A 72,089-nucleotide genomic window follows, 5' to 3' on the forward strand; every position below is an offset into this window, starting at 1 on the left:
TCAATCTTAACTTCTTCAATATTTTTTGAACCGATCCGTAATAAAATTCTATCGAGCTTGGATATTTTTATAAGGCGTACCCTGACAATCTTTTTAGGATTCCCTTATATTATCACCGTGTCCGTTTGTATCTTGTTCTGTATTTGTTTGTCACCCGCGGCTTTTAGCTCAGTGACAATTAATGCTAAAAAGCTGTTGGTAATTTGATATGGATATAATTATAAATTCATACAAATCAACACAGTGGTAAATAATAATCTTTAAAAAAAACTAACAGATACCTAAGCAGACTTCATTCGTTTCCGAGTTACAAGCGATTAACTGGCTGAAATGATATATGAGGATCACGCTGTCCACTTGTCCAAGTATATAGGTCACATGGTTTTAGGAGTTTAATTAGTTTGAAAATGTATGTATATTTTTATGTAAGCTCTTCACAACCGATATTTCGAGTAATAATTGCATTTTTATTTGTATAAATTCAATACCATTCATTGACTCGGTAGCGACCCCCCTAAAATGTACATATTTATTTAAAAACTATAAAAAATTACATTGGTTTTTACTGTTTTTAGTGGTAGATTAATCGGGTGCCCCGTAGAAAAATATAACTTAGACAAAATAAGGACCACCCTAATGTTCAGTTGTTGCCTTACCTAGTTAGTAGGATTTTAACCACAAATAGGATTTTAACCACAAAGGTTTAAGGTAGATACCACCTTTCGGATTCAAACTACACCGGCGTGACATTGCTGTCGACTACATTGCTGCAACGGCAACATCGACTTTGACATTTACGGAACCAATGCAGTCGGCAGCTATGTCGCGCCGCAATACTGCAGCAGTAATGCTGGTGTAATAGTCTGCATCCGAACGGTACCTTTATATTAGCCGAACTTTTTACGTACGTAACTAAACAAAGATCGTAGGTAAGTAAATGTATACCAAGGCGTTATAAAGGAGGGATGCCAGTTAAGTAATTGTAGTAATTAGGTACTTGGCCGTAAAGACTGTGAGTAAACAGCGGTGACGGCATCGACCGGCGACAGACGCTGCCTGTTTCTGTTTGCACGGCGGTGAAAATTGTTTGTTGACTTAATAACCGTTTATATTTTTAACAGTGAAACTTTTATTCTATCGCCCCAAATTTTTTGGGCTATCTTTAGCATGTCGCGTGATGCATTACAGGATTAATAAAATTCTACTTTATTCCTAGTAGTAGAGTTCATAGTCTTTAAAATAAGCATACGACTATTTGTTTTTGAACATCACGGATACTTAATTCATTATGGCTGATATTTGCTTGCTTATAATTTCATACAAAATTTTAAGGACAGTAGACCTTATTACCCTAAAATATGGTGGGCTTCTTCAAATATAATCAGTCATAAAATACATAAAGAATAATGGGTATGTACGTTAGTAAAATTCTACTTTAATCTTAGTAGTTAGAGTTCATAGTCTTTTGTCATTACTCTTTATGTTTATCTAGAATATTCGATATTCTAAATGTGAAAGAACATTCGCTACTTAGATTCTATTGTACTGTGAAAGGCAAATAGTCTGTAACTTAGCAACTGTTGTTTACTGTCAGACAATAGTTATTTGTGCAACAAGAGAGGAAAGTTGGTTTTTCTTGCGAGTGTTTATTTTGAGTCCCGAGAAAGCGAAAGATTCTAAGTTAGAATGTTGAGCGTAGCGAGGGACTCAAAAACACGAGATGTGAAATAACTGCTCTCGTGTTGCACACATAATTTTTCACCTCAGTAGTGAGAACATATTAAAGGTTAAAATGTATTTCGAATTACACAAGTATGAAGTGGCAGTTCATGGCCTTCACTAAATTATTTATTTATTTATCGTATGGAAATCAATACACACACTTCTTAAATTAAATTTAACATCAAAATTTACAATTCCGCAGATACAAACTCGCGCTTTCTGTCAGATTTTTAAAATCCTCAACTGGGCCATTATATCTGGTAACAGGGCACTGAACTACCATATGATGTATGGTCTGTTTCGGATCTCCACACTCGCACGCCGCCGACTCGTTCCACCCCCACTTGTGCCAGAGGTACGCACAGTTGCCGATACCAGCCCTTAGACGGTTTAATGCACACCATATTTGTCGGCTTTCGTTGAATCCTTTGGGCCGTTCCTGTGTGGTAAACTCAAAGATGGTATTGTCTACATGCTGCTGCTGAGATTCCCATTCTTTTTCCCACGCTTGTTTATCATTCCATGCCAGGTTATGTGTATGGAAGGCGTTGGCTGGTGGATTTCGCGACTTAAGTCGGCTATTTTTGAGGTTCCAGGTCTTGATGGATAGGCAGCAATAAGTTTTCAGACATTTCTGTGATCTCCCGTGATAGGCATTTTTGTCTGCGAATTCCTGGTGGCGTAATACTGCTTAGAGCTGGTAACCAGCAAGTAGGCGTAAGCATGATGCATCCCGAGATGATCCTCATCGTATGGTTGAACTCGACGTCAACTCTGGCCACATATGCACTGTTCATCCATACAGGTTACCCCATGACGTTCCTGTAAGCTTCTGGATGATGTTGTTCCTGATCTTTAGCTTTCCAGACAACTTTTCAATGTGGTGCTTATATATTAGGCTCCTATCAAGGGTTATGCCGAGGTATTTCGGGCAGAAGTTATGACGTAGGACTGTACCTCTGAACTTAACTTCCAGTTGCTTTTTCGCTATCCTATTTGACAGATGACTAAATTAAAAAGCTACTTTGTTTCACTCCCTGGAGTGAGGAAAGTCGCACTTTCTTCGTAAAAGTAGGTTTGTCCGAGCTGCTGAGGTGAAAAAGTAAATGTCGTAAACAGATATAATATATATAAGGTTTTTTTTTTTATTTTTTTTTAGTGTAATCGAATAAAAATGGAGCAAGCATTAAACACGAGAATGATTCAAATGGGGAAATTATACTCCCAATATTAAAACACCTGGAGGCTTGACATTCTGCAAAAAATAGTGCGATTTGATTCCGCTAAAGGCACGTGGGAGGAACTAGAGCGCATCTATGGAGGTACATCTTATACAAGAGATAAGAGCTATGCCTAAAAATTTTCATCTACAAAATGGACCCGAATCATGACATTATACTCACGTGTTTCACTCATTGAATTAAATTTCAGTTAAATGCCTACAATCCGAAAAAAGTTTCACTTGCATCGTGGTTTCCTAAAACCATATATTTTTTTTAAATTCATTTATTCATGTAAAACAATTACACAGTTACATGTACAATAAACGCGCCAAACTGGAAAGTGACCAGTTTGGTGGCGCGCCGCGCTCAATTTTTAATTAATTAATATTAAGGTAAATGTTTACATTTTTGACTTTATACATACATATATTCTACTGTAGTAGAAAAGAAAACAAGAAAGCATGCATTTATTTATGTTAGAATGATTTTATATTTTATGTAATGTATTATATAACTTATAATATATTTACTTAGATACTCATAACTACGGTGGAAAGTTACTCTATTCACGAAATCAACCCTCAGCTATCAGTTGATCTTTGCATTTGAAGCAAACACCTTGTCCGAATGTTCGTGTGGACTTAAAACTCATCATATCTAAGTTATCGAAAGGGATGAGTGGTCATTAATTAATTAAGGCCCTTCGCGACTTCTCCCCGGGGATCCATTACTTAATTAGCATTACTCATGCTGACCCACCGGAGCATGCCCTTGTGCTTTAATTATAAGACAACTGGCTCTAATCTCAATCCCGAAACCTTCTATTTTATTTTCTATTAAAAACTAAGAAAGAAAAAACATACAGTACCGGAGTGTTTTTGTATGAGCTTGTATAGAGTAAACAATATAGGTTAGTTTGTAGATTGCATATTTTACTAGTCATTTTATACAAATATATGATGAATATTGCAATGAAATACTGTGAATTACAATAGGATATTCAGCATATTACTAAAAAACCTCTAGTAAAAAAATTAAATTAACAATACATTTAAAAAAAACCATTACATGAGACCAATTTTTTTCATCGCCCGTACAAAGGAATACTACTAGACTACCTAAAGCAGTGGTGTGGAAGCCACTCACAAATATAAAAATAAAGTTATACCGTAAAAACATGGAGGTGATATATTATTGACCGGTACTGTACTACCGTACGAGTTACTAAGTATTTGTGCCCTATTCAATAATTAAGAAATAAAATAAAAATAGTTTATTTGCCAATATTTGCCAATTTGTATAACTATAATTATGTCCAAGATTGTTTTTTGCTATAAGCATTAACCACCACACTAACTAGGCTGGGGGGCCTGTCTCGTGGCGTAATTTTTTTATGATCTAAATATTTGTCATATGAATGACCTACCTAACATATTTTGGGTGGATGTGATTACATTATTCTAAAGTATAAATTGTCCCTAGTCTTATGTCGTAACCGCCTTAAGTGACTCAAATACTTACACAGTCAGAGAAAAGTACACGATCTCGGCATTATTCAAAACAGACTTTCTTTACTAATGCATTTTATGGTCGTGAGGAAAATTTACGAGGCCCAGGTGAACGCAAAAAAACGAAAAGGTAAGCACCTCATCGGGGCTGGTTTTAATATATAAGTTTTAGGAGCAACGATCAAATTTAGAGTCGAACCTATAGAAAGTTATTATCTAAGGAGCTTTGTTGAATTAAGAGAAAGCCACACAACGGCTATAAACATAATTTCACGCGTTCGCTAATGGGGACGCGACGAATTTTTCGGTTTGATGGTGTATTGTAATTGCTTGTTATCTTCTTGACACCCGAGATTTTTGTAAGCCAATGTTTAATCCCCGTATTAAGAGTTATGCGTGGCGCGGGATTTGAAACGTGTTTTCCCTTATTTTCCGAGGCCACGCCGTCGCGCCGGTATCCTGGGGGATCCCGTTCGGAAAAACCTCCATAAATATTTCTTACTTTGTTTGTATCTTCCGCGGAGTATCGTTAGCGCAATTCCCTTTTTCCTCGCGGGCTCAGGCATCTGCTCCCAGATACTACTCGTATAAGTAAATACTATAAGCCGATACGTAATCCTTGTTTTTATATCCCAGATACTAGATGACTGTTCGCTTCTCCAATTTGTCCGACAAATCTGTCATTTATCATTATTATTAAACGGTTTTATTTAGCTTGACCCCGTATAAGTATACCTTTGTATGTATATACCTATATATAGTTCTTCAAATCTTGCAATTGATTTTTCGACCACTTCTACTTAACCGATTTCAATGAAATTTGGTTCCCCGTGACAATGACTTTTCAAATCCTGATGCTGCAGAAACACTTCTTACCTTAACCGAGAGTCGTACAGGCCAGCTAATTTGACTATATTATTGTTGCTATGAAACATATCCTTAGTGACTTATTACTGACCTCCAACTCTTCAGTTCTGATGCTGCACGGTTACTGCCTGTCTTAAATGGCAGGGTTGATAAAGTTCTGATTTCAAAGTAAGATTTTAAGCATTGGGCAGGGGCATTTGTATTTAATAATGCTGCCGTTAAATGGTAAAACGCTGCAACTCAAGTTACAGCGTTATAAGTAACCTTGTATCAAATGATTCCTTTCATGTTCTTCTACCGTCCCCTTTTTTCAGATTTATGATATCTCTTTTAAGTAAGTCTGTAAAAAACTGTCAAAACGCGGCAACTACAGTACTACTTACATACCAAAACATTGTAACAAGAGCTGACGCTTTTTTATTTCAAATCCATGTAATATTGACGACATTGGTTAAAGCAAAAATGCTGTAAGTGCTACTGGCAGCGTTCTGCCTGCATTATAATATTGTTACATTATAAGAGCATAGAATACGCAAAAACGCGGCAAGTGACTGAAAAAACGATGGTAACATTGTTTATTAAAATTTTAAAACTACAAAAAAAATATTTGAGATATAACGAGCCCTTTTTGATATGTAACACGATATAGTTTTAAAAACTTGATTTTTTAATTTTCTCATTTACCCCCCAAAAGTGGCCCCCATATTTAAAATTCATTTGTTTACGTTACATGTCCGTCTTTGGGTCACAAACTTACGTATGTGTACCAAATATCAACTTAATTGGTCCAGTAGTTTCAGAGAAAATAGGCTGTGACAGAAGGACAGACAGATAGACAGACGCACGAGTGATCCTATAAGGGTTCCGGTTTTTTAAGGTATGGAACCCTAAAAAGTTTTAAGTTAAACGGTTTTATTTTAATCAGAAAGTGGACCAAAAACTATGTTCCTTTCTGGACAGTAATCATGTAAGACGGGTAGCAATGTAGTATTTTCGAGTCGGATTCTAAACGCCACTTTTCGACACTGTCAGTGGATTAAGTATTAATCGGATTTTTTTCTCCGACTAAAAAAATCTTTCTTTCCTGTGTTAGCTATGAATTAGAAATCTGAAAGTGTATGGGGTACCTTTATTGGGGAGATTAGTTGAAAAGTAAACAAGCGGGAATAACAGCCGCGGGCTCGATTAAGCGCGATCTGATTGTCTCGAGCCAAATCCATTTTAATCACTGTTTTGTGCGAGCCTTCTAGTAATTAATAATTAACCTTATCTCCAGCCAATACTCTGAAAATCTGTTCTGTTTTAATTATTACTTTACTTAATTAAGTTAGACTTAATACAAAGAGACTCAGAAAATCGTTCAAAAATAATCATTAATAAATGATAAAACTCGCGTTTCAAGGGTTCCGTACATCACACAATTTTTAACAATGTTTTTTTTTACTATAGAAACATGAGTGAAACTTTTTGAAACCCCCGAATGGGTCAGATCAAAAACCAGATGTAACGGGAAGTCTTATGGCGTGGTGCCTTATATTATTAGTACAAGTGTCCAAATGCGAAGACCGAAGGCCGAGCTCCGCGTAGGGCTGAAAGCTCGGAGCGTCCGACGGGTTCGCGCTTCCCACAACTTCCGCAAGTATTTTAATAGCGAAGGTCGAAGAGAGAGCTGCATGAATTTAGTGCTCAAACATGTAACAATAGTATCTACAAGTACCTAATCAATCAATAGTACCTACAAGTACCATTGCGGCTGTGTGCCAGATACAGCCTAGTCGCATTTTTTGTGTTTAGTCCGACTCACGCTTGAACTTAAAGGCACGCCTCTCTCGGATACTTCTGGCCTTCGGCCCCACGCGGTGCTTGGCCTTCGCATTTAAGAGACTTGCGGAATTCTCAGGAAGCATCCGGGTCATGGGCTCTACGCGGGGCTTGGCCTTCGGACATCGAATTCAAACACTTGTACTATTGTTTTTGTCTGAGCACTAACCTTCCGCAACTCGACCTTCGGCCGCGGCAATTTCTGATCTATTGTGATCGACACCATAGTCAAGCATTAGCTACAAGCTTTTTGAAGCTGCAGGATCATTTTGATATCGAGAAACTAACTACTCCGGGCGTAGTTAATCCCAGAGTCAGTCATTTGTTCAACCTGAAATGTCACGTTTGACAGCTGCCAGATCAAAATATTTATCAGTACGGTTTTTACTCACTATTATTTTTAGTCGCTTTTGGCGACATGTTTCGGATTCTTTGGGAATCCATCCTCAGGCACGAGTGTCCGCGGCGGTTGTACGTCGTGCACAAATATGTCTCACGATAGTTTAAGTGCGATTAGCTGACAGATCATATTTACCTATTACAAATTAATAAAACGTAATTACTATCTGAATAGACCTCAAGGTTAGCAAAAACATAAGGAGGCACCGCAAACAAAACAGGGCTTACGTTCGTTCTCAGTGTCATTACATTATATCGGAACTTTAGAAGGCCCGATATAAACAGCCGATATCACAAGGCTATTTACAGAAACTGTTCACAATCTCATAACACAAAAAAACATCTAGAAATATACAGTGTCAAAGGAAACAAACAAATAGGTAGGGAATCATTTTAAACGAGCCAATGAAATTTGGTTCCCATGAAAATAGCGCATGAAGCGGACGCGTTATATTCGTCGTAATGGATGTCGGGGCTATGGACCGTTCATCTTCATGAAGCCTAATGTAACGTGCGAGCGAGATGCCCTGCGAGTGATATCAAATCAATTTCAAATCGAGATTGATTTAATGTAAAGTCGAATAGGTACTGCTTCTAAAAGTTTAATCAAACTTCAAGAATAACTTGATTTGACATTACCAAAGAGCATATAATATTATAGAGCGGTACTGTCATAGTAAATTTTGTAACCACAGTAAATTCACTGCCATCTATCGACACACTTTAAAACTAAAAATGAAGATTTATAAAAATACAATAAAATGTATTTAAATATGGATAAATGATTTTTTTATTTGCATTAATTATTTTTATTATTTTGACCCATGTTCTTTCGCTGATATGCGTTAAAATTGTTAAATAACAAACGAAACCGTCAACGCCCTCTATACGAGAGTAGGCCAAAGGTAGTAGCGACATCTGATCGAGAATCAAATTGTCGTGACTTTCGAGGCACGTTTTTTCCTTAGACTGTATCCATCTATTACAGAGTTATATCTATCTTTGACATTGCTTACGTACAAGCACTGCGGGGACCAATATAAATGACAGACTGTCTTACAATTGTATTCTATGTACGTATGAAACGCCCCTTACAAAACGGTACCCTGAGTAGGTACAGCTACTAACATACACACGCATACACACAATACACAAGCATAGATAAGCATATAAGAATTAAGTAATTTCCCTTAAACGTCCGAAAATGTACAATCCACAACACGAGTCGCCTTAAGTTTGGAATTCTCGTCTACTCGTATGGTCAAACCTTTCAGTTGACCCTCAGGGTGCGGTTACACTAAATCCCTGAAGGATCACGCAACACGGTTTCGCTTTCACGAGTACATTATTAGAAAACTTCAGTTTGGGACTTAGCACGGTAAAGTTGTCTTACTAAACATGGCGAGAACCGAGAACGTATAGATCCTCAACTTTTAGAACAAGACATAAATTACCCCGAAAAACAATTTTCTTCTATACGAACAAGTCCATTTGCTTGAGAATTTACAAATTTTAATATTGAATTAGGGTCATTCTTCAGAATCGAATTATTCATATCATTCCCTTGGCGATATTAATTAGTACAAATGTTGACCAAGTTGTAATAAAATATGAAATTCAAATTTAATTATAAGCCCATCAATCGAATAGGCATCCTTTTTGAACCATTAATTACACAATTATAGCAATTTGAATTTAAACTCTCAGGGGAATGATAAAATCGACAAACGGCACGCAAATCGCGCACGAAGGGTTCCGTACCATCACGGAAAAAAACAGCAAAATAATCACGTTTGTTGTATGGGAGCCCCATTTAAATATTTATATTATTCTGTTTTTAGTATTTGTTGTTATAGCGGCAACATGAATACATCATCTGTGAAAATTTCAACTGTCTAGCTATCACGGTTCATGAGATACAGCCTGGTGACCGACGGACAGGCGGACAGCGGAGTCTTAGTAATAGGGTCCCGTTTTCACCCTTTGGGTACGGAACCCTAAAAACGACAACGGAATTAAATAAATGACAAGGAAAAAAAAAACACGGCAAGGGAATGAGAAAGCGGAGGAGGCATGAAAATACAATACAGTATTTGAGATCGATCATTTACTAAATAAATAAATAAAAACTGATTCCCTGCTTTCTTGGTATCTTTCATTGGTATTTTTTCTTAATAACTTAATAACTCCTTTTTCTACTCCAGCACTCTTATTTATAGATTAAATGACTGCCAGTGAGATCGAAAACAACTTCATAAGAAGCGCGACGCGGCGGACCCCGGAGCAGTGTTATAAGGATCCTGATAGCAGTGTTCTTAGGGATATTCATACAATATTATGCAACAGTTGTTTTTATTTTATTCTGAGTTCTAGGCAAAGATCTACAAACTAATATTTACTTTATGATTTTATTTCTAATTTTAGGTGTTTGCCGCCGTCTTAGAAAAAATATTGTGTGCAACGGTACATAATTAGGTCTAAAAATTCTCGGGCCAGTCTTTACAAAATTTAAGTTCGTTTTATTTGGTAACTTTGGCTCTTGAATTTTAAAAACCCTTACCTGTACCTGTTGCACAAAATACTATTTTTGCATCCCTCAAAAAGAATTAGAGATTATGTCTGTGTAAGTACTTTCTACTCGTATAATCGATCAGTCAGTGCATGTGTGGCGTATACGTACTTATCCCCAGCTGAGTGTACTTAGGTGTAGAAGGAAATTTAATCAGCTAATGGAGAGATGAGGTGCCGGCCGTCTATGGAGATCACAATCTGGCTGCACGCGAGCTAGATGTATGGCAGGTAAGTATATAATTATATTAATTATGGATATCCACCTGCCATGGATGGATGGATAGGTATATATGGCAGGTATGGTTGAATATATGGATGTTTTCTTACAATGACTAAAATACCTATATATTAACGCCTTAATTTGGAAAGTAACTTTAGCTTAGATTTTTACCCGTATAATTATGAAATTAATCATAACTTACTTAATAACGATTTAGTGGTAAATTCGCATTTTTACAGTTAAATGCGAATGTGGTGCTGGAGGAAAATGCTGGGGATAATATCCTGGACCGACTTCGAACTAATGTCTCCATCCTTAAAGAAGTCCGTATCAAGCAGCGCCTTTCGAATCTCGTAGACCCGCATGCTCAGTTTCTTCGGTCATGTCTCAAGGCGAAACAATGACTCCATAGAGCGTCTAGTGGTGCAGGATAGAGCAAACTGAACAAGACCGCGTAGAAGGCCACCTATGCGATGGACTGACCGAATCAAATCTGGCATGCCCTGCCGCTGCCGTGAACTCATTTGCCAGAATGACCTCCAACCGCGGAAAATGGCGAGTAATCGTACGTCAAGCAACATCTGTACATTCTGTACCTTATGTCAGCAGTTGACCACGACACTCTGCGAAGAGTACAACGACAAAGAAGAAGGTTAACAAATTGCTTCTTAATACTAAGTAAACCAAATGCATTATATTTTCCTTGCCGAATGTTAAACCAGTCGACACTAAGATACTTTTGAATAATGAATACTTAGAAATGGTAGATAAAGCACTGTTTCTTGGTTTAACATAGGACAAAAATCTACAATGGAGTCCTCATATAGGAACACCAACAAACAAATTAAGCTCGGCCGCTTACGCCGTCAGGAGAATTAGACAATTGACTAATGTTGAGACAGCTCGCCTTGTTTATTATAGTTATTTTCATAGTATAATGTCATATGGTATTCTGGTTTGGGGCAAAGCAGCTGACATACAAACATTTGTCTTACAAAAGAGAGCCATTCGCTTTATATATATGTATTACTCAAGAGCGCGTGAATCATTAAGAGAACTTTTCAAATAAATTATTATTTTAACTGTAGCTTCCCATTACATGTATGATATTATTATTTATGTTGTTAAGAATCTAGACTCCTTCACTAAAAATTCTGATGTCCATAACTATAGTTAGTGTTATAACACTAGAAATAAAAATAACCTTGCTATCAGAAAGTTTCGTGTCCGTAAAGTACAAAAGTCATTCGTTGGGCAATGCATTCATTTTTATAACAAGTAACAAAATACCTGTGTAAAGAGGCACCGCTCTTCCTTAAAATTGGTAATAAATGGTTTTAAAATTAAAATATAATACCTAAGTAAAGACACAGTTATACTACAGAATGAGATATGAATATCGTTATCTCATTCTAACAAATAGCTTTGTCCCTACCTACGTAAGTAAAACTTACAAGTGTATCTCAGGCCCAGGGTATGAAATTCAGCTTTCCGCAACTACAAGCAATGCAGTTCTACGGCGTAGCACTTGTAGCACAAAATACGTGCAGCTTAACGTAGCAAAAATGTATTATTTTCACATTGAATATGGGACTATGGGACCTTATTCAGAATTTAAATCGGCGTTGATATCTATAATGTTATGATATTTATGACTGATAGTCGCTTATTTATTTGCAACCGCGATGTAAGAAGTAATTTGAAACGATTATCATATTTTTAAATACATTATTTTAACTAATATTCAAAATTTCAAAATTATCTTTATCAGGACATGCTTATCTATTTGAATTTTTGAATTTTAGAATAATTTCAATTTTGTTTTATTATAAGTTAAGTGTTAATTTAATTTATTTGATTTTGTGTGTTTGTTGTTTTAATGAATTTGTGATTAATTATTACTCATTTATTTTTAATTATGTTTGTAATTTTGCAATGTATATAATATGGACTAATTATCTGAAATAAACGTTACATTACATTAATCAGAAATATGAATTAATAAAACGGACAAAGCAACTATGTTTAACGATGAAAGAAAAGTAATTACGTTATGCAAAAAAGATAATAATTACATTTATTATAAACGAATTGTGCTGTTTTCAAAAAAGCCCTCTTTTAAGTATGAAGACTATTAAGTATTAGAGTCTGTGCGGAAAGAGAAGAGTCGAGGAATGTATGGGGCCAACCCAATACATTCCACGACTCTTCTCTTTCCGAACAGACTATTAGTTTTGAAACCTACAGGCCAATTCGAACGTACGCTGACATCAGAATGATCGTGCGTCTCGCTCGCGCCAATACATGAACGGACAAGTACGAGCGAAATACCCAATAACTAAAAGACATCATTTAGATATCCTTCTGATATCAGTGTACGTTCCAATTGGCCTGCTAATCAGTACTCAATGTAACTTGTAAAATAAGTTTTTAACATTCGTGTTAGTCAAAGTGGTCAATCGTGTATATTTCAGTTTAGCATCGCCAGTGATGGAGCATTTGAATGGCCCTATGTTAGTTATTCAAAGCGTGACTCGGTGCGGCTGCGCCGGCCGCCCGTGCCTCGTAAATCAAACTCGCCGTTCGCTTATGCATTATACAATTTTATTTGTGCGAGTCCGCTGAATAGGTAATAAACTACGGCAGGTGAAATGTTTTGCGTCCAAACGAGCAGGGAATTTCGAACGAACGCAAATACCTAGTTGTTAGTACATGTTGTGATTGTAGTTGTTGATAGCGGACGTTCATCTGCATGTTGGGTAATTACATTTAAACAGTTCCTAAAATGTTAGATAATTGCTTTTTGATCAATCTACATAAATTAGGTACCTGTTTGTAGTTGTTGATAGCGGACGTTCATCTGCATGTTTAAGAATAACAATTAAACAGTTCGTAAAATGTTGGATAATTGCTTTTAGATCAATCTACATAAATTAGCTACCTGTTTGTAGTTGTTGATAGCGGACGTTCATCTGCATGTTTAAGAATTACAATTTAAACAGTTCCTAAAATGTTAGATAATTGCTTTTAGATCAATCTACATAAATTAGGTACCTGTTTGTAGTTGTTGATAGCGGACGTTCATCTGCATGTTTAAGAATAACAATTAAACAGTTCGTAAAATGTTGGATAATTGCTTTTAGATCAATCTACATAAATTAGCTACCTGTTTGTAGTTGTTGATAGCGGACGTTCATCTGCATGTTTAAGAATTACAATTTAAACAGTTCCTAAAATGTTAGATAATTGCTTTTAGATCAATCTACATAAATTAGGTACCTGTTTGTAGTTGTTGATAGCGGACGTTCATCTGCATGTTTAAGAATTACAATTAAACAGTTCCTAAAATGTTAGATAATTGATTTTAAATCAATCTACATAAATTAGGTACCTAGCCAATTAGTCCATAATTACAGTATTTCAACGCTATTTACTTGTATTATCCTTAATATACCGTCACCTCTAACTAGTAAAGAGTTGTATTCATCATTCACCTAAAACATAACACAGTATACAATGGTACATATAGCTAGCGGGCGGACGTGGGCGGTTCACCACATTACGAGAAATGCAAACCACAAACTAGTGTTAAATTGATCTCCGCGGTACATTCCAGTGAAATGTGGACATTATTTTATTCAGTGAACGCGTTAGTTTCCCGCAGGCCTCTTCATCTCGGAGCGCAACGGGGCAGAAAATTCACTCCTACCCTCGTTCCATACGTGGATGCGTGTCTACCTAACCACAAAAATGTGCTCGTTTCTGAGCATAACCTTAGCATACTTTGACCTCTAGATACGTAACAACTACGCATTAAAGGAGGCCAATTAAATAATTGCCTCCGTTGAAGTAGTCAGGTAAGCGACACGAACATCGACCCAGCACCCTCGACAGCCACCAGACTAACCCGTTTACTAATTTAGTTATTTACAACATAATTTACTTTTACTTGACCTGTTACATTTTTTTTTCAAAGCTAGATCCTGTATAAATATTATCCTCAAAGTTAAGCATTTTTTTAAATACCAAGCAAAGAAGCATTCGGCCCGCCTAATGATAAGCAATCTACGTAGCCTATGGATGCCTGCAACTCCGGGGTTTTACATGCGGTTGCCGATCCTTTAAAACCAAAAATAAAACATTAAAAGAATATACATCTTAATTAAAGTGATTTAGTTTCATAATCAATGGGTATAGACATGTACATGCTACCATTAAATATGTCCGTTTTTAGGGTTCCGTAGTCAACTAGAAAGCCTTATAGTTTCGCCATGTCCGTCAGTCCCACTTTACCTTCTTACCAGAGTCGGATAAGTCACGTGGTAAAAGTAGCAAATGCCACGGGCCCCGTGCGTTTGTGGGCCCCGCGCACCTGCGCATTGTGGCCGTAAAAAACCTAAGTTTCACTTCGTTAACTTCGTCCGAAAAAATTAAAACAATCCCGGGCTGGCTTAATCCGGCACTGCTTCTTAACGTATCAGAAAGCGATTCGTCCATTACAATAAAGATCGCTGATCTGCGTCCAATGTTAATGAAATGAGAAGTGAAATGATCGTAATTACGCCGGCCGTTTTTAGTGCATTGTTGGCAGCGGCAGCCCTCGTCGGCGAAATCACCTGACATTACCGTTGCGAAAATATTTCCAACAAATCACCCATTTGTACAATCTACGTACTTATTGTAATTACTCTTGTAATTACAATTGCCTACGAAATATACACGTAATATCACCGTTCAATTAATTATTGAGCCAACTGGAATTAAACATGGGACACTAATGTTAATGTCCCAGTACGACTCTGTCCCAATAGTTGACACCAGATGACAAACCCGTGTCATCTATCATTATCATGAAACAAACTACTTAAAATAGGCTATAGTTAGATACCTTACCTATAGGCACTATACGGCATGGTTTCACGACAATGTTTTACCTATTATTATTGCCGCGGATCCCTAAAACACGGTTTGGTAAATTTAAGAGGAGAAATAAAAATAAATTATAAAGGCGAGGACAAGTTGCGGTGCGGCTTAGCGAAGCCACACCATCCGTCTTTATTAGAGGGATCTTAGCCGTAGCACGCAACGGCCTGGCCCACTACTTTGTCTACTTAATGCCTACACTTTTACCTAATACTTTATTCATACAATTTGGTCCGAATAAGCGTAAACAAGTAAGTACAGATGTAGTGTATAATTATTTTCCATCGTATTTTCACGGAAACGTACGAACGTGTCTTGTTATTTCAGTTAGTCTCGAAACAAAAACTACAGAGGTTGACTGCAGTAGGTAGCATGACAAATATGAACGTGTCCAAGAAAATATACAGTGGAAAACAATGAAGTATGCAACATTTGTACCTGTTTCAAATATTTTGTCCCTAGGCATCTTAGAGCATTTAATTACCGGAGTCGCCTTTAAGAGCTTACTTATTTATTTATTTTATTTATTTAATCTTTATTGCACAAAAGAAAATACAATCGTACAAAAGGCGGACTTAATGCTATGAGGCATTCTCTACCAGTCAACCTTCGGGCAAAGCAGATAATTTGTAGGCGGTGCAACATAGTGATTACATATATACAAGTATAGTTAAATAATGGATAGGCATAGACATACATACATATATCTGTATATATAATATTCATATAAATACATACAATATACATACATACAAATACATAAGATATCAGATGAAACTATCAAAACAGAAACACTGAGAATTCATCGTTCTGCCAGCAAAGTACTCACGTAAGGATTTTTTTAATGCAAATCTATTCGGACACTGTCTAATTTTAACAGGGAGACTATTCCAAAGGCGAGCTGCCTGAATAGAGAAAGAATAGGACATGAAACCTGTTCGGTGACATGGTATGGACAAAGAACGGTTGCCAGTAGAGCGAAGTTGACGGACACGAGAAACACCATAGTAGTTGAAGAAAGATTTGAGATATTCGGGAGATTGGGGATCATTAATAACAGAAAAGAGGGTGCAAAGCATGCGAATATTTCGACGAACACGTATAGGAAACCAGCCGAGTTTAGAGCGGAAAGAGGAGACATGGTCGTATTTACGAAGACAGAAAATGAAACGAATGCAGTTATTTAGTAAACGATCTAACTTGTTCAAGAGCTCTTCATTTAAGTCTGGATAACACACATCACCGTAGTCAATTATGGGTAGGATTAATGTCTGTGCTAATAATATTTTTGTTTTAACGGGTAAAAAGTGTTTAAGTCTGTTAAGGGCATGTAGAGATCCAGTGACTTTTCGGCAAATTTCAGCTACCTGTATCTTCCAACTCAGGGTGCTGTCTAAATAGACGCCTAGGTCTTTTACACTCTGGCTGTAAGGAATCGGAGTGCCATTAAAATATACGGGGGGTGTAGAATCTATTTTCGCGAGCTGGCGTTCGCTACCTATGACAATGGCCTGACACTTAGACGGATTAACAAACAGACCGAACTTCTCAGACCATCGCTGGATATGTAAGAGGTCTAGATTTAATTTGTCAACAGTAGCAGCTAGGTCAGTAACGCTACAATGGTCATAGAGTTGCAGGTCGTCGGCGTAAAGATGGTACGAGCAGCGAAGGTCAGGAGTAATAAAATTAATAAATATGGAGAACAGTAGTGGTGAAAGGATACCTCCTTGAGGCACGCCAGTGGCTAGGTCACACCATTCCGACAAAGCGCGATCAACTCGTACCGCTTGCTGACGTCCGCAAAGATAAGCCGAGAACCAATTTCGCGCACCAGGCGACACATTGAGGTGCTCAAGAAGGGCAAGGAGAATCTGATGGTCAACAGTGTTGAATGCGTTTGAAAAATCTACAAGGATAAGTACAGTGACCATTTGATTCTCCATGCCACGTATGATGTCCTCAGTCACCTTAAGCAGCGCAGTACAGGTGCTATGTCCCGGCCGAAAACCTGACTGAAAGGGGCTCAGAAGTTTGTTTGAGAAAATAAACCTAGACAGCTGCTTGTGAGCCACCGCTTCAGCGATCTTCGACAGAAACGGGAGTATGGAAATGGGCCGGAAATGACTTACTAAAGAGGGGTTATCGATTTTTGGTAGAGGTATGACGAACGCCCTGCGCCAGAGAGATGGAAATTCGCCGTTAGAAAGCGAGAAGTTGATGATAACAGTCAGTATAGGAAGCACGCAGTCAAGGACAGATACTATCATATACCGACCGATATCATCACAACCAACTGCCTTGGATTGAATTGACTTAATGATAGCCTTAACCTCTGATTGGGTAGTGAGTGAGAAAGAGAAAGAGACCGCGCCAATCGAAGGTAGGGCCAAAACTTCAAAAAGGGTGTTAATTTTGACATTGTCATCAACGGAGAGGGCAGACGAGAAATGCTTGTTAAGGTCAGAAAGGGAGAAAGAGGTACTATCAAATTGACTTACAGGTTTGCCCAAACCTAGACACTTCAGAAACTTCCAAACATTAGCCATGGAAGATGAGGTTACATTTTGATGAATAAACCGCCGCTTCGCTGAACGCACCATCTCTGTCGAAAACCTCGCCCAATGGTCATACCACGGTCATACTCATTGTATGGAGTGACGTTAATCTGACATTGCTATTTGTACGTTCCGTACAAATAGGAATAGCCATACATTTGACGTGCCAAGGAAAGGAAGGTGCCCTCCCAAGCAAAAATCGGCAGACTGTTTTGTACAGAAAATAACGGACAAGGCGTCTCCCGTTACTAAATTCTCTAAGCTAGGCATAATAAAAAAATCGGGAGGCAACATCAACCCGCGCCATGTACCAACATAAATCTCTGACCTTTAAGTTGGAGACAACCAAAACATAAGAGAAGGTATGTTTCATATAAATCGGCCGCGTAGTCGAATATTGAGTGAACTTTTATATTGAAAGTTTCAGCGTCGCGAAGCCCTGAGGACACACGCTGTACTTTGTTCTTTGACAAAAGTTTAGAAGTTGGTTAACAGATGTTCTTCGTGACTTCTGCTAGTGAGTCATGTATTGTAATCTCCTGTATGGTTTTTTTTTGTTTGAAGAAAGAACGGGGTTAACAATTGGTACATAAGGACAGACGGACTGTAATCGCGGCTACAACATGTATGGTAATTCTACTCTGACTGCAGTTTTCATATATGTTATAGCAGGGATGCAGTCTGTCTGTTAGCGGTAACACGTAGGTACATTTAAAGTACATAGTAATTGTGTTGCAGGTTCAACGACTATCATATATTATGTACCTACCTAAAAAATTGAGATCCAGAATAAAAGATCAAGGCTCTATCCGAACACGCGCAATATAATACGCAATAAAAATAATTTAAAACAAGAAATGTCTAAAGACACTTACGTAAGTCATTTTCGGCTGTTGAAATGGTTAGGCGATCATAAATTTAATAAGTATGTATTCAAAATATTTTTCGTTAAAAATATGCATCAAGCGCAATATGTATAATTCGTTTATTTACGTTACATGTCCTTAGGGTCACAAACTTACATATGTGTACTAAATTTCAACTTAATTGGTCCAGTAGTTTCGGAAAAAATAGGCTGTAACAGACGGATAGACCGACAGACAGACGCACGAGTGATCCTATAAGGGTTCCGTTTTTTCCTTTTGAGGTACGGCACCCTAACAAACAAAAAACCCGACTATTTACCTACATATATTTTTGAAATGGTCCTTTCACTAGCTTTCATTTGGTACCCATATTGCTTTAGTAAGAAAAAAAAACAATCCCCGCTTTATTTTCATTTGCGGGCGCCATTTTCAAAATTTATATAGCCTTTGCCACTGCCACAATTCTGACGAATTCAACCACACCTCATATGTCAAAAACCGTCCAGCCGTTTGGGCTGTAGGGCGTGCTAAATAAATGGACATATATATATGTTACGGGTAGTGTAGGGTTCCGTAGTTGCCCTTCCGTCACAATAGGCTAAACTGGAGCTAGTAGTATAGAAGATTGTTAACAAAGGGATGAAATGATACTTGGTGCCTTTCACCCGAGTTATAAAATCTACTTTTCATATCGGATACGAGGAAACCAAAAAGTCAAGGCAAATCTGCATAATGAGTAATTACAATTAAAGTAATAGATGTATGGCCATGACTTTTTCCTTAGAACTTACTTTCAATCGGAGACTGCATGTCTGGTCACAATAATTCATAAGGAAAAACACTAAATTGCAATATTTATGAAAAAACACATAAGTATGTGTTAGCGTAAAATTATCATTGAATTTGGTGTAAAATTTTCAGACAACAGTATATTCGTAAAATTCTCCCGTGTAATGAAAATCGTACCCCACAGGCCCCAGGGCACCGCAGATTCTCCTTACAAAAGGTCCAACAAAAAGGTCCTGCCGTCACATGAACATTGTAAAACTCTCCCTAGTACTTACTATCCTCGTACCAAACAAATCCCAACTCTATCCTATCAACGTTAGTTGCATTTTCGCTATCGCGACATTAGTTTGTAACAGTTTTTTTTCCAATCCGATAATGCGACCTTAGCGTCGGGATCATGGTTTACTACAAATTGTATTAGAGTAGCAGATTTAACTATTTATACGGTCCCTCATTCCAACAACTTGTAATCTTACCTTTCAGTGCTCGGTCCTTTGTCATAAATAATGTACTTTTGACAATCGAACCTTTCTTTATTCACTCACGATATGGAACCTGCGACAAAATTGAAAAGAAGTTTGAGCATTAGTGACTAAAGGTAGAGACACTATACATATATTATTATACTCTTTGGTAGAGACTAAACGATTATACGCATTAGGTCAGTAAGATGCAAGTTTGCGTAGCTCTAATATTAGGCACATACAAGCTTCTACATCTACATCCTCCTATAAATTGTGAGCATTCACGAGATCGATTACCCTGCCAAGAATTCCTCGGCTCTCCATTTGATCTTCATTTCACAAGAAGTACTTGGGCGACTCGACTTGATCTGATCGTCTTGCCTAGACGGTTCTGTGCTACTCAAGAGGAGACATTATCTAAGAAACGTGCTACTAATACGGCAGCTTGCATTTCGCTTTGCGTTAATGTCAGACTGTGCCCAGTGGGTAAAACGAGGTTGAGATAAAGAGATTAAATTATATTTTGGACAAAATTACAGACTCGGGTGACATTGGCTACATTTTTGACTGACTTAGAAAGAAGACGTTTTTAGTCGTTTTTCATTATTAAATACATTAGGTACCTACTTTTGTTCAAGTTACTTACTTAAGTACCTCTGATTCTAATATGTTATAGCTTGGTTATATACGCCACAAAGTTAAGTAAATTTACATACTGTAAATATTTATACAGTGAGAGATAACCATAAAAATTTGATAATTACCTACGAGACAATAATAAAAACTTCAAAAAAAAGCCCATAAGCCCATAACACATATCAATCTCCTATTATGTGCTTTCGAAAGCTAAAACAAGAGTATATAGGTAACACTAACCAGAGTTATCATCAATCCCTATTAACTATGTAATATTAACACTTATTTATTTATCCCATTTATATACATGCCAATTCGAGTTTTATTTATTCGATCTGTTTCCGATATGATACTGATCTGTCAGTATCAATAGTGACGTTTTTGGTTCAAGAAATGTCAGATCAAATAACTAAATCTCGAATTGGCCTGTTGGCTAAAATTTGGTATGGAGGCAGTTTGAGTCTCAAGGAAAGAAATAGGTTTATCACGGAAACCAATATAACTAAATGGCGTTATTCATGTTTGTCAACTCTAGCAAGCTGTTGAAAATTTTGATATTTGTGTTGACTGGAAAGAGACAAAATTAAGGAAGAAAGTAATGGTAGGTTTGCTAAGTTTTATGAATAAGGGGAAAAGTCGCAGGCACAAGCTATTGAAGATAGTTATACATAATTATGGCATATATATACTTAACTACAAGTATATAATACAATATTTCGCCAAAAATCCTTGCATCAAATCTTGGAATCGCTTCGTATTGTTGTCTTTTGTGTTCGGTTCGCATTCGTTTTCCATCGCACACCATTATTCACATTAAGTGGACAGATCTCGGGTCAGATCCAGGCATAAGAAAAGCACAAAAAGTGCCCGCTTTATCCGAGCATGATAAATCTACTTCAAATCCGAGAATAGCGTCTTTATGAAGGAAATTGAAATAAACCGACCGTGCGGATCACGGCTAAGTAAGAAGATCGGGATCCTTTTAGAATAAGTATATTGGTGAATCATTTTCATTCATCACTCCATTGTACCGCTGTTGTAGCGAAAACTTCATAATAACTAGGTAAGAGCTGCGTTTTCATAATATTTTTTGTAAAATTTAAGTAATAAATATTTTTATAGTCTGGTAAACCAATTTTTTCGGCAGAAAAAGGCGGCGAATTCAAAAAATGTAAGCCCGAAAAGTCACTCTTGCATACAAACTTATAAATTTTGCACATGTTCTTCTACCGACGAATTGGTTAACCAGACTATATTGTATACTTAGGTAATTTAAACCGAAGTTTAATCAATCGTACACTACGCTTTACTATACCCGTACCACGAGTCACTGACAGTGTCAACACTGACATACGATTATACGCTAACGTCTACGTAATTAACTTTCTGTACATCTCGCTCGGACTAATATGTCAGTAGCGAGATGCACAGAAAGTAAGTTACGTACACCCTAGCGTTTATGTCAGTGCCGAACTGGATGTGTGTATTGCTCAAACTGTAAGTCATTAGGGCTGTGTTCAATTACGATTATTTTAAATTAATGTGTGTATTGCTCAAACTGTAAGTCATTACTTCATTAGGGCTGTGTTCAATTACGATTTTTATTAAATTATTATTTTAAATTAATGTGTGTATTGCTCAAACTGTAAGTTATATTACTTCATTAGGGCTGTATTCAATTACGACTATTTTAAATAGCTGACGATTAAATAATCTTATGTCATTAAGTAGCCGTGCGATGGCCAAGTCATTATATTGTATTAAAAATATATAAAAGCTTCTAAAATTGATACGGTTTTTAAAATTGGCAAATCGAGTCCAGTGGACACCCCCTGATACTGAATAAAATAACCGTACTAGAAGAACTGCGTTTCGATTGCGAGACGTGCATCTTTTTACGTGTAATGTTTTTGATTAGTCCGGTTTTCTCACGATATTTTCCTTCACCGAAAACCGATTGGTAAATATTATATTTTATACATGCGTTCAAATAAAGTTATTTGTACGATTAGTTTTAAATGATTCACGGTTAGTTTCACTCCGACTTACTTAAACTTACTTATACGAGTCGGGGTTTGAACCCGCAACCTCTGTTTGAAAGCTACCACTAGGCCTTCAACGGCCTCTACGCGTCATAAAAACATTTTATTATTTTACCTACCTTTATAACATATAATAATAAGGTTTTGGACTAATTTTGCAAGCCTATATTACATATGAAGTAGTATTTTTATCATCGTACCCTTTTTCCATTACAGCAGATTGTCCAGAAGATACGTCCTATTTTAGTAGTGCGGAAATCGACCGTGAAATGGTTACCACACGAGCTTCAAAAGCATTCCCGACTGCATACGAGTCGAGTGCTCCGAATCAGTGATATTTCACAACTACCCAGGGGCGTATAGCTAGAGGATATGGCGCCCGGGGCAGTCACCAAATTTGCGCCCCCTGACGACTGACAAAAATTTCTCTGCTGCTGCCTTTTGCCCCATTTCCCCCCCCCCCCCCCCCCCCTTAGATGGCGCCCGGGGCACTTACCTTACCTTACCTTAAAACCTTAAGTTATCTCATTTTACTTGAAGATTCTTTTGTTTTTTAAAAGAAACAAAACTGCATTCAAAGATTTTTTTTTAATTGCTTCCCTCGTCCAGGAATCGAACAGACTAAACATTTAAAAAAATACTAAACATTCGATTGTATGGATATTTTGTACGACAGACTACTGTAAGGCCTAATGTTTTCTGGAGAAATTTTAACATTAACAATATAATCGCTGAACTTCAACAGGCGTTGGGAACACGAGGTCTTGTCCCGTGAACAAACCAAATGGCGGCTACGAGGCGGCGGCGTTTTGCTGGAAAATTGGCTGACACGCCGCATGTCTTCCGCGCAAACTGTACGAGTTTTCTTTGTTTATACTGAGTAACAGAGACCACAAAGTAATAGTATTTTATGCAGAATGGCCACGCACCACCACCCCGCACCGAACGGTATTACCCCGCTTCGCGGCGGCAGATTGACTTCAGATTGATTAGAGCACTGACTTTGACATAGTCAAGTGTGAGAGAGCCACAATAGAATCGAACCAAGCTAACTCTGCATGTTAACTAAAATGATACCTACCAATGTGACAATGTCATCATTAATGCGAAATTTCTATGAAAATATGACGTTCAATGACACACTGCACTTTGATATACTTATTCAAGTCGGTGCAAAGTTAGCTTGGATGGACTTTAAAGGTCGTATTTTCAAAGAAATTTGACGTTTGGTGTCCATTTTCATGCTCTGAAAGCACAGAACTATAAAAATGACAGGTTTGTGTCTGAAAGTGAGCCATTGTTTATTATATCTATGAAGCGGGCTGAAAGTGACGACACACAGTGGTCTAGGACTGAAAATCGGCGTACTCCTGTGTGTCCTCGTCCAATGAGCACCTAAACAAATGGAAAAATATTGTCTCATTTGCCCGCCTGGAACAATTAGAAATCGTTCCAAATGTTCCAATTTTATAATGTAGGTAGGGTATCTAACAATTTTTTTATCATAGGACATCCTTACGCATCCTTGCTCAAGAAGGCTTGTGTTATGGGTATAATACCCAGACAATGATATAAGAATAAGAATAAGAAATATTTATTAGCACAAAAAAAAACAACTAAAAACAACATAAAATAACATTCATTTAGAATTTAAACTAACAGAATTGTGCTAAAAGGTCCTCACTCAGCTTAATGTCCCGAAGTGAATCATAGGACTCACTACGTGACGCTGATTTTCAGTGAGGCCTGATAAAACTAAAACTAAAACTAGAACTAAAACTAACTAGGTGGCAGAAATAAGTATAAAATTAAGTATGTAACAAATTAATGAATTGCCTGTTAATTGGTGTTAGCAATTAAGCATATTCTCAAAATTATTGTCATTACATTTTATCCAGCCGCTATACATAGTCTAACTGTTGGAACTTATTTCCACGCAGACGAAGTCGCGGGCAAAAGCTAGTCAATTAATAAAAGTTAGAAAAAAGAAATAATTATGTACCTAATATATAAATACTTAAATACATAGGTAACACCCATGACTCAGGAACAAATATCTGTGCTCATCACCCAAACAAGTTCCCTTACCGGAGTTCGAACCCAGGACCATCGGCTTCATAGGCAGGGTCACTATACCCACTATGCCAGACCGGTCGTCATCAAATTTGTCTATTTTATTTGGATTCCTAAACGAAAATATGAATGTTTAATTTGGGTGAAAGGCACCATTTCAGTTTCGGACTATTGGCGTCGAACACATGTATGCGGAAACGCACGCCGCTCCGGTGAGCGAGCGGGACGTCGCTATACATATATGCGTATAGCGCTGTCACGCTCATACACCAGGGCGCCACGTGCGAAATATAGTTGGTCAAGCAATTCTTGTCAGTAGAAAAAGGCGCAAAATTCAAATTTTCTATGGGAGGATAACCCTTTGCGCCTACATTTTTTAAATTTGCCGCCTTTTTCTACTGACAAGATTTGCTTGACCAACTATACAATCAGTGCGTGTCGCGTGTGACTGATAGAACTGCGTGCGTTGACACGTTTTGACAGTTTAAGTTTTATATGTCTATCAAAATTGAAAGTCAGATTAATTAGAATTTATAGAATATTTTTAAGTATATTTTTATTTTGAATTTGTATTACTCCTATAGCGAATAGATAGATAACCGTCGAATACCTATTTGCAAAAATGAATAACAACATGAACCTTTACTCTTTAACGAATTTTCGCAAAGAAAACGGTACTGGGGATGCTATGCGGAATGCTCTTATTTTAATTGCGAAGGAAATACAAAAGTAAGTAAATAAATCAGTTGTACAATGAAAATATAAATAGCTCGCGCACGAAGTAAGTGGAGATGCGGAAGTGGCAACATATGCTCCGGCGCGAGAGCGTAGGGTGCACAGCAAGCGGGGTACCACTACGATTAGCCCTAGATTAGGCATTTGTGCGCGAACTGTATATTTATTTATTTATATTTTGGAGATCCAACAGCTATCAACACAAAGTAACACCAATTCATAAAGAGATGGAAAGCCAATTAGAGAATCACACTTGTAGCTACATATTTATAGGTTCCTATTCCTATTCAAGGTTTAGATTGGAGTCTGAAGCAGGGAAGCATCCAATGTATAAAAATGATGCAAATATCGACATTTTTTTGAAAAAGAACAGTAATGCAACAAAAGTTGATGTGAAAAATAGACAGCTGAAAAAACTTAAAGAACACCTTTGGACCGTATGCAGTGAGTAATATACTAAAATATTTGTTTTACACGGGTGCAATTAAAGTTGTTGTTTAACCCCTCGTGCTAATATTATAACTGTGCAAGCGAAAGACCACGAGCGTAGCGAGTAGTTTAAAAAGTCGGATCTTAAGCGTTGCAAGCATTTTACAGCACGAGGGTTCAATAAACTTTGCTACCAAATGAAATACAAAATGCTTCACCGCACCACCGCAGTGAAAATACTAGAAAAAAATCAAAATTAGCTACTCTTAACCTTTTGGACGCCAATGACTATATCGGCACCGCAGGTCCAACGCCAAAGACGGATTAATCGGTCACAGACCACAGAGCAACATAGACCTACGTGCATGTGCATAAAGTTCAATTTCAGTTTTGACACTTCGGTGACGTGGCGTCCGAGTGACAGCTTTTGTGTTTGACACGGCGTCGAAAAGGTTAAAAATGCTATTTGTTTTTGAAGAATAAGTAAAGAGCTGGTGTGGTGAACATATCTTGTTATATTGCCTAGAATAATTTTTCACTATGTTCGTGAACCATGTGAATTGTTAAAAATATGTAGGTAGCTAGCCGTAACGACTTAGGTACCTAGATACGGCTGGCTTCAATCGGTAGTGGAGCCAGAACTTAAGCAAAAAATTACCAGACACCTTAGTTTATCCTATATACTATCTCAGAATATCCTCTAACGTTCTCAATGGGTGGTTTTATGGGTCTCTATTGTTTCCCATATAGTTTTAAGTCATAATGTATTGTTTGTCCACATTTTCGTTAGTCATAATTAGGTTTTTTCTCAGAAACGCGTAAGTTTTCAGGATTGCCATAAAACAAACCTAACCTAACCTATCCACTTATAGGATAACCTGAGGAAAATTCTGAAAAGTTAACGGTTTCAGAATTATGACTAATGATAATATGACAATCTATATGACAATCATTACATTATGGCTTTCAATAAATATCAAACAAAGGGACCCCGTGGTTTTATACTTTATCGCGGATGGCCACGGTAACGACACAATTTGACGTTACGGCAAAACCAAAATATGTCGTCGCTTTTATACTGTCGTGGACGGCAACGGTAAATGGTGGTTTCAACGATATTAACACCAAAACAAGCTGTTATATTTTATTGTAAGCGAGGTATATTTTATTAGATGTTGAGGATATCTCAAACGATCTTTTAGTTTTATTTTTGAAATGTTTGACAAGTGACAGATAGGTTTGCCGCGATTTTGAACAATACTGACATTGACATTAAGAATATGACTTCCGGTTCGAGCGCCATCTTGATAGTTAGCATCGTGATTAATTACTTTGTTTTTTGCTTATTAATATTGTTTAAAGTGTAATATCGATAGTTTATTATACAGTAAACTAATGTGGTAGTGTGCAGTGAATGGAGAATTAATTTTGAAGCGCGTTTAACCACCATCTTGGAGTCAACGGCCGGTAGTCCACGTGCTTCTTGTAAAGACTAGCTATCGATTTACAAGAGCTAACAAATCACCGTACACTGTCTTGTACAACCGTACAATTTTTGTCGTTTGTAAACCTCTCAATACCTTGATACTGGCGAAATAGTCCCACTGGGCTGAAGCCATAATTTTAAAAGAAGAAGAAGAAGAAGATTAAGAATATTATAGTTGGTCAAGCAAATCTTGTCAGTAGACAAAGGCACCAAATTAAAAAAAATGTAGGCGCGAAGGTACGCGAAGGGTTATCGTCCCATAGAAAATTGGAATTTCGCGCCTTCAAATTTTTATATATTTTTTTTAATTTCGTACTTAAAGGAGTCGAACCACTTCGCACAGCGTTTTGTAGTGGTAGAATGTGGCAATGCCATCATACCTGCCATACTTCAAAATCGGTGCAAAGTTAGCTTAAACGGACTCTAGATACCGACATTTCCATTATTATTTGGTGCTGTCTGTAGCTACCCCTTAGATACATACCTAGTTAATTTTTAAGCTGATTCTACGATCATTGGATAATAATGATATCGATCAGAGGGGCTACCGAGAAAACGGCCGTTACTTATTTGTACGTATACTTAGTTTTCTGCACAGTCTTCAAGGGTCTGTAGACCTGAGTATATGGTTTTAAATTCAACTCGATACCTCCACGCGTTCCCGAGATTAAGGGTCTTGACAGACAGACGGCCGGACGACAAGGTGACCCGTTAAGGGTTCCGTTTTTTTCCTTTTGAGGTACGGAACCCTAAAAACTGAAGGTAGCGCTTTTCATTCAAGTTACGTAGGTTAACTATATCTGCTCACCGACTTCAACTTTAAACGGATTTCGTATTTTTTAGATGTTGCAAAAATAGTATTGTCAGCAAAAAACAAAGAAACGGAACATCTCATAAATAAACTAAAAAACATTCGAAATGAATCGTCGGACTTATCAAAGTGTAACGCCGAAAATCTGAATTTGATACAACAATTGCGAATGGAAAATCACAATATGAACAACGATGTGCAATTTCTAAGTAACTTTATCCATATGGCTTATCAAAAACTACAGAAAATGCGTAATGAAATACCTGAAGATATGCCGTTTATAGAAGAACTCAAGACTATCCTGCTCGCTTGTGGGCAATACTATGTAGACTATTGCAACGCGCGCGATCAATGCGCTCAACTTAAACAACGCAATCGATTTCTGAGAAATAAACTTAACATTGTAGAGAACAACTTAGCAGCTACTACCGAGGAATTGCGCAATCTTAGAAATATAAACATGAATCTCAAAATTAAATGTGAAATGCATCATAAAAACGAAAAAAAAATCTCGAAAAATCTCGAAAATCCGATCGTTAGTGAAATGTTCCTTGATACATTTTTAGGCGATGGGAATAAAAGTGATTATTATGGATATAATGCGGGTATATCGAAAGCTGTATGTAAACAAAATATATCTAACAAAAGTCTATGTTTTACATCTCATTTAGAAACTGTAAATAATCTCCTTCTAGATCAGGATAACATGTTGAAAGAATTAAAGGAATTGTATTTAGATGTTCGCCAAAGTTGTAACTTTGAATAAACATATTTACAAGCAGGTGTGTATTGATATTATCTCTGTCTATCTATATGTAAACTTTGCACATATATCCATCTTTGAAAAGGATACGTAAGTATACGTTATTTACTGAATTGTGCAAAGTTTCCATGGTCAGAGACTACGTCATCTTCCTCGCGTTGTCCCGGCATTTTTGCCACGGCTCATGGGAGCCTGGGGTCCGCTTGGCAACTAATCCCAAGAATTAGTTGCCAAGCGCTAGTTTATACGAAAGCGACTGCCATCTGACCTTCCAACTAGGCCTTGTTGGGATTAGTCTGGTTTCCTCACGATGTTTTCCTTCACCGAAAAGCGACTGGTAAATATCAAATGATATTTGGTACATAAGTTCCGAAAAACTCATTGGTACGAACCGGGGTTTGAACCCGCGACCTCCGGATTGCAAGTCGCACGCTCTTATCGCTAGGCCACCAGCGCTCAGCATGGTCAGAGACCGCTTCATAAAGGCCCTCCACGTGTGCGGAGTGTGGAGGGCCCTATAAAAAAAACCGTCCAAGTGCGAGTCGAAGTCGGACTCGCCTTTTAAGGGTTCCATACATCACACAATAGCAACACCACGTTTCACGTAAACTATTGCAGCTGTGTCCCTAAAACAGCCTAACCGCATTTTTCTTCTTAAGTTCGACTCACGCTTGACTGTATATATTTCTAATAGATTTTCCTGTAATCCTTAGGTAAAGAACTATTTTGTGTACTTAATATTTTTTTCTAAATTTTAGATCCAGTTGTTTCTTTCTGAGATAAAGGGGGGAATGGTAATTTCTTTCCTATTTTCTTTAATAACTTCTAAACTATAGGTATATCCTAAAATTCTAAAAAAAATATTGTAAATGTTCTTACAATAAGCACTTTCATTTGATGTATGACACGATATAGTTTGCAAAACTTTGTTTTTTAATTTTCTTATTTACCCCCCAAAAGTGCCCCCTATTTTTTGCTCTTTATTTAAGAGGTTGTCACCGAGGTGAACATGTCGCTCCATAGAAAACAACAATACAATGTTCTTACAATGAGGGCTAACGCGTATGAATTCGCCGCTAGGGGCGCTAGTGTAGATGGTGGTCTTTTCCTTAGTTTGAAATGTCAAATGTCACTTGTCACTTCAATGACTGACAGCTGTTCTTTAGTCTTTTGGACCACCATCAACAGAGGCGCCAACTGGTGAGCAAAAAAACGATAGCCCTCATTTAGTCATCAACCGATAATTAAGCATAATGTCATTATTATTTTACATTGAGACAATAGGTATCCTTAACTTTTTGCGGTAAGTTTAAAACTTTTTGCGAGTTAATAAGAAAGCAGAACAGCAGTATCACCTTCGCGTGTCACCGCCGATACCCGATGTATCTTTCTAAAATCCGAAGGTCATTCTCAGAGTTAACGGACTGTACATCATCTGTGAAAATTTCAACTGTATAACTATAAAGGGCCCCTGCCCACTCATGCGCGAATCACGACGCGAAGTCTGGAGTGAGCTTAAGGGCACACTCACGTTCGCGGCTTCGCGCATGAGTGTGGAGGGACCTTTAAAGCCATTTCCGTCAATAGAAAAAAAGGCAAATTTACCAAATTTAATAAAATTTGGCGGAAGGGTTATCGTGCCATAGAGAATTCAGAATTTGAATTTCACGCCTGTTTCTACTGACAATTGTTTGACCGGCTATATTTCTAAACTTTTGTAAACTATATTTCTAAAATATTGTAATCGGTTAAAAACCGCGTGAAACGCTTCCAAACGCTTCGAAACAACGCTTCCAACATGTGCTGCGATCTGTTGTCTTATTCGCATTATCGCTTCATCCCACTCTGTTGGGCCGACAATAGCACATACATTTGGAGGCCTATAACTTTCGTTATAAATATATTTAAAAAAGGCGGTTATTAATATTCTGTTTGTCTTAATTTTCTGTTTAATAATGTTTGTATTTTTATGTCAATGTAAATTTTATTTGTGTGTCGTTGGCGTACGTGTCGCCATTATTTTTAGATTAAGCCAGGTCCCCACAGAAAACCAGCGCCACGGTTTGCCGCGGCACTATGCTGAGTGGGGATCCTTTTTGGCGTCCAAATGTTTTTTGTCTGCATGCTTTTCTTTTTTATGTACTATGTTGTGGCGTCAAATAAATGTATTTTCTATTTCTATTTTCTATTCTATATTTGAATTTGTTTTTCTGTTTTCTGAACGCATCTTAACTAACATTGACAGCTATGAATGACAGTTATGATTGACAAAAGCCACAAAATCACAAAAGCTCAGAATAATTTATTCTGAGGACAAAAGTACGCGACAACTCGACAAGGGCAAACAAGAACAGCGTAGCTAACTTGAATAGCTTGATTGACGCAACCTGCACAACCTTATGTTTAAATTTCATATGGTGCATTTTCGTCTGCAGGATACCTACCACGTGGTTAAAAAGCTTCATATATTTTGCTGTTTACAGTGAGGTACCTATATATAAAAACATTCCAAAAATACATTTTATGATACTAAATGACATTATAGTTACATTGGTAAAGTACCAGGTCACCGTATCTAGCGTTCGTTTTAGTACTAAAATAAACATGTCCTTAGAAAAAGCAAAACAAGTGGCAGCGTACAAGGCGGTAGACAAGTTTGTGACGAATAATTCTGTCTTCGGCGTCGGCAGCGGATCGACAGTTGTATACGCCGTGCAGCGGCTAGCAGAACGAGTAAAGACTGAAAAGTTGAAGGTGACCTGTATTCCTACATCATTCCAAGCCAAACAGCTCATTCTCAAGCATAACCTAATCCTTGGGGAACTCGATACGAACCCTCGCATTGATGTTACCATTGATGGAGCGGATGAGGTGGATGCCAACATGATCTTGATAAAAGGAGGGGGAGGTTGTTTGCTACAAGAGAAGATTGTGGCTTCCTGTTCCAAAAAAAATATAGTTATTGCTGATTATACTAAAGACTCTTCTAAACTTGGAGATAGATATAAAAAAGGGATCCCAGTAGAAGTTATTCCTATGGCTTATGTTCCTATTAGAAACAAAATTGTGGATCTGTTTGGAGGAGAAGTGAAATTGCGCAGTGCTGTCGCTAAGGCAGGGCCTGTTGTGACTGATAATGGAAACTTCATTCTAGACTGGATGTTCACCAATCAAGACTTGGACTGGGATCATGTCAACAAAACCATCAAAATGATACCTGGAGTTGTTGAAATAGGGTTATTTGTGAACATGTGTGCGATAGCTTACTTTGGACAACCTGAGGGGAATGTCGTTGAGAGATCTGCTGCATCAAATTAGTTTTTTTTTACATTTTAATATAATACTTTTTGTTTCCGAGCAAGCACAGGCTATAGTTTTATAAGATTTAAGTGTAGAGTTATTTAAGGGCAAAATTATATATGGCGTTATCTAAAAACTCTGTTATCTTATGGTGGAAATGTGTATATTTTGCATCATTATTAAATTTAATATTGTTTATCCCTTCAAGTGGCAATGTCATTTTTTTTAGTTGGAATTTTGATTTTATCTCAATGAATCAAATTTTAAATTTAAATGACTTAATAGACCACGACCCGGCGGCCTGCCCCTTGAAGGGTTATTTGATATGAATAACTTTATCTATAATAATAAATAAGTTCATATCATTTACACAGGCACAATTAAGATAAATATCTTAAAATTATTTCAGAAATCTGGATTTATATATTTTTTTTTTAAATCCCATAAATCTACAAAGGGTATCAATTTTGTATTTAACATAGTTTCATTGTGACAGCAATCCCATATAGTTTTAACAGCTAAGAACTATATTTTGTGGCACTGCTACTGAGCTCTAGTCTAGGACAATGCTGAAATTGCTGAATGAGGGCTAACGCGTATGAATTCGCCGCTAGGGGCGCTAGTGTAGATGGTGGTCTTTTCCATAGTTCGAAATGTCAAATGTCACTTGTCACTTCAATAACTGACAGCTGTTCTTTAGTCTTTTGGACCACCATCAACAGAGGCGCCGACTGGTGAGCAAAAAAACGATAGCCCTCAACATGGCAGTGTGTAGATCAAAGAGTAGTATAATATGGTGCAGATGTAGATATTCTATCATTTTAACCATAGCAACACTTATATATAATGTTGATCTAAACTGTCTGCTTTTTCATTTTGTTGGTGATACAGTCAGTATCAAGTAATTAATAGCTGTGTAATTTGTCAAATACTTTGGATAGCTGCTTTGTTATAATGTTAGTTTGAAGTTATTTATAGTAGAAGAGGTGTATGATAAAAACTATGCCTTCATATTCAAGTGTGCCAGCCAAACTAGGTGGCACTATATGGTTAGGGGAGAGTGGGTCACAGGTAACAGTGAATCTTTTGCAATAACTACTAACATTACTTGTACAAGGGTATGCGCTCACGACGTTACCGCTTTTACGCCCCTCCGTTTACCTAACTAGATACCATCTCACGTTCAGAACTAAAATTCGCAGTAATGAGCATCAGCTACCACGCAGCTGTAAATCTATTTTTTACATCATTTTTCAAAAGAATTTTTTCTTTATGGCTTGTGATTACAAATTCTTTCATTATTGTAAATATGTTTTTAATGAATGAAAAATCGATTTATTACCTTATTTTAAGCATGCAACTACCATCAATGGGGAAGAGTAGATTATATGATATTAGGTCACAGTGGATCAACGAAAATAATGATATTAGAACTATTAGAAGCACAAAACTAATATAAATTTCCACACAAAGAGCGAAATCTCTGGTCTTCAATATGTAGCCAGTATGCAAAAAATAAGATAAAAAATCATTGCACACTGAAAAGAAAAACTGAAAAATTATGATCAATGGATATGATCAAAATTTTGCACATATATCATAAAACTTATTATATTTTAATGGATAAATGCTTAAACAATCCAGTACCTCTTATAGTTTTGTTTAATCAGACGGTGATCCACTGTTACCCACATATGGGTAACAGTGAATAATTCACTTTTATATTTTCATATTATTTTATTTCTAGCCTTCCTTTTAGCTTTTTTCTGAAAAAGGTTTAAGAGTTAGATTGATACTCTAAAGGCTTAGATAAAGAAACGATACAAATTGAAGTTAAAATGTCGCAACTACAGCTCTTTAAAAAAAGTGATTCACTGATTCACTGTGACCCACTCTCCCCTACATAGGTAACTGAATTCTGAAATGACAACTAGAACTCCTGTATTCTGGATGTACAGTGACATCTATGTTAGGTAATGAATTAGAGGCACAATTTTTTCTTAGATTTTATACCATGTCTTATGTGGTCACATAAGTTGCTTCAATGTATCTGCTGCTGATTATACAATGAAGCTAAATATAGGGTGGGCCAATGATAAATGCATTTTAACGAAAGACGTTTCGTTATACGAAAAGAGAATTTATCACTGGCCCACCCTTTATTTATTACTGTCATGAAATAAATGCTCAACATCAGGTGCCATATATTTTATTCTACATTTTGCACCTATACAGAAACATGTATTTTACGAAATAAACAATATAAACTTTCAGATCTGGCATGATTAGTACTTTGTTACAAATATTATTATTTACCTTAAAATACCTTAAATTTAACAATCAAATGACTAACATGGAATGTTTTAAGTACTGGCATGTGTTTTCTATGTATTTTTTGAAAACATGCATTTCTAAATTATATAATTAAGTATGCCAAATTTGGAAAAGTTACATAAATAAATTTGTTTCTAAGATGAGAAGATGAATCCTTATTTATCATGTTATTATAATAATTCGATAGTTTGATATTACAAAACTTATTTATTCTTATGCAGATAGTCTTTGGTTATTAAATCAACTAAGGCTAATTGGATCTTGATAGAGATATATTAAATCACTCATCTGGTCAGACTCAAGGTTTCAGATTTTTATAAAACCAAGCCTGTAAATACCTCAAAAGTTGATAGAATACTTTAATAATAAAGTTCTACAGATTAGACTAGTAATTTTAACAAAACTTCATTTGTCCTGTACTTACAATATGTATCATTCCTTTCCAACACTTATATAAAAATATAGGTAACTATTCCAATAACTTGTTGCAAGTGTCCTCTCTGTAGCTGCTACAATTTCATTATCCCTTTGAAGAATATAATTTGTGCTTCCAACCAAGAGTACAGTAAGTATGAAAATAAGCCAAATATTAGGAGTCATCCATTAATTACGTCACACGAATTTGACGATTTTTTGACCCTTCCCCCCCTTGTCACACCTGGTCACATTTAGATGGATGACCCCTTACTTTAGTGCGTTAATAAAGGCTAGTTTTCTTCATGATGCGTAAGAACTCGTCTTGGTTGATTTCCCCGTCGCCGTCCCTGTCTGCTTCATCTATCATTTCGTGCAGCTCTTCATCAGTTAGATTTTCGCCAAGTTCCCTTGCCACTCTTTTTAAGTTCTTGAAAGAGATTTTACCTGGATTTTTATGGAGCCAATTTTAGATTATTTACACAATAACAGTTTATTTTACTGAATTCCTGGTTAAAAAAGATGTCAATATATGCCATAAAATATACAAAAATATAACAGCATGCAGATTCTCATTTTAAGAAGCATGTTTGATGTAGGATAGCTTGTTAATAGTATCCGACCTAAACTGCTTAACCAGAGACATAATTAAGACATGATTTTTTATGCCGATTTTGTTGTTATAGCGGAAACAAAAATGCATCATCTGTGAAAATTTCAACTCTCATGACAGTTCATGAGATACGTCCAGGTGACAGACAGACAGATGGACGGACAGACAGACAGAACAGACAGATATAGAAGTCTCAGTAATAGGTTCCCGTTTTTACCTTTTGGGTATGGAACCCTAAAAACGACCGGTATCACAATCTTTTTATATTTTTTTCTTATGCAGAATTTATAGGACTTAGAGGGTTAAAGTAGCTTAGTCTTTTAGGTCTGTGAGGATGTGCCTTACCTCACCTGAGGATTTGTGTGGACCAGCCTAATCATTTTTCAAGATGTAACATAGCTGCAGGTGCATTTAAGTTTTTTTATACCTAGACAAGGAATAATGCATTGCAGCATTGGTCACACAATGAAGTAAATGTAGACTAGGCAAAATGCTTAAATAACTGGTCCATGTGGTTCCACTATAATACTTACTACAACCATGAAGCTGCTCCTAGGTTTGAGTACTGGGAATTGGTAAAACTATCTCTTATACAGGTGATACAAGAGATGTGAGCATTATCAACACTGCACATTTATATCAGTGGCAGAGACCAACATACAAATCATATCATTCATACAAATCTACTGGCTGATTTGGATTACTTGTTCTTCAAGAGAACTACCTATATATACCACTTGGCAGCTAGGTGTCAATAGGGTATTTGACTGTATTTAAAATAAATTATTTTACACCATGCATGAAACCACATGCACCAGAATATTAATAGAGAAACATAGACAGCAGTTATTTTTAGACAATTTCTATTTTAAAACCCGTATAAAACTATAAAATAGTAGGTTATAATTGATTGTTATGTCACATGCTAGTGTTTCATATAAATTCCATAGTAGCAAATCGTTTTTGACAGTTCGAAAAAATTAACTGATTTTCTTCAGGGTCTTTGACTAATAGTCAAAGACCCTATAGAAGTGGTACATAGCAGAGACCGGACAACCCTTTCCGCGATAAAACCCTTTCAATGGGCGTCCCTTAAACACGGCTAACACATTGAAAGTCTTTCCCTTTTGATCTGCAAGCCCATTCATACCCCTACCTTTGACTAACCCTTATCGAAAAGCTAACCAAAAATAAGGCTAGCCCTTAATAAGGGTTACCCTTATCTTTAAGCGTTTTAAGGTTTCCCTTTGCGTGAAAGAGACAGGATTAGTATATATTATTATCTACGCTAGTGTATGAAAAGGAAAGAAAATACGTGCCTAGTCAAAGAACGCCGCCGTCGCCGCCGACGATCGCTCGGATTCGAAGTAATGTGTGCTTTATGAACAAGGTAGACGACTTAAATTAGCACGCTTATATGCTAAAAGGGAAGCCCTTTATAAGGCTAACCCTTATAAGCAATATGCAAGGTGTTGGTGAGCGGATGATAAGGGTTTTGTAAGGGTATTTGGGCTACCGACATACCGGCTACACAAATATAAGGGTTTTTAAAAGCAAAATGAAGGGTTTCGTCTGGCAAAGGGTATGGTGAGTTAAGCCTTATGCAATACCCTTATAAAACCCGGATAAGGGATAGCGGGCCGGTCCCTGGTACATAGTCCTTAAATATTGGAATGCATGAAGTTTAATATGAAATTGTAACCATGTGCATCTGCCGGGCTAGCACGTGATTAGCGCGAGAGTATCTCGCCGCGACATAAGACACTACCCATCCCCCTTTAATTCATACAGTTAGTAAAAGACGGGTAGTCTATCTCGCGACGAAACCCTGTCGCGCCAATAACGTGCTCGGCCTACTGTGGCCATCTTTAGCAGTAAATGGATGGTATAGAAAGGATGTCAAAAGTGTCCATCAAAAAGGGTTAAAATTGTCAAATGCTAAATAGAACTCACCAGTTTCATCATCATCAAACAGTTTGAAAGCTTTCATGATTTCTTCCTTTGTATCCTTCTCTGCCATCTTCACTGTCATCAAGTCCAGAAAATCTTCAAACGATACTTTGCCATCAGATTTATCAATTTCCGCAATCATCTTTTTGATTTCCTCTTTTCTAGGTTCAAAACCAAGGGCTCTAATTGCAACTTTTAACTCCTTTGTATCAATTTTTCCAGTATTTTCTGTGTCAAATAAATCAAATGCTTCTTTTATGTCCCTTCTTTGTTCTTCAGTGAGCTCAAACTTGGGCCCCGATTTCTTCCGGATGCCTCCTGGTGGAGCATTACTGGTTCCGACCTTTTTCTGGGTAGTTGTTACTGCAGTTGTCTGAAATCAATATCAACTACAATGAAATTCCAGTAATAGCATTAGATAATACTAGCTTCGCATGGGTTACACAAAACCTTCATAAATTATATACTAAAACAGCAGTTCCTAACCTGGGGGTAATTACCCCCATGGGGGTAAAACTGGCATTTTACGGGGGTACCTATCTATAAGAAAAAACATTAATGATTATGGAGGGGTAAAATTGAGTTCCGTAGTTAGTCAAAGGGGTGACAGTACTAAAAAGATTAGGAACCACTGCACTAAAACCTTCCTCAAGAATTACTCTATTGATAGGTGAAAACCGCATCAAAATCCGTTGCGTAGTTTTAGATCTAAGCGTATACATAGGGATAAACAGACAGCGGAAAGCGACTTTGTTTCATACTATGTAGTGATTTATACGGGTGGTGTTATCTTTAAATTTAAAAAGAAGGATAAAAGAATATAAAACGTAGGCATGACAATTAGTAGTTCTTTAGCTACAGAATTCGTGTTTAGGGTTTTATATTATATACAAGGAAAGATATACTAGACGTGATCAAAATAATGTAAATGATAACAGAACTGTATTCAATATTCACTTACCATTGTTTGTACCATTAAGAACGGGGCACAACTTATGTTAATTACCTGTAATCACTTTTCACTGCCTAATGCCTGTCTTTTTCAGATTATTAAAGTAATAATGATTTATTTTGTTATATTTTTATTTAGTAATAAATATAAACGGTTTACCCTGGCCGCAGACGTTCCGGACGTTCGGAAATCGGAATTTTCATTCGGTTTCCGTACGGAATGACATGTGCAAGCGAGATAGCGCTATGCATTTGTAGAGCGACATCCCGTTCCCACCTGTCATTCCGTACGGAAACCGAATGAAATAGAATAAAAATTCCGAACGTCTGCGGCCAGTTGTCAATAATTGATCCCGTCTTTTTAAGCACAGGAAAAAACAGCGGAACAAAGTTGTTTCTTGTAATTCATGGACAAAAATAAGCATTGTTACCGTAACTCAAACAGCTGAACATGTGGCGGCAACAGTACCTATTGATGTGTGCTTCGCTCAGAATAATGTGCTTCGTGCTTCACCTATAAAGGGCCCTCCACACTCATGCGCGAATTGCGGTGCGAAGCCGCGAACACGAGTCTGGAGCCTAGTTCGCTAATCAGCGCCCTTAAAGCCCGCTCCACTACGCGACGCGAAGCCGCGAACGCGATTATGGAGTCGATTTATCTGATTGGCGAACTATACTCCACACTCGCGTTGGCGGCTTCGCGCCGCGATTCACGCACGAGTGTGGAGGGCCATTAATGCGTAGTCGGTATCTCGGAGGGCCCTTATAATTATAGGAGTCTGTTCGGAAAATGAAGCGTCGTGGGATTAGAGATTTGACGGCGTTCCAGTGCTATTTTGTGGTTTTTGCTATGCTGACAACACTGTTACGTAAATATAGTACGACACTTATCATCTTGATACTTGAATTCCGTTGTCCCGACGTTTTTGCCACGGCCGCTGTTGGATAGACAACCTAATTCGATTAATTAGCGCAGGCACTAATTTTCACGGAAGTTGATAATTTGCGTAATCCAACTATCATTTTAGTACAAAACCAGTCTAATTTAGGTACTAGAGTTAGACCAAGATAAGTCTGCAACAATTTTGATAGCACACGCAGTGCAAATGTTATTTAATAGAAGTCGTAATTTGATAGAATCTTGACGTTAAAATAACACTTGCACTGCGTGTGCTTATGTGCTATCAAAATTGTTGCAGACTTATCATGATCTAACTACCTAATCTGCCCAGTACAACAGTCAGTTTATTATAAATCCAGATGGGTAGATTGGATAGGAATTTGGCAACATGTCATTTTTGTATTTGGGATATAAAAAGTTAAAAACAGTATCCAAAACACCTTCCCTTACGATACTTTGCTTCGCCGAAAAATTATTACTAAAACTATGGAAAGGACACTAAGCATGATTCTTCATTGTAGTACCCGCCATTTCCAATCTCTATCGCAAGCGCATACATTGTACAATATTTTTCGTGCTTAGCGTCCTTAATTTAAATATGAAATAATTGTGGCACTGTAACTAGTACTGCAAATATAGAAGTATACAAACTTGAAAAGAAATATTTTAATTAAAAACCTTGTATTTTAATTGAAAACCGTATATTTATTTACTCACTCCTAAAATAGTTATTTGTTATACAAGGGTGCAAAGTTGTATTTTACCCGCGAGTGTTTCAACACACGAGAAGTAAAATACATTTGCGCCCGTGTGTAACACAAAACTTTTCACCTCACTAAAGCGAGGAAAGTGCAACATCCACAGGCGTTAGATCACCGTCATCACTGGAATCACTCATTTCTTTACGATATTATAACAAAAATCTCTGGAAATTCTGTACTTTTACGTGAGAAGTTTTTAAGTAAAATCTTGGTTGACAATGTTGACATTTCTGACGTATGAAATGTCAATGATGCGTTTTGAAATTGCATCGACTTAACTTGTGCGTTCAAGCGCGTTTAACCACCATCTTGGAGTCAACGGCCGGTAGTCCACGTGCTTCTTGTAAAGACTAGCTATCGATTTACAAGAGCTAACAAATCACCGTACACTGTCTTGTACAACCGTACAATTTTTGTCGTTTGTAAACCTCTCAATACCTTGATACTGGCGAAATAGTCCCACTGGGCTGAAGCCATAATTTTAAAAGAAGAAGAAGAAGAAGAAGAACTTGTGCGTTCAGAATTATATTTAACATAATTATTAAAAAACAAACGTTTATTATGGAATTTTAAGGTTTATGACTTAAAATCATTAAATAAAGCTAAATCTGGTGTTTTTTATTAGATTCTCAAACCATTTATTTAATAATAATTAATATCGAACGAACCATTATCATGAGTCATCAACCATTGGTTCCAAGGCAGAGTACTTCGTATGTTTCTGTTTAGCCGCATACTCCGCAGCTGAACCAGCAGCACTGATGATGTGACTCAGATGGGACGGGGCAAATGTCCCATAAGAGACACCGACCCTTCTGCCAAGGTTACCAATGTAATACCATCTGGCCTTTTGCCATCCGAACGGCACAATCCCGGAGGCTCCAGGGCCAAATTAGTTACGAGAAGCTCATTGATACAAGTCTGCGTTTGAATCTGCGACCTCCGGAGTCCGGATTGAAAGTCAAGCTTTTACCGCTAGGCTACCAACGCTCTATTTTTATACTATAATATTATATTACATAGGTAACAAAAAAAACAAATATAAAGCTCAATACAATTTTATTGTAAAATTACACCTAAATCATTTTGGTTAAATAATATACGTGTAGCCGTGTAGGTACTTCGCTATGATCATAGCTTAATGAAAATATAAGACGTCTAGCTCACAACAACTATGAAAACTGTCAAGTTATTCTAAATAAAAAGTTATACCGAAACACACCCAACTTGTCAGTAGAAAAAGGCGCTAAATTCAAATTTTCCATGGGAAGTCAACTCTTCATGCCTATATATTTTTATTTTGGCGCCTTTTCTACCGACAAGGTCGCTGTGCCAGAGTATACACGTATTCGATTGTTCAAGGCGCCGAGGGCAGAGTACTGATGGACTTCATAAGATGGTAGCAGTGCGGCAGGCGGGAGCGGTGGCCGATCTTCTGGAGCGTAGCGGCGGCCTGCACCAATTATTTTATTGTTAATTATTTAAACTAAAGAGTAAGGGAGTAACGGGACTTTATTCTGCGTAATACCTACGTATTTACGTGCGTGCGTATATTAGTATGTCGGTCGTAATGTCACGTTTGAAACGTCGTGATAAATAATACAAGTAAATGCACGCGATAAAATACATGTAAGTCAATGTATTAAGACTGCGTAGAGCAAAATCAGCGAAAAAGGCAGACACCAACTAGTGTTCACATTTCTTTAAAAAAGTAATTATTATCCTATAGTTATTTTCGATACAAGTGCAGAAAAGAGGAAATTCGAAACGAGTGGCGATAAATTAAAACACGACCGCAGGGAGTGTTTTAAATCGACACGAGTTGCGAATTACCTATTCGCACGTGTATCGAACAACGTTTTACAGTACATATGGCCCTTTAAACTTTCGACATATGCACAAAAAGTGCACTTTACGCACTAGTGCAAGAAAGTAGCACCATATGTACTGTAAAAGTGTTTTTACAATTAAACACTTGAAAATCATGCTATTATGTACAAAGAAATTAGAGCGAGTAGAAGTTTTACATACAAAGATTTCTACTCGCGTTTGTCGTTTTAAAATGAGAGCGTAACTTCGATTGTATGGGAGCGGCGCATGATCATGTGCACTTAAGTCAAGTTTATTGTCAAGTGCACATGGTCATGCGCGGTTGCATACCAGCGCCTCGGCTACAGCCACGCTCGTCGCCATACATTACTTTTGTTTTAACCAATGTATGGTAGTCGGTGCACGCTCGGAGCGTGCGTTCCGCGACCCTCGCGTAAAATCCCACCAGCATCACTAGAGCGTATGAGTTCAGACCGGCTAGCATGAGTTGCGTTCTTGCGCGCGAGCGAGTCCATACTTGAAGTCGCATACGCAACTCACGCTAGCAGGTCTGAGTTTAACAATTAGTTACCTGCGCGAACTTGCCGGCGCGCCCGCCGGCCAGCACGGCCTGCACGCCATGTCACTACATAGTATAAAACAAAGTCGCTTTCCATATATCTATTCTTTTCGCTGTCTGTCCATCTGTGTCTATGTATGCTTAGATCTTTAAAATTACGCAACGGATTTTGATGCGGTTTTTTTTAATAGATAGAGTGATTCAAGAGGAAAATTTATATGTATAATTTGTAAAGGTTTTGTGTAAATTATTTGAACTACCCGTGCCAAGCCGGGGCGGGTCGCTAGTACAGTACAATAGTTACCTGCGCGAGCATGCCGGCGCGCTCGCCGGGCGCGGCCAGCACGGCGGGCGGCAGGTGCCTGCACGCCATGTACAGCGCCACCGCGCGCGACCCCGACCCGCCGCCGCCCTCTAGCGCGCGCTCTGTGGACGAAAACACGTCGTTGTAGGCCAAAGTCGTACTTGATGCCCTCAATGGCACTTTACAAAAGTAACTCTTTTTAATACAGGAAACGCTATGACTTCTCATATCGTGTTTCGAAAAAAAGGTTACAGATTCTATTTATTTCAACATTTGTCACAATTAGGGAATATAATATTTTGAAAATGAAACCATTTGTTGCATATGAAGTACGAAGTACGACTACGGGGGATATGAAAGAGGGGTTTTTTTTTCTACAAGCACGCTCACAACGCCGGGGTACTCTAAAAGAAAGAGAGTGTATTAAGATTTTCCCTAAAAATTAGATTAATCATCTTCGGTGAAATAAAAGAACAACGCTTTAATCTTGTCTTTCTCGTAAAAGAAATAAAAAGGTTTGCAAAGGCCGCCAGTAACCCGAAGGCCACGTGACGTACGGAATGTGCGGCGCGGTGCCGCGCCCGCCATCATGCGGCACACGGCCGGCTGCAAGAGTGAGAGGTACTACACCCTTACCCTTCCCTCAGAGGACGGAGAAGCGGTGCAGGGGCGGCCGCAGGTGGCACCGCGCCCGCACTGATCTGATGCAGCCACGGCCAACTGCAAGAGTGAGAGGTACTACACTCTTACCCTTCCCGCAGATGACGGAGGAGCGGTGCAGGCGCGGCCGCAGGCTGCCGTCCAGCAGCTGCTGCGTGCGGCGTGGCGCTGCGCCCGCCATCATGCGGCACACGGCCGACTGCAGGAACACGCGCCCCGACACCCACTGTCGACAAATCACTTATTTATACACCTGATCTTCTGTTTTTGAAAAGAGGTGCAGTACGCTACCAGCGCTACGCTTGTAGCAGATAGTAGTTTTTTTTTCTTCACTTTTTCCACTTTGTAACAAAAAGCGCCTTCGAACAGAGAACCCGCCTCGCCTAGCGGGTCACTAATTGGAAAAATCAATAAAAAAGTTAAGTTTTCAACATGCGTAAGTAAAGTGAAGGCAAGCAAACCGCTTGCGAAACATGACTAATTTCGAACGCAGTTGATCGTCGCCTCCGATAGGTAACAGAGAGGACACTCACGGGCAGGTCGCACTCCAGGCGGCGCAGCGAGTGCAGGTCGCGCTGGAAGGAGCGCAGCTGCGCGGGCGGCGCCGGCTTGCCGTCCGCCACCGTCGCCTCCCACACGCCGGCGCGCACCTCCAGCACCCAGTCGCAGCATAGCACTTGCATCAGCTGCAACATGCGATCATGGTCAGATATGATCAGATATAGCATTAGATTCTGGGGAAATGGGTTTAGAAAAAATATAAATAGAGCTTTTGTTTTACAAAAAAGAGCAATTAGGACAATGACACTTACCCCTCAGTGGGTTTCTTGTAGAGAACTTTTTGTTAAGCTACGAATTCTTACATTACCTAGTTTATTTGTACACGTACTTCTTACATCATTTGTTAAAAGTCTATATGAAACAGAGAAGGATAGACAAGTTCGTTTAGCAACACGTAAAAAAACATTTGCAACACCTTTTCCCCGAAATTGCAAGTGGCTAAACACTCTGTAGGCTCTCAGTAAATTTGTAAAATAGACTACCAAACGAATTAAAGGAAATACGAGAGTACCATGTTTTTAAAAAATCCCTCAAAACTTTTTACTGAAAGGCTGTTATTATAATGGTGCATTCCACGAGAAGGTCCCTTACGAAACGCCGTTTTTCTAATGGTTCTGAAAAGGCTGAGAAAATGATATTGGGTCTGGCAATATTTCATGACTTTGCTAACAAATTGGCAGTATATTATCGAGCTTTACGGATTTGATGGAATTAGCTACCATACAAGGCAAAAGCATTTTGTAAGGGACATTCTCGTGGAATGCCCCTAATATTGAGGACATGTTTTTAAACCATATTTTTTATATACTAATTTGACACTCATTTGATATTAATTTGACATTGTAATTTTATTATTTCCTAATCTCTAATATGAAAAAATGAAAATGAAAAATGTTTATTTCTTTTAAAACATACAGGTTATTTTACAATTGTAAAGATCTCCTAGTAGGTATACAATACCTGTGGCAGGAGATCCTGCTCATCCGTTATGTTACGAGTAACATATAATAAAAATAAATGAACAAAAAGTACTTATATTAAGTAAGATTAGAAGCTTAAAAATAACAAAAGTGGAAATTGCATGATTTTGTGTAAGTACATACTTATGTGTGTGTGTGTGTGTGTGTGTGCGTGCGTGCGTGCGTGCGTGCGTGCGTGCGTGCGTGCGTGCGTGCGTGCGTGCGTGCGTGCGTGTGTGTGGAGTTATATTTAATGAAGGAGTCCTTCTACGTCATTGTAATTTAAGGTTCTTATCCATTCAGATACTACTTTCTTGCACTTATATTGTTGTAAAGCATATATGTTTAATTTTTTATTTATTCTATTATACAAATGTGGTGATAGTTTGCTGAATTGGTACATAGCAAACCGAGATTGACTGCGAGTGACAGGAGCAACGTTATAATTACGCCTTCCGTTTAATGATTGTGTGTTATATGGTAGGGACTTATGTACTTTAAGAGTGAAATAAAACTATGAAAACGGATTATATCGCGTATATTGAATTTATAATACATCCCGACGTTTCGAACTCTTTACAGCGTTCGTGGTCAACGGGTGACTGAGGAAAAATTGCTAAGTGCAAAAATACCCACATACTAAAATAATGAACAATCATAGACAACAAACTTTAAGGCTGGTTGTACATGCAAAATCGGTTCATAAGGCTAGTTATACACTACAATTATTTTCAAGTAAAGATATATATATATATACGCGATAAAAACTACGCCGGCTCCAACCCTACACCAATCCGTATAATCCGTTTTCATAGTTTTATTTCATGAGTAACTATCGCGGTAACCGAAGACAATATTACTTTAAGAGTGGTTAATAAGATAAAAAGTTTTCGCATAGATAGAAGTTCGGAAGCTTTATAAAGTTCGGTTGTTGGGTATAAGTACGGTTTAAAGTACATGACCTTAATCAGGCTCCTTTGACCTCTTTCTACCTCTATGAATTTGGTTTTCGCTGCTCCACCCCAAGCAGTAATGCAGTAGCACATGACTGATTGAGCCAGAGAAGTGTAAAGCTGCTTTAATAACGATTTAGAAGCGATGTGGCGTAATTGTTTGAATATCCAGATAAGTTTGCGGATTCTATTATTGACATACTCTATGTGTGAATACCATGAGAGGCGTTGGTCTATCATGATGCCGAGATTTAATAGTAAACATGTTTTTATTTTCTGTTGACCTATTTCACTTTGACTTTTTTTACTGGTATAATTATTTACATGATTGTTTTGTAAATATTAATTTGATTTTATCTTTTGCCACACCCCAAGGAGTTTCATGTATATAGTATGTTGAATGCAAATAAAGAAATTAGAAATATATCAGTTCAATTAGAATTTAAAACGCTGCACGGCGGCTACAGTATGTTTAATGTTTCTAATATTAGTCTAAAAATAGTAGCAAAACTTAATAAATAACAAAACAGTTACAATTTCAACAGAAAAACATCTGTATAACACATACCTTTCACTTAACAAACAAATAAATGAAACAGAATCCACCAAAATCTTCAATGATGAGTGTGACTACCGCGAGGGTTGCCTTGTAGTGATATTGCACAAATGATGGGACTAGTGCAATGCAACTACAATGCACTCCCGTGGCAGTCAGCGATGACCCGCTATGGTTTATGATGACATTAATAAACAGAACTAATAATGTAAAATAATAAAAGCAATATAGTAAAGTCAGCATCAAAAGTAACGGATCAAAGTACGTGTCAAAAGTATCTACTTCAATAACATAAACATTTACATTCTTTAATAACTAAAACAAAAGAGGAGATATGTCTATATATGTAGAACAATAAGAACGGGACATGTACGTACTTCTGAATGCGAACTGTAGACATATGTCTTTATTTGAAAGAGTATTCCAGGATGGCGGATACTTTTGGTCCGTTGTTTCATCCCACACTATTGATGCTGGCTGTAGCTAAAAAAATGTAGTATATACTTGAGATTATGTCCTCACCTATATGTATATAACTTAAGTAAACACAACACAATATAAACTTATCAAGGGCGTTCGGTAGCTGATTTATTGTATTGACAGCAAAAAGCAAAAAAATCTATAAATAAATGGAAATGATCACGTGACTTTTCACATATACGCAAGAAGCAAATGTTTAATAATGTTTGTGTTTTTTATATCAATGTTAATTTATTTGTCTGTCGTTGGCGTACGTGTCGCCATTAACTTTAGATTAAGTCAGGTCCCCACAGAAAACCAGCGCCACGGTTTGCCGCGGCATTATGCTGAGTGGGAATCCTATTTAGCGCCCAAATGTTTTTTAAAATATAGGTAAATTATAATAATAAAAATCTTTATTGCTTTAAACCTTGGATATTACATTTCACATTATAAAGTTTTGACAATATGAAACAGATGTAACAGGTTTGTAACACATTTATGAGTGGGGTTGAGTCTCTGCCTCCCGAACTAGGTCCAAGCCTGTGACTCGGAAGTCAGTGATTCCTCCTAGGTACATGTGAGCTCTCAATTTAATAACAATAGTATTAGCAATATACGTTCTTAAACAGGGTTCTTTATGTCTGCATGCCATTCTTTTTTTATGTACTATGTTGTGGCGTTAAATAAATGTATTTTCTTTCTTTCCTTCATTCAAATGTGGTCAGAAATGTATAGTATGACTTTCAAATGCAGCCATCTCTTTCTAGCATTCAGTTTCAAGTTATATTTTTAATACTTACCAGCATAAGTTGAGTGGGTTTCCGGCAGCAGTAGTAGGCCAGCGAGTCGGCTAGCCGGGCTCCAGCGATGTCGCACACCTGCAATATTCAGTTGCTAAATTAGGGTTCCGTACCCAAAGGGTAAAAACTGGACCCTATTACTAAGACTACGCTGTCCGTCCGTCTATCCGTCCGTCACCAGGCTGTATCTCATAAACCGTGACAGCTAGACAGTTGAAATTTTCACACATAATGTATTTCTGTTGTCGCTATAACAGCAAATACTAAAAAACCGGCCAAGTGCGAGTCGGACTCGCGCACGAAGGGTTCCGTTCCGTACAATTACGGAACAGCAAAAAAATCACGTTTGTTGTATGGGAGCCCCATTTAAATATTTATATTATTCTGTTTTTAGTATTTGCTGTTATAGCGGCAACAGAAATACATCATCTGTGAAAATTTCAACTGTCTAGCTATCACGGTTCATGAGATACAGCCTGGTGACAGACGGACAGCGGAGTCTTAGTAATATTAGTGTCCCGTTTTTACCCTTTGGGTACGGAACCCTAAAAACAGAATAAAATAAATAGTCAGTCTTTTTTTAAGGCTTGGATGCCCTTTAAGCCAAATCTCATAGAACAAAACTAGTGACTGGGGAAACCTATGCTGGCGCCATCTATGCAAACCTTTGACAGTTGCCAACCCCATTCTATGGACGCACTGCTAAACTAAACTAGTAAGTTACACGCCATACAATTATAAAGGCAGCAATGGTAACTTTTTGCTACACTATACACATTCAAACAAAAAAACAATTTTCCAAATCGGTTCACCAATGAAGCAGTTATGAGGTAACATACATACATACAAAAAATACGGTCGAATTGACAACCTCCTCCTTTTTGGAAGTCGGTTTAAAATAGGGGCCAATGACGGCAATGACTGTACTTTTTAAAACAGAAATTAGAGTTTATAAACTTAAAGAACAGAGCCGTATGCACTAGCTGTCGATAATTAAACACTCGTAAAATGTTATAAATACGGAACATTTGATATACATAATATAAAATTACCTTAAGTATGGTCTCGGCGGTTCTCTCCAACGACGCTGCATCGCGGCAATGTACCAAGCTCAGTAGGCCACGGCGGCTTTTATACGCCATGTGCAGAGCCCTAGGACAATGGTCGAATGTTTACACACACGATAGTTATACAACTATAAACTAAGCGTCGTTTCATAAACATCGGTCGGTATCTAATTGTGCACGCGAATCTTCTTAGTCACTTGTGAATCAGTTTATTGTAGTACTGTACACGATCGGGTTTCGTGGTGTCACTGGTGAGTGTTTTAATATTCGTCTTTTAATTAACTGTAGAAACTTTGAAATTCGAACTTGTCAAATGTTTGTTTTGTTTGTAAATAACCGTGTCGCTTAACTTCAAACTCGGTTCATTCGACCCTCTCAGCAAATATCTATGTATACCCGATTACCATTTCCTGATACCAAAATTGCGTAATCTGACAGATGGATTTATCCGAGTTTGAAGTAAAAGCGACTCAACTAGCAATTTGATTGAACAAAACAAAAGTTAGAGGTTTTATTCACTTTTCAGTATCTACTTTGGAGGACAATTTCTACCAATATAGGTTAGATTAGGCAGCTAAAAAAAAACATCTGTCATTTTAAAATACTCTAACTTCTATCAAAATAAATCAAATCGGGGCCGGAGGTACCCAACGGTCCGGGTACCTTTCCTTATCAGCCAATTTGTGTGATAATGTCCTATAATATTTATTTATTTAATATCCAAGGAGGAAATTGGAGGCTATGTTTGTATAGAAAAGGGGTTTCATAATTCATAATTCGTTTATTTGCGCGAGGTCGTCAACTTTCATCTTAAAACGCGAGTCATCTCAACATGCATGAAGCTTACCCAGGCAAAGGAACCTCGCAGCGAGCCAATGACTGTGGCAGCAGGTTGAGCCGACCGCCTTGCCCGTGTCGGCCACCAGCCATATCGCGGCCACGCCCACTATGTTCACCCACCACTCCATTAAAACACGAGACAATGCCACGAAATCGTCTCATTTCAGCATGAAGCTTACCCAGGCAAAGGATCCTCGCAGCGAGCCAATGACTCTGGTAGCAGGTTGAGCCGGTCGCCGATCTCGGCCGCCTTGCCCGTGTCGGCCAGCAGCCACGTCGCGGCCACGCCCACTATGTTCGCCCACCACTCCATTACCGGGTCCCAGCATCCTGGCACGTGGAACAGGTATTAGGAGTGGTAGAGAATTTCAATTTTGTCAAAATTCTATTAATACGAAATATAGTAAAGCCTCGTTAAGACGATTCTGAAGATACCAAAAATTGCCATTCAGGGGAAATAATTCGTGTGTAAGCGAATTTTGGCATAGTTGTAGATAAGTATAAGTGAAAACCTACAATTGGCTTTGTAATTTTATTATAGTTTCTGGATATATATAGCGCTGTTGGTTTTCCATGTACCAAAAAAAAAAATAGGTGCCTGAAACATCCAACGGGTAACAAACATTCAACGGTGAAGCTAACGGGTAGGAGGGGGGTTAGTTCCCTTCCCTTCCGGTCCCTTTTTTAGTTTTACATAAATAATCTACATAAAACTGCCTACAAGAAAGATTTCGTACACTTTTTCGCTAGGATCAATATTTAAAAATATTAAAGCGAGAAAGTTAATTAAAATCAATCCTGTTATTTTTTATCAAGAATGCTCTGGAACGTAAATAATCTACACAAAATTTTCTACAAAATAGATTATGCACACTTTACGCTAGGATTCATATTTAAAAAGATATTAAAGAGGGAATGTTAATTATAATCAATTCTAAGGTTCCTTCTTTTTCAGTTTTTCGTAAATAATTTGCTAGTAAGACGTAAACTCTTAGTAATTCTGTTTGTAAGTTATGTATTCTTAAACTACTACGTTGTTATTACCTAATTTATATTTTATTAATATTGTTTTTATGAACCTCCAGGTCCGTTGCGTCGCATCTCAATTTTTGTACATTGTGTACAACATATGTAACATGCATATTATGACTGTTTGTGTTCTAAATAAATAAATAAATAATAAAATTGTAAACGTAATGTGTAATTTGTATAGCAAAAGAAATCTTATACAAAAATAGTTTACATAAAATTTCCATTTTCCTACAAGAAACATGTGGTACACTTTTAGCTAGTATCAATATTTTAAAAAGATTAAAGCGAGAAAGTTAATTATTAAGTATCAATTTTAAAGTCCTTTTTTAGTATTTCGTAAATAACTCGTAAACGGAGGCGAAGTAGAAAAGGTTCTGATAAATAAATAATCTGCATAAAATTTTCTACAAAAATCATCAATAATTAAAACGATATTAAAAGAAAAAAGTTAATTACAATCAATTCACACAGGTCACTTTTTTTTGTTTTTCCTAAATATCTCGTAAACGGTGGTCCATTGCAAAAAAAATACTTACATAAATAATTTACATAACATTTTCTACAAACAGGGTGGTCAGTTACCTGTATGCTGCGGCGCGTCGGTGGACACGTCGTCCGTGATCAGTTTGACGAGTTCCAACACGTCTCGCGTGTTGCTGCGCTCGTCCGCGATCAACAGCGTCTGGAGACTCTTCTGTAGCAGCTCGAGGTGGTAAGCCTGCAACACGAGCGATTTAAAATTTAAACATTCACTTATGGAGGAACTCAATCTTTATAGACGGAGTGTAGTTCCCCTGCTGTTCTGTGCTGTTTAAACAAAAACTTGTACTTTGAAAGGAAAAAAAAAGAGCATGGAGGTTTCCTTACTTTGAACATTTAACCTCAAAGTTCCCTCGGTAATCTAGTACAATTTTTACCCTTTCATATATCGAAAATTTGTTTAAAAAAATAGCATATGCAACAAATGCATTTTTTTCAGTTACATCATCTATATTATATCTCGTAATGAGGTAGGTATATACTTTCTCAACATCTCTGTAAACTTACGAAGTAAGCCATACGAATGGTAATTTACGTGCTTATGTAATTCCTCTGTAATATGATTTTATCACTAGTCCTTTTTTAACTCGATATTCGGAATCGAACCTTAATAAGAAGAAAACTCTTCAACATTACTTTTTTGGTGTCTTTGATACACTAAGGGCCAGTTGCACCATCCGCACTTGACAGACTGATCAACGTCAACCGGCGCGCCGCGGCGGCTTACTATGAAACTTTCCATACAATGAAATTAACTCTTTAACGATCACAAACAGTTGGTGCAACCGACCCTAACTCTCATAACGGGTCCGCGCGGGCCGTGGTGCGCCGCGAGCCGTGCCCGCCCAGCGCAGCGCAGCCGCACCGGCACCGTCAGGCAAGAGCCCGTGCACACGCACGCGCATAAGGGAAGGTATTCTGTACTAACTCTCATAGCGGGCGCGAGCGGGTCCGCGCGGGCCGTGGTGCGGCTGAACAGGCAGCTCTGCTGTTCGTAGCTCCAGCGCCGCGAGCGCAGGAACCGCTGCCCCCGCGCCGTGCCCACCCAGCGCAGCCGCACCGGCACCGTCACGCACGAGTCTGTGCACACGCACGCGCACAGGCGGAGGTAGTATCTGAAAAAAAAACCAACATTTTAGTTGAATTTAAACTGTCGTGAGTGTAGTACGCGACTCGTGCCCATCGTGAACGCTACTCGCTCATGCATTGTAAGTGCTTGAAAATGGAGACCTAGGCTCTCCAAAACATGTCGCGCGAGTGACTAAAAACACGCGAGTTAAACAGTAAAATTAACATAACATTTTAGTTGGTTTTGATAGTTCTTTATTGTAGAAGATTTGTAAGCGAAGAAAAACCTGTCTCAAGTATGACACCTAAAGAAAATGACGCTGTATGGCGTCATGGGTTAACAAACGTCAATTTTGACAGCCACAGCTGCCGCGTAAAATACGGAGCCGCATAGGTGAATTCACAAGAGGTGATGATGTAAACTGTCAAATGGGAAATACGATTTTTTCTTAAACTTTACAATTCTTGTTTACTTATAGTCCGACAAGAAATTTTTAGAAAATTATTGAGGGCGCCACTTACTACGTAACTACGTACTTCAATTTTGAAATAAAATGCTTAAACATGGTAACAATTTTGTATAGAATTTTTTTTTGTTACATTTTATTCAACTTCTACTATTTTATGTCGGCACTATAATAAGGTCCTGGTTTTAGTGTGACAAGCGTCAGAGCGGCTGCTGGCTAAGCAGTTTGCAAGGCTTTGGTCTCTGGATCGCGTAACGCCCTACGCTGTATACAGTCAAGCTGAGACCGAAACCTATTAATCTCATTATTCTCTCGGCTCGGCGATCACTGTTGTGTGTCTGTCTCTTTCATCGTCATCACTCACTTGCACAGTCAATGGCCGATTTTCCACATGTGGTCCTTGAAGACGATCGTGTGAGTGACGTAAGTATCGGCCAGCAGGCGCCGGTGGCCCGCCACCTCGGGCAGGTTCACGGCCTGCAGACCAGGACATTAGTCTCTCTCAACTCACCCGCACAGCCATTGGCCGATCCTCGGCATGTGGTCCTTGAAGACGAGCGCGGCCGTGACGTAGGTGTCGGCCAGCAGGCGCCGGTTGCCCGCTACCTCGGCTAAGTTGACGGCCTGCAGGGCTAACAGTACGCGCTCGCTGCGCCCGCTATGCTGGGAGACCATTTCTAACTGCGCGAGCCGGTGGGACACACTGGATACTTCGCCGGCCCATTGCTGCGTGGCTCTTCTGGCAGGGCTGAGAAAAAATGTTTACATCAGATAGAGTTCAAACAATTTGTATTGTTTTTAACACGAAAACGCATTTTGTTGATGGTCACGCTCATCCAGCGTATCTGCATGTAGGTACGTACGCACAAAAACAGACTCCCGCGGGCGCCTACGAATTACAGGGAGCGACCACAACTAAATAATATTATTTAAGGTGACGTTCGGATCTCGGTATCTGCAGCAGCTTGGATCTGTGGCGGCATTAGTGATGCGGCCTTGACGCGGGCGTTGTCACTGTCAATTGCCTAGATGAATTGAAAGACGGATTGAACGTTCGAATCGTGAATCGTGACAGTAATGCAACGGCGAACGTCACTCATTTAATGAAGGACATTGACAGACTGACAGTTACGAGTACAGCGGCCGCGTCCACACCGCAGCAGTAATATCACAGAATAAGTAATAGTATTATCATACAGAACGGCCACGCACCGCCCCGCCCTGACTCGAATTACCTCGCCCCGCGACAGAAATCTGGCGGACTTCTGGTTTGCTCTCAGTACTATTTTTAAGCAACTTACTCACACTGTGACGCATGATGCGTGTACGGACGTGACGTTCACACTTGGAAACGCGAGTGATTTTTGGTATGGTAATATCGTCACAGTAAAGCAGCTACGGTACCCATCCGAATATTCGGTTTAAAGAAATTTTATTGTCTAAGAAATTACAGAAATTTCGCTTATAAATAGCTAACTTAAAGTAATTATTTACAAATAACGCAATAAGCAAGCACTTAAGATAATGTTCAACAATAAACAATTGCATTTGCATGTGAACTAAAATTAAATACAAGAATAAAACTAAGAATCGACCCTAATGGTCTTAACGTAAGGTTTATATATATTACCTTTAGTCTCTCTGAATGATATCATTGAGTCTGGCTCTGACATATGCCAGATGCCAGATATGATATGAACCCTGGACTTACCACGTGTTTTCTAAATACATATGTACTTGTAAAATAATAGTCCGGAATGTGATACTTTTGTAAGCCATTTTTCCAACCAACGCAAGTGTACCGAGGTATAGCCCTGTCGACCGGCTTGCACAGTTGCCGTTATACCTGTGCACCTACCTGTCTTGCCAGAGGTCGCCCGCGCGGCGCGCCAACAAGCCGCCGAAGGGCAGGCGCTGCAGCAGCTGGCGCAGCACGGCGGCGGCCAGCGCGGGGTAGCTGGCGCGGCCCTGCCCCCCGGCCTGCACGCTCTTGCCGCACACGGCCAGCGCGCGGTGCAACTCCAGTCTAGCGTTTGAGACGTCGTTCTGAAATATGATATAATTTCATGGTACAGTAACCGGTTTAAGGCGAAAGTGGAGGACCCGTGCGAAATCGCCTTTTCGTACAAACGTAGTCCTCATTTTCCTCTGTATATTAACATTATTGAAAATATTTTGACATAATTTGTTGTATCTTCACCACAGCTATGCCCCTACGTTTGATTTTTTTTCGAATTTTTAATTGTTATAAGAGAGGAGCATTTACAAATGTGTATGAAATCTGTCTCTCGCACCTAATTTTTACAATTACATATCAAAAAATTAAAAAACGTCAAACGTAGCTGTGGTTAATATACATCAAACTATGTAAAAATATTTTTCATAATGTCAATATTCAGAGTGGAAAATTGGGACTACGTTTGTATGGAGAAGCGGCGTCCCCTTTCCTCTTAAAGTCACAAGAATTCGCCGCCAAAAACATACATACTGAAATATCATGAAACATGAAATGGACATTAAGTAACATGATACATGTTATACACGTATATATTAACTACTAGAAGTTTTGTATGTATGTATGTGTAACTTCTACTCACTCAATTTTCTTTGTGTTACAATATCTAGCGACGAAAACTGATATTATATACCTTATTTGAATGTTCATGCAAAATTACACTACATATTTCAGCATGTCATTTTAGAGTGAAGCGTAACTTCGATTGTATGGTGGCGGCGAGGTTCTTGTGACTTATCTGTACGAATATTTACATATTAGCTATTACGTTAGCCATAAAAAATCTTAAATTACAACGTTTTATGAATATACCTTCATAATAAAGTTATCCGCTTGACGTTTGTGTTGGTAGAACAGTCCAGCCTCCTTTGATTGAGATTTCGGTACGGAGTCCCCGTAAACGAGAAGTTTTATGAGACACCCTCCAAGAATCACGATGTTTATTAAGTAAACAAGGATCATATTCAATATCCATGCACTCCAAGATACACCACTGTAGCCTAAAACAATTTATACAAGTTAAATGTTAAGGTAAAATAAATTAAATTTGACTTTATTTGAATGAGGATGAACGAAATAAAGAATTTGGCAAGTTTTGGGCCAAATTCTTTGAGCAGGGTGTGCGTCCGAGTTTTGCTTAATACTCTACTATTTACAGCCAAGAATAGGGAGTATTACTGCAATGTTCTGCCGCCAGAGTGCAGCACTAGTGCACATCATAAACCATAGAGTAGCTTATACATACTATGCCTTAAACAGTTTTTTGACAAGTTTTCACTAAGACATTGATGTATCAAGGCGGTTTGTTTACAGGTGGCCTACCGCGAAACGCGTAAATCGAAATTTCGTTATCTGCCTCTATCGATCGAATATGCAAGAGTGATAGAGAGGCAGAAACCGAACTTTCGAATTTCGTGTTTAGTGGTAGGCCCTGTGATTGTGCTAGTGACGCCCTCGCAGAGTTTTGCGTAATATTCCCTATTGACTGATTTAACACCACAACGCGTAGTGCTGACAGGAAGAAATAAAATTTCGCAAAGATCTTAGCAGACTAAGCGTCCGACAGCACCACTCCCCAAGTTCCCATACCTGAATAGAAACTTTTTTTTTAAAGTTGTAAGATAGGACTAGTCCTTCCAATCTTTGCATCATTTATCATAGCAACATGCTAGTGTACCAAACACTCCTAAGAATGGTACAAGTAAATCTTTCCCAAAGACTTGCAAAGGGAAACAGCATTAGCTGTATGTAGTCATCCTTAGGAAAAAAACTCTAACTCCCCATGTTTTGACTGTAAAGAGAGAGAGGATCAATTGCATAAAAGGAAACCCAAATATACCACTCAAGCACTCAACTATCAAAAGTATGCCAACATTGCCAACCAAGATCAGAAAACGTCATGAGTTTGCTCTGAGAGTTTGTAATTAAACAATGCCTATCCAAAGTTTGAATTAGTATAAGTCTATATGAGTAAATTGATGACTGAATTGGAACTGGCAGCCATAAAACACTTGTTTGTTTTTTTTGGTAGGTTTTTTTCTACTTACTGATATCATCTTCAGACAATATTCTCCTTTGATTCCTCGCTGATAAGTCTCCAGTGGTTGGGGATTCAGACATTAAGCCTCCAAAGAAGGAACTGAAGGGATTAAACGCTATAATTCCCACCATGAAAGCACAAAGTGCCAAGCGAGAGTGATCTCCCATGCCCATAACAATTTTGGAGTACTTTTCTTCCACCTGTAATTAACAAGTTTTTAATAATCCTTATTAAATCTATCTACATCATCTGTATAAATTACGATATTTATATCAGAAGAGATTAAACTAAAATCTGAACTAAAATCTACAATCAGTCTAAAATCAACAATGAATATTAAAACTGAATGATTTTGCATCAATTCTAAGTTAATCAATACTCAGATCTCATACTTATATAGCCTAAGCACCTTACCAGTAATATTTAAAAGAATTACCTTATACTCGGGTGATGATGGTGAATCACTGTCAATTCCATGTGGTGAATGATATGGTGAGGAGATATCGCTGTGTGGGGGAGTGTAGTTCCCCTCCGGTATGGGGTCTTTGACTCCGGACCTGTGGCAAGCCAGTTTCAGGGCCATGTTCTCCTGTTTCAACCTGTTGTTCTGATTTTGAAGGTACTTTATGTAGTCTATTGTTTTTCTTAATATAGCCGATTTGTTCAACTGAAAATTAATTAATATTTCAGTTTAGTAAATCTTAGTTACCCAGAGACAATTAAGTAATAGAAAATTTTAAATTATTGATCAGTTTGTTGCGGCACTGTTGAGAAGGAACATACTCATAAAAGTATGTCGCTAGGAGCACTGTTGGGAACTGAGAATCATGGAGTGAGTGATGCAGGCCCTCTGTACTAAAAGATGTCAACAAGAACACAAACAAGTTATAAACAAAATGCCAGTGAATCAAATCATTTGTCAGTTAAATGGGCGAAAACTTTGAATACATTTTGTAAGTCTAGTCATTATGTTGGAACCAGTGGGTGCTCAATCAACATAAAACTATGTCTGAGATAAGCAACTGTATTATATTTTATGAAAGCAAGAACATGTAATTCACCTTAGCCTCTTCCCCAACAAGCATATTTTTTAGTTCCACAATTCTATCATTGATGCTGGTTCGGTAACGCCTCTCAATAGCATTATGAGCACTCCTCTTCACTTCCTTTACTATAGGAGGGCCGGTGTGTGGTGCTTGGCTGAGTGCTATCTTGTCCCCCTCCAAAACTACAGGAATACCAGTTGTTAAGAGAGTGGGAGTGTTGCTGGTTGTGAAAAATGTTTGAATTGGTCTATCTGGACCGGCTTTCGGATTTGTTATAACATTCTGCGATGTTCCTGAAAATATAAATTACTTTTCATTTGTAACCTAAACAGAAAACAATGTAAGAAAATTTACAATATTTTAAGGATTTACTACTTTTAAATTAAATAGACTAAAATTACTTTCACATTACTCCCTTTTAAACATGGGAAAAGGTTCAGATATGATGTTAAAGATTCATTATTATTGTCTTCATTATTTAAACAAATATTCACTTCAGACAAACCTTGTACTGGTGCAGTGGTGTACATCAAAGTCTGTGTCTCTGGATTAATTATATTTGACTGAAAAATTACTGGAGAGAAATTAGCATCTGTACTAGTAATTATTACAGGTGTCATGCCTTTAGTATTATTCTTTATTAATAAAGGCTGATTAGGCGGCATATTTTTAGGTGGTTTGACTTGTGTGACTCCATCGAGTTGTAACAGAGAGCTTCTACCATCAGGCAGGGGTTGTAATGTTCCAGGAGCTAGGTTTAGGTAAACTGGACTTTGGACAACTTGCTGGACGATCATGGGCGGTTTCGCAGCGGGCCGGGGCTGCGTCTGCTGAGTAACGTCGGGTAACGGCAAACCTTCCGTATGACGCAACTTGTACCCTTCATCTCTATCATATACTCCCCGAACTGGACTACTCTTTATCTGTGGTGACCCTTGAGGCGTCACCGGCAGAGGAGTCACTTTTGGTAGCTGTTGTGACTTAACTTTGTGCGCGTTCTGAGAAACTAAGGGATTGCCACTGTAATTGTTAAAGTACGGTGACACTTGAGGTTGTGGCGCATTTTCAGACTTCACTTTCGTATCTATACTTAACAGACCGGTATCATTGTCTCCAAGAGCTAACTCTTCTTCTAATTTTTTCATGAAAACTTCATCGCAATTGCTCAGAAAATCTGAAATAAACAAATTGGTCAGTAGTGTTGATGATTCAGACAATTACACCAACAAGTTCTTCACTATCTACCTTCTATCTCTGCAATATCGTTCACATTGAAGACATCTGAATTCATAAAAGGTTCGTCTTGCTCCATTATTGTAATTGTTTATCACACCATCCAAAATAATTATTTTGATTTTACAATCCCCAAAATATCCTGTCTCGTATGTTTACATACTTGACTTGACATCTGCTGATTCTGTTCGACCAATCAAAACGCATGAACATAGTCGCGCGATCTTACGTCATCGAGTAGTTTAAGCTAAGTTAAAAAACGACATGTTCTATAAACAAATGTCATCTATGATCACTAAAAATTAATGTAAATAAACTAGTAAAATATTTCTATAATACACTCGCTAGTAGTGGCATCTATTTTGAACTGTATTTTTTAAGTCTAGCTTAGTAACTACTCACTCCTAGTAATGTATGTAGAGGGCGCTACTGTTTACGTCGTACTGAAGTTACGGCCATCTTATTCATACCGCGTGTTTTTCAAACATTTGAAGTTCTCGTGATTCGTAGTTTTTTTTTTGCAATTGGTAAAATGAAATATCTAACATGAATAATATTTTTTTTTTTAAATAGGTACGTATATCTACCTATTTCTATGTAGATACTTATTAGATTAGGTAGTCCCTTTAGAATCTTAGAAAAACTCCATAGCTTCCGCACCCCAAGATCCTGCAGTCTCCTCCACAAATGGTATGAAGTCCTGAAGTCATACATTGGTTCCAGGGCAGAGTACTTGGTATAGATAGAGAGAAAGAGAACTTTATTTGCATACTAGTACAGATGTTAAATACATGGACCCTGAAAAGTGTATAGCAAAATAGGTAGTTCACAATATCACAGTTTGCTTATTAATACATACTTATCCTTAAGTCCTATATATATAATACTTATACATTTCCTAAATTGCAATATTCTCCAAGTAGCAATAAAAACCTTAAGTTGTAACATAACAGCCTCTTCTAACTATTAACTTCTTATCCATACTAATATTATAAATGCGAAAGTCTGTCTGTCTGTCTGTGTGTTACCTCTACACGCTTAAACCGCTGAACCGATGCAGTTGAAATTAATAGTTTTAGTTCCGGGGAAGTACATAGGATAGTTTTTATCCCGGAAATCATCCCTTAAGAGGGTGAAAATTATCTATTATCTCACTTCCACCCCGAAAGTGAGATAATTGATGCATCGCCTGGCAATGATGTAAATTATACTTACATCTTGCTCAAATTGAATCACTGCCTTTACATTTTATCAAGGCGTTAGAAGTTATAATTGTCTCTAAGGATATAGGTAAGGAAGTTGGTATAGGGAATCAATAAAAACCGGCCAATTGCGAGTCGGACACAATTTTAACAATGTACTTTTTATGTGAAACGTGAGTGAAATGTCTTTAAAAAATCCATAGGGGTCGGATCAAAACCTAAGTAATTAAGACCGACTCACGCTTGACTGCAAATTTCTAATAGGTTTTCCTGTGATCTATGGGTAAAGAACTATTTTGTGTAATTTTTTCAAAATTTTAGACCCAGTAGTTTCGGAGATAAAAGGGGGGGGGGGGCATGGTCATTATTTGCCTATTTTCTTAAATCACTTCTGAACTATTTATTTAAAAAATACAAAAAATATACAGGGTGTCCTTAGCCATTGGACAAAGCCGAAATGTACATATGGGTATTTAGAATCAGTAACTATACCAAGTATCATAACAACCGGTGTAGCGGTTACGAAGAAATTAACAAATTAAGATTTTTTTGCTTTGGAGCAGCCTGTATGTGTTAATAGCTCCTGAGGTAATAAATAGTATGAAACCTTCTTCGACCTTATTGATTATCTTTTCTATTTATATTTATGACATTAATATAATTCTGACTTGAGACAAATGTCATCATTGCCGCACATTTTCGAACAAGTTGTTAAAAACACTGCCAATGATTAATACAGTATGTTTCTTTTGTTGTCGATCATTGGAATTAATTTTTGTTAGAAAAATTTTTTTTTTCTTTGGTTCAAATTAAAAAAATATTAACGTTAGAGCATTCCTGAGAAGTAACCCTACGTGGGATTTCAGGGTTTGTCCAATGGCTAAGGTCACCCTGTATATTGAGATTCTCACAACGAGCTCCTTCATTTGACAATTATGTAACACGATATAGTATTAAAAACTTTATTTTTTAATTTTCTAATTTACCCCCCAAAAGTGGCCCCATTTTTAAAATCCATTTGTTTACGTCACATGTCCGTCTTTGGGTCACAAACTTACATGTGGGTACCAAATTTCAACTTAATTGGTCCAGTCGTATCGGAGAAAATAGGCTGTAACAGACGGACAGATTAAAGGATATTTTTTATAGTTTTTCGTAAATAATTCTTAAACGGTGGCCCGTAGCAAAAAATGTTCTATTACATAAGTAATTTACACAAAATTATCTATAAAAAAGATTAAGTACACATTTTTGCTAAGAACAATATTTCAAAATATATTAAAGTGGGAAAGTTACTTATAATTTGTTCTGTCTTTTATTATAGTTTTTCGTAAATAACTCGTAAACGGTAGTCCATACCAAAAAATAGTCTGGTACGTAAATAATCTATATAAAATTTTCTATAAAATAAATATACAGGCTGTCGCAAAAATACCACATCAAACTGACACGGGAGGTATAGGATAGGACATCCTAAGATAATTCAAACTGGCACCGTTAGTAATAAAAAAGAGCAAAATTAATAAAAACTTAAATCGGTTATAATAATTCGAAAACCGTGCAACTTTTACTAAGGTCATGTTAAGCTGGTTTGGATTCTCTAGGTTGTCCTACCTCCAGTGTCAGTTTGACGTGCTATTTTTGGGACAGCCTGTATATCTATTTTGTAGAAAAAAAAATTGTAGATTATTTTTTGCTGTGGGCTACCGTTTACGAGTTGCTTACGAAAAACAAAAAAAACACCTTAGAACAAATTGTAGGTAGGTTGGCTTAAAGGACTCGCATCCAGGCCATAAATGTTAAAAAAAAAAAAAAATTGTAGGTAGCTTTGCCACTTTAATATTTTTAATTAATTATTTTACTATTTTATCAGCGTGATTAATAATATATCAATACCAAATTGCAGCATTCTAGTACTAAAGACCATTGAGCTAAGCCGCGAACGGACAGTCGGATAGACAAACATATAGATAGACTAAAGGGTTTCTATTTGACTACAGAACCATAAAAAGGATAATACCTATGACCTTTAGGTAGGTATATAAATTGGTTCAGAAATAAAATTATTGACGACATATTAAACGTTTATTTTATATTTATAACATTATATTATTTGTAAATATAGTTCTTACTTAAATATGAAGGTACGAGAGAACAAACTCGATCTAATATACATAATGTAGATACATATTTAACTACATGTAAGGTACACCTACATACAAGATAATGTTTGCATTCACAACTAAAATGTGGGTACCTATTTCTACATAACATCGTAACTAAACATTAATAATAAGGGTAGTATAGGCACAAAAGTTGGTTTTTATACTATAATACCTAAGTTGGTAAGGGCCATTTGCACCATCCCACTAACCCGGGGTTAACCGGTTAAACCTGGAGTTATTTACCATGGTTACCAGTACAATTTGCACTGGATTAAGGCTTTAACCGCTTAACCCCGAGTTAGTGGGATGGTGCAAGTGGCGCTATTTAAGAGGATAACATCTGATTCGAATTAACAAAGTTATGAGGTATGTTATCCCGCTAACGTTGTACAATATTTCATTCGCCTGAGTTTAAAACAATTAGATTTTTTCATTTTTTTTTTCATATGTATGATATATGTTCATGTCATTGCACTAGCAAACGTGCAATTGAATGACTCAACACTAGGTACAGGACGAAGTACTAGTTACTAATAAACTTAATAATCTGTGGGTACAGGTGTAGAGTTTTAAACTCGGGTTTAACGAAATCTAGTGGTCGGCCATGAAACTTATCTAATAGAGCACAAAGTGCAGCTACTGGAATGTCCTAACATACTACAGAATACAACAAACAAAGGCACAACACCGTGAGACCTGGAGAAGGCTCGACACTCTACGTGATTCAACTTATAATAAGTTCGTATGCAACTATGCAATACTAAGGTAGATAAGGTAGTACAAATCTATGGCATTTTCAAACTAGACTAAATTAACAAATCAGTCTTCCAATTAAAATAAGTGTAATAATTAACTTAGTTAGGTATATGACAAATTAACATATAATATTTAGATTTTTTTAATAGAAATAACGTATAATTGTTAGTTGTTTCTGAAACTCTGATAAGATTTTTCATGAAACGGAACGCTACGCTAGACGCTAGGGAGATATTTATTATAATGTACTAAATTGCAAAAAAATATTTTTAATGGTATAGGTAGGTAATTAGGTACTGTTCTATGTTTTAATTATAGCAAATTTCAATAACAGTTAGGTAGATCAGAGAAATGTTATTAAAAATACGACATTGAGCATTCTTATAAGTAAATCGACTTCTTAGATCTAGAAGAACGACCGTGCTAGTGCAGAAAAATATTACTAATGATTTATATAGTGAGAACACACCTCTATGTATCAACAATGAACATTTATGGCAAATCGACAAACAGTAAGTACCTATATAATAATTAATCTACCCGTAACATAGGACTTTATGTATTTTAATAGTAAATATATTACGTAGGTACGTCGCTTTTCGCAGTGACAATCGTCACACACCGAGCCGCACAAAACGCGAGGCGCGAACGCCTCGTGGATATGGTCTCCTGGTAGGTGGCGAGACCAGTTGAGCTCGCGGAGACCGCGGCGCGGTGGACTAGAGCTAAGTGTAGCGAGCGTGAGGTAGTGGTGGCGTTTCAGTCTATAAACATCACAGTCGCGGACAACAAAATTGCACAATAACTCGTCTAAGCGGGGCAGACCCGCCCGAAGCGCAGCGGCAGGGCCGACGCACTGCCTCCCTACCCTGCGACCCTATACGGTTACCAATCCAACTAAGAACAACCATTACTAATTTAAATTTTTAAACTAGCCTAGTTCGTTATTGATTAACAAAGACGTAAATGTTATAAAACATAAAAAACGAAAGAAGAAATAAACAAAAAAATCACAAAAAGATACGCCTACCGACCAACGGAAATTTGATTTCGCTATCGGGATATGGCAAAGGAAATAAATAGAGAAGAGAGGTAGAATGAAATTGGCCGCGGGGCCCATTGCAATCGCCCGGCCGGAGCTCCCGGTCAGCGTGGCATGCGCGCGCGGCGCGTCCTACCAGTAGCCTACCAAATAAGTGCCTTAATTCATAATATTGTACGCCTAAAGTCAGTCTTTTTTCCATGTTATCGCGTCCCATTTGACTCTCAATCTCGCTCACTGCTGCAATCTAGTGCAAAGTTTCGAGGCGGCACAATGACACCAGATGGTGGGTCAGGATCGCGTCGGCGAGAAACTGAAAGATCCTCCACGTGGTCGTCATCAGGGAGCGGCGATCTCGGTGAGAGCGGTTCGGTCTTCGGAGGTGTACGCGGAGCTAAGGCGGCATGCGCAGCGGCAGCTAGAGCCATTGCGTGAAGTGCTTCGCGTCCGCCATCTCTGGTCGCTCCTTCTAATGCTTGTTGCAAGAAAGACGGGTCAATTAATGGTGTAGCGGGGGACCCGTCATCAACACCACCAGTACCGCTTAAACCATATGGAAACGCGGCGCCATTTGATTCCCGCTTAACTCCGCGGCTCATAGGTCTACTTGTAGTTATGCCGAGTTTTTTCACTTTATCGTACAACGTACGTGAAGGCACGCCATATTTTCGTGACGCTTGTAGAGCACTCATTCCATTTCTGACACATTCTATTGCGGACATAATGTCAGATCTAGTATATTGTTTGTATCGTTTCCATTCTGGTTTCTGTTGCGGGGGGACGTACGGCGCTAAGCCGGCCCGAACATCTTGTTGAAAATTTGGAGGTGGGGGAGAAGGATGGAATGAGCGTGGGTGTTCCTCTTCAAAGGAACGCTCGGTGTAAGGGGAGTGAGCGTCTTCTGAACGATCTGATCTATTGAAATGTGGAGATGAGGCACGAGAAGATAGTCGGCGAGGGCGGTAGTCGAAGGGGCGTTGAGGACTAGCAGCACGTTCAGAATCATGAGCGGAACCGTTAGAATGGAGACGAGGAGGCGCGAGTTGATTTACCGGATGACAAACAAGAGATACAGGTTGCGAGGAGTCAGGCGGTGTAGCCTGAGCGAGAACGTTCCTTAGAATGGGGGTGTCACGGGTGGCCATTATACTGGAGAGTTTCTTGCGCTTGAGCGGGTTCATGTCCGCAGAATCATACGCGGCAGAAAGAACGGGCGGTGTAGGTGGTGGCGGCCAGCGCGTGGGCGGCGCGGGCGCCGGCGGGGACACGCTGGAGGGCGCGGCGGGCACCACGCGCGGCGGTGACGCGGCGGGGGTGCGCTCGCCAGGCCGCCGGCGTAGCTCCGTCATATCGAACAGACCTTTAACTTCGAGCTGCTCCGCGACTTTCATGATGCGTGGGATGTGCGCCTGCGTCACATTCACTTCTCCCGTGTACATGTACTCCAGGAGCGCGCGCATTTCGAAATCTTTCACCCCCGGGAAGAGGATGCTGCAGTGGTCCATCGGCACATCAGCTAGGATCGACTGAAAGTAAGGCGAATTGGCTGCCAGGACCACCCGATGAGCCTTGAAAGTCACCTGGTCGTCGACAACCAGTGTGCAGTCCACATAGGTCTCTACTTTGATCAAGGCTTCGAGGATTTCCACGAGGTTTGTTTTGTGGTGGTTCCATTTCAGACAGAAAGTCTGCTGTCCTTCGCTGCTACCCATTTTTCGGAATTGTGATTCTGTTGACAAAACGAAAAAAACTTATTTAAATCATGCATACATAGGTAAATAATAATAATACTTTAAACTGCATCAATGTTTACCGGGTAAAGGTAAATTAAAAGAAAGGGTTGCGGGTGTTTACTATATTTTTATTTTTAATAATATTCCTTCCTAATCGAATTTAAACTGTTGTGAGACATACTAACATTAAATCATTTTACGGTTTAGACTCACTTGTTTTAGTCACTCGCGCGACATGTGAGTGACTAAAACAAGTGAGTCTAAACCGTAAAATGATTTAATTCCTTCCTAATGTTTATCTATAAAAAATTCTATAATTTTTGAGCCTTAGTTAAATTTTATTAGAACACTGCGTTAAGGGTTATTTACAAGTAATTTAAAGGAACCTACTGGTTAGTAGGTTAGAAATAGGTTGACAGATTTAAAAGCAATAACTTATTTCACGCTTATAAGTTGGTATATCTAACTAAAAGCGTAAAATAAATTCGCATGTATATAAAATCACCTACTCAACTTAAATTTTAACTCTAACAAGTACGTAAAATTACAACTAACCTGGCATAAACCCATCAAATGTAGACCCGGGATACATGTTGGCTGCGTTATTGCGGCGTACACACAAAACAACACACACGGTATGCGAGCTGCGACTCCGCGAGTATGCAGTCCGGTCGCGGGCCCAGCGCTGAGTGACGTGCGGCCGGTGCGGTGCTGATGCCCAACTGCACCGCCCTTCCCTATTTACATACGTCCAAAGCCCTTCCTATGCCAAATTGACTTTTTACCTTTTATTCGGCAAGTAACGTAGGGGACCGCTGAAAACCGGTGTAGCTCTTCCTGTCATGCTCACCAATTCGCACCCAACAATAACACTGGCTCGTTTCTGTCGAAAATTAAGGCTTAAATTCGTTTAAACCTTTTTTTAAATGCACGGATACTTACCTTCGATTTTAAAGTAATTCAGCAAACTGCAAAGATCTACAATGTCTACGAAAGCGTAGCACCTCTACGATTAAAAATACTGAAAAAACTCACCCTCGTTAATAATCCGATATTACAGGCCAATTGCGATTGTTATTGTCGGAAAACTCATGGGAAACAGCACCGGCACTTCAAAAGTTTTAAACACTTCGGGGGTTGTTTTCGCGCGAGGAACGCCCTGTGTGGGGGCGGTGTGCTCTTGCGAGCGTCTGGTAGAGACTGTTGGGTCGAGTGCAGCCGCGCGGGCAGCGGGCCTCCGCCCCGGCCCCCGCGGCTCCTGCGTGCGCTTTTTACGCACGGAGCCCGGAGTGCAGTGCAATTGCGTGCGACGGCGCGGGGCGGCGGCGCGGCGCGACCGACGAATTGCAGCGCGCTGAGGAGGGCGCGCGCGCGAGTGTGCGTGAGTGCGCGAGCGCATATTACTAGCCTCCGTGGTTGTGTGCGCGCCGCGATGCGCGCCGTCGTCGAGACGATAGAATATGCCGATAAAAAATCGTTGCCTCGCCTAGCCTTTGTATGCTAACGCTAAGCTTTGCATCGAGCCATTGGAGGGAATTTAGTTCGTTTCGTTAATTATCATAAAAATCGAATTAGAATGCCATGTGCATTTTTATGATTTTTATTAGATAAAAAACACGAAGGCCAATGCAATTTATTCCAAATTATGTAATTTGGAAGGAGATAATCCAGAATAAGTCTGCAACGATTTTGATAGCACACGCAGTGCAAGTGTTATCTATACGTCATAATTTCATAGAACTTTGACGTTTAAAATAACACTTGCACTGCGTGTGCTATCAAAATCGTTGCAGACTTATCTTGGTCTAACTCTAGGTAGGTATGAAAAAATAATATCGCAAGAATTTTTTACCATTAAGGAACAATGATCATAAATAGAGGAACCTTATAAGTTCAAGTCCGTAAATGAAATTAAACTCCTGTTTCGGCAATGCAGACGGTAAAGATGTACCTTTGTGCCGGTACGTTATTACGCCGCTTCATAGATCGCCCCAAAATCCCCAAAAGTGCGTGAACAACGCCGCCATACGGGGTCATTGACACATGCCTACGGAGGGAACGCCAAAATAGCGCGAAATGCACTCAAAAATAGAACACGGTGTGTGCAATATTTTTTGTCAGTTGAAACTTCCGTTGAATGTCACGAATTTGGTTTCTATTATCCACCTAAACTAACTACTTATCGATTTTAAGGGATTTTAATTTTACTTTCGGTTAACAGCGTTTTGCTACTTTGGAAAGTACCCAGTTACCTACCATTAATTTTATTCTTTATTATATTTGTATCTACATAGGGACTGTCGTCCAATTTACTGCCTATGACTACTCAGCTTCAAAAGTTAGAACGTATATACATACCCGATTCCTTGATTATGCCGAAAAACTAAAAACCTAGTGTCATCAACTATTTCTAATCGATTGCTCAATGGATTTTGATAGTGGATTAATTGTATAGTATATTTGCTCAACATCGAATGGTAAGACGTCAATCTTCATTAGGACAATGACTTATAGTCGGTATACGGGACATGCGGTTTGTCATTGAATTGATGGAAATAAAGGGGTAATCTTTGTAATCGATTGATCGCATCCTATTTGATAGAAACTAAAATAGAATGGGTAGAACTTTAACAACAAATGCTATGTAATTTAGATAAGTAGGTACCTAACATTTATTAATAATAACATTATCGAATAGCTAGGCAAATTCCCACATTCAAGCTATTTAAATTAGTGCTTACATCCATGAGTATATTATTTAATTGTACCTGTTACTACGTAGTTTTTTTTTTCAAAATTATTATTTAGGTAATTATTAAAGTGACATACTATAATCGCATCATAAAGTCCTAATAGGTAAATAATAAATAAAGGAACACAGTGAAAACACCTTTATGTAACGACTCAATCTTATCACATCGCTGTAATAAATAGATTAATGTAAGTAAACATCTAAATAAGCAATTTTCGCATTAGGTAACTAATTCATTAAAAATGTCTGGTATGCATTTCAGAAATTTTCTCACGAAAGTCTGCTTCAATTGTTTGGAATGAAAAACAATGGCAGCAAATGTCAGGTCGGCTCTCGTCACCTCAATGAGTTGGAGGGCTCTTAACTGTAGTGGCTTGGGGATTTGCATATCGATGACGATTAATATATTTGTTTATTACAAAAGCTCCACTTTCTATTTTACAACTACATATTTACCTACATGCAGTTGTGGGAATAATCATAAGCGAAATTTTAAATAACTTCAGATGTTATCGATAGTAAGCGATATCTGGAGGAGAGATTGATACAAATATTTATGTAACAAAGTAGGTAAGTATTATTATTATTAAAAATAATAGCATGTTTGCATTTAAGAAACTGCAAAAATTGCATTATATAGGTATGTATGTAGGTTACTAGGTAGTTACTATCTAATTTTATGTGCATTTTATTACGACGTTTGCAATTACTTTGCAATTGATAAATACAAAAGATAATTGAGTAGCTGTTTAGAATATTTTGAGGAGGTTAGCGGCCAACCACACAACCGTTAATTGATGAGAATTTAATACGAAATGCAAATCAAACTGTCTACGTTAACATACGTGTACCTACGCCTTTGTTCAACCGAAATTACTTTTAATTTGTAAAAAAACTGCAAAATTTCGCATGCAACTACCAGTTGCTACGATCATGAGTTATCAGACGCAATTAACGAACAATGACGCAAAGTGACTAATAGATACATAAAAGAGCATTATGCTAATACCAGCATAGTTGTGCATCGCGACCTATCCCACGGCGGCGGCGCGCGCGGCAAAAACTGCAACCGAGGGGTTAAAGAAAAGTAATAAAAAAGCAATAATGCGATCCCGCATGGTGGCTCGTTGAGCTGAAATTGACGCGACTGATGAACCAAAAATAAGGGATATAACCTTTGTCGATAAACGTTATTGCGCGCGGGATAATAGATTATCGAGAGCGCGCACAATGAGGCATTCAAGTGGATCGTTCATGGAAGTTATTCAAAATTGCTAGGACATCCAGCGATGTTACACTACTAGACACACCTAACTTAGTTTTCTCTATAGTGCAATCCTTTTTTTCATCTACTCTTAATTAAAAATAAACCCAATGCATATGCACCAAAATAAACTACCTAAGAAACACATTAAAAAAATGGTCATATATACATATAACACAATAAAAGGCCTATGTAAACACATACTGGTATAACTGGTAATGTTAAGGTTGTTTGAGGTGGAATGGTAATTAAACATACATATTAATGGCAAATATTACAATGCATTTTGCATAATGAGCGTAGGGTTGGTTTAAAGAGATAATCGTAATTTCACGGGGCACGGCGACCATTATTTGTCACCAGCATCCGCCACGCGCGGCCCGAATTTATTATTTTAGTTAGTACCCTTACCCTCTTATCTCTAATATTAACTGCGAGACAATTAAATAATAGACGTACTTTGCACTCGGCTGCGTCATTTAGTTGTCAGTGTTTTCCCGGTGGCTTATTTTATTTATTTCACTAAATTGACATTCGTTGTTTTTTACAGACAAGTTTCATTGTTTTATTGTACCTATAATATTAGTTAGTTTAATAAATAAGTTTTAGCTTGTCTAGGTTTAATTAGTAATAATTAGTTTTAAGTTTTGATTTTTTAGGGTTCCGTACCTCAAAAGGAAAAAACGGAACCCTTATAGGATCACTCGTGCGTCTGTCTGTCTGTCCGTCTCTCACAGCCTATTTTCTCCGAAACTACTAGACTAATTAAGTTGAAATTTGGTACACGTATGTAAGTTTGTGACCCAAAGATGGACATGTAACGAAAACAAATTAATTTTAAATACGGGGGCCACTTTTGGGGGGTAAATGAGAAAATTAAAAAATAAAGTAAAATAAGCTTATTGTGAAAATCTCAAATAATTTTTTTACATAATTTTAGGATAAACAGTTTAGAAGTTATTCAAGAAAAGAGGCAAAAAATGACCATTCCCCCCCTTTATCTCCGACACTACTGGGTCAAATTTTTTTTTAAAAATACACAAAATAGATCCTTACCTATAGATCACCGGAAAACCTATTAGAAATGTGCAGTCAAACGTGAGTCGGACTTAATTACTTAGTTTTTGATCCGATCCCTACGGGTTTTTAAAGACATTTCGCATAAAAAAAATACATTGTTTAAATTGTGTAATGTACGGAACCCTTGGAACGCGAGTCCGACTCGCACTTGGCCGGTTTTTTTTAAATGTAGGTATTGTACTTTATTAATGCGTGTTGACTAAATAAATAAAATTAATCTTCGTTTAATAAATATAAATTCTGCTGTAATCGAAAGTCCGTTCCAATGTTTAGCAGTCGTTTAACGTAGGGGAGGTTTTTTAAAACTAAACGTGAAACCTATAGGATTTAGGATAAAAACTTCTCAGAATCTTAATTTACATTGATATGTCATATAAGGAATGAGCACCCTAAAAAGCAAGTATTTAATAATAATAATCCACATCGGGCAGTCCACGCCCTGCGAGCGGCCCGGAAGGCGCTCATTGTAGCGAAACTCCCCGGGCCAGGAAACAATGCCTATACACTTTCCTCCCATTGTCTAGCCGCCCCGGAGGACTTTATAGCGACATCATAGATTGTAAATTGCGAGATTTGACGATCATGTAGACTCTACATGTCTGCTAATCGTAGACACTCGTAAAGTAGGTATTCCCTGTTACCTATGCATAATAAGTATAATAAAATAACTAAATCTCGTACGCTCAAACTCAATTGGTAAAGTTTTTTTATGATATCCCGGGAATATGAAGGAGATGGTTTGTATAAGTATTACGTACGACATTGATATCCAGTTATTTTGTAGTGCTAGAATAGACCACTTGTCGCAAAAAAAAAAAATTATACTGGTCAATCTAATACCTCCAAGACACACATGACTGAGTTTTTCGATTAAAAGTTGGCATAGTTACATAATTAAGTGTAGCTCTCAAGAACTTAATTATGTTAGTTAACAAAGTTGCCGATCAAAAAACGTTAATAATTCATTTCAAAA

The 72,089-nt window shown here is 38.0% G+C and overlaps 5 protein-coding genes across 5 annotated transcripts; 2 read left to right on the top strand and 3 right to left on the bottom strand.

Annotated features, from left to right (window-relative positions):
- The first annotated feature begins 25,293 nt into the window (after positions 1–25,293).
- Positions 25,294–28,909, top strand: LOC134741762 (uncharacterized). The gene is made up of 3 exons (XM_063674655.1): positions 25,294–25,411; positions 25,710–25,861; positions 28,176–28,909. The coding sequence occupies exons 1-3, from the start codon at positions 25,305–25,307 to the stop codon at positions 28,907–28,909; spliced, it is 993 nt and encodes a 330-aa protein (XP_063530725.1). The 5' UTR covers positions 25,294–25,304.
- Positions 28,910–31,212: 2,303 nt separating this feature from the next.
- On the top strand, positions 31,213–34,526 carry LOC134741398 (ribose-5-phosphate isomerase). The gene has a single exon (XM_063674166.1). It carries the CDS (start codon positions 31,430–31,432, stop codon positions 32,222–32,224), a length of 795 nt encoding a protein of 264 aa, XP_063530236.1. The 5' UTR covers positions 31,213–31,429; the 3' UTR covers positions 32,225–34,526.
- LOC134741399 (uncharacterized) lies at positions 34,400–38,639 on the bottom strand. Its single transcript, XM_063674167.1, has 3 exons — positions 38,479–38,639; positions 37,521–37,890; positions 34,400–35,401 (listed from the first exon to the last, which is right to left on the bottom strand). Exons 1-3 carry the CDS (start codon positions 38,491–38,493, stop codon positions 35,238–35,240), a joined length of 549 nt encoding a protein of 182 aa, XP_063530237.1. The 5' UTR covers positions 38,494–38,639; the 3' UTR covers positions 34,400–35,237.
- Positions 38,640–41,172: 2,533 nt separating this feature from the next.
- LOC134741405 (sterol regulatory element-binding protein 1) lies at positions 41,173–59,294 on the bottom strand. The gene is made up of 17 exons (XM_063674175.1): positions 59,135–59,294; positions 58,395–59,063; positions 57,905–58,182; positions 57,280–57,510; positions 56,851–57,043; positions 55,616–55,803; positions 54,647–54,834; positions 53,300–53,536; positions 52,182–52,368; positions 51,296–51,431; positions 49,861–50,011; positions 48,827–48,926; positions 47,775–47,852; positions 44,017–44,169; positions 43,574–43,709; positions 42,824–42,945; positions 41,173–41,583 (listed from the first exon to the last, which is right to left on the bottom strand). The coding sequence occupies exons 1-17, from the start codon at positions 59,199–59,201 to the stop codon at positions 41,488–41,490; spliced, it is 3,210 nt and encodes a 1,069-aa protein (XP_063530245.1). The 5' UTR covers positions 59,202–59,294; the 3' UTR covers positions 41,173–41,487.
- A 3,101-nt stretch (positions 59,295–62,395) lies between these two features.
- Positions 62,396–67,358, bottom strand: LOC134741413 (protein bric-a-brac 1). The gene is made up of 2 exons (XM_063674184.1): positions 67,056–67,358; positions 62,396–66,016 (listed from the first exon to the last, which is right to left on the bottom strand). The coding sequence occupies exon 2, from the start codon at positions 65,997–65,999 to the stop codon at positions 64,512–64,514; it is 1,488 nt and encodes a 495-aa protein (XP_063530254.1). The 5' UTR covers positions 66,000–66,016; positions 67,056–67,358; the 3' UTR covers positions 62,396–64,511.
- Positions 67,359–72,089: the final 4,731 nt, after the last annotated feature.

The sequence above is a fragment of the Cydia strobilella genome, chromosome 5 (genome assembly GCF_947568885.1).
Source record: "Cydia strobilella chromosome 5, ilCydStro3.1, whole genome shotgun sequence".
In the NCBI taxonomy this organism is placed as follows: domain Eukaryota; kingdom Metazoa; phylum Arthropoda; class Insecta; order Lepidoptera; family Tortricidae; genus Cydia; species Cydia strobilella.

What these genes read in the sequence shown, in the direction of transcription:
- LOC134741762 (XM_063674655.1), top strand. Translation starts at nt 25,305, where the DNA reads ATGAATAACAACATGAACCTTTACTCTTTAACGAATTTTCGCAAAGAA. An exon ending in ATTGCGAAGGAAATACAAAA is followed by an intron (nt 25,412 to 25,709) that starts GTAAGTAAATAA and finishes TTCCTATTCAAG; the next exon opens with GTTTAGATTGGAGTCTGAAG. An exon ending in ACACCTTTGGACCGTATGCA is followed by an intron (nt 25,862 to 28,175) that starts GTGAGTAATATA and finishes CGTATTTTTTAG; the next exon opens with ATGTTGCAAAAATAGTATTG.
- LOC134741398 (XM_063674166.1), top strand. Translation starts at nt 31,430, where the DNA reads ATGATACTAAATGACATTATAGTTACATTGGTAAAGTACCAGGTCACC.
- LOC134741405 (XM_063674175.1), bottom strand. Translation starts at nt 59,201, where the DNA reads ATGGAGCAAGACGAACCTTTTATGAATTCAGATGTCTTCAATGTGAAC. An exon ending in TGCGAGGATCCTTTGCCTGG is followed by an intron (nt 48,927 to 49,860) that starts GTAAGCTTCATG and finishes CCATTGTCCTAG; the next exon opens with GGCTCTGCACATGGCGTATA. An exon ending in CCGCCGAGACCATACTTAAG is followed by an intron (nt 47,853 to 48,826) that starts GTAATTTTATAT and finishes TGAATATTGCAG; the next exon opens with GTGTGCGACATCGCTGGAGC.
- LOC134741413 (XM_063674184.1), bottom strand. Translation starts at nt 65,999, where the DNA reads ATGGGTAGCAGCGAAGGACAGCAGACTTTCTGTCTGAAATGGAACCAC.
- LOC134741399 (XM_063674167.1), bottom strand. An exon ending in GTTTGATGATGATGAAACTG is followed by an intron (nt 35,402 to 37,520) that starts GTGAGTTCTATT and finishes ATAAAAATCCAG; the next exon opens with GTAAAATCTCTTTCAAGAAC.